The following is a 69,793-nucleotide window of genomic DNA, read 5'->3' as shown; positions in this document are numbered from 1 at the left end:
AGCTGGTGTATGTGGGAGAAAAGGCCATTGTGATGGGAGTCAGTGTGATCTTGAGGAGTGGAAAGCAGTATTCTTGAGATGAAACGTGAGGTATTTCTAAGAGTCCTGGTATTTCTGGGAGAAAATGTCTTGTTTTGGAGAGCCAAAGTCCCATTTTGGGGGCAGAAGCTGGTATTTCTGTGACACTGCCATCTTGATGGGGGTAAGTGTGATCTTGAGGAGTGTAAAGCAGCATTTTGGTTAGAAAATGGGAGCTCTTCCTAAGAGCAGTGCTATTTCTGGGAGAAAAGGAGCTCTACTGGGCATAAAAATGGTGTATCTGTGATAAAATGCCACATTTCTGAAAGAAACTGTCCTCTTGCGGAGTGTAATGCTGTATGTTCCGGAGGAAATGGGAAATATTCAGCAGAGTCCTGGTATTTCTGGGAGAAGAGGTCTGATGTGGGTGGGGGAAGGTGATGTATCTGTGAGAAAGCTGGTGTTTCTGGGAGAAAATGCCAGGTATTGGTGAGGAAACAGATGCTAGAGAGGGAAAAGGCCATCCCTTTGGGAGAGAAGTGGTATTTCTGGGAGAAAATGCCCCAAATCGGGGAGTAAGTGTCATCCTGAGGCGTGTCATGGAGTAGATTTGGGAGGAAATGGAGGTGTTTCACAGAGTAGCGGCACTTCTGGGAGAAAATGTCCTCAGTGGGAAAGACAATGTCCTCTTGAGGGAAGAAAACAGGTCTTTCTTACAGCAAATGTCATCCAATTGGGAGAAAATCTCCTCTCTTGGGGAGAAAAGTGGTCTTTCTGAGAGAAGGTGTCCTCTTCTTCCCTGCAAGTGTCCCATTTGGCATTGTCATGGAGGCTTTTTGGGGAGAAAGCGTGTGGCAGTTGTAAGAGAAGGGGTATTTCTGGGAGCAAATCTCCTCCTTTTGGAAGAGAAGGTGAAATTTCCAAGGGAAAAGTGGCATTTCTGGGAGGAAATGACATAGCTGGGGGAGAAAAGTGGGAACCGGTGGGAAAGAAGATCTTGTACTGGAGAGCAACGGTGGTCTTTTTGGTGTGCCAAGTGGTCTCTTGGGGAGACAACGTGGTAAATAGGGGAGACAGTGTCCTCTGGAGGAGTGTCAAGTAGTATTTGGGAGAGCAAACGTCAGGTATTTCTCGGAAACCGGCTGTTTCTGGGAGATAGTAGCAGACTTGGTTGGAAAATGACAGGTGTTTGTGAGAAAGCTGGTATTTTGGGGAAAAAAGGCCGTTTTTTAAAGAATAAGCTGGCATTTCTGGGAGAATATGTCCCATCTTTGGGAGAAAACGGGTGTATGTGGGAGAAAATGTCGTGTATTTGGGAGAAAGCTGGTGTATGTGGGAGAAAAGGCCATTGTGATGGGAGTCAGTGTGATCTTGAGGAGTGGAAAGCAGTATTCTTGAGATGAAACGTGAGGTATTTCTAAGAGTCCTGGTATTTCTGGGAGAAAATGTCTTGTTTTGGAGAGCCAAAGTCCCATTTTGGGGGCAGAAGCTGGTATTTCTGTGACACTGCCATCTTGATGGGGGTAAGTGTGATCTTGAGGAGTGTAAAGCAGCATTTTGGTTAGAAAATGGGAGCTCTTCCTAAGAGCAGTGCTATTTCTGGGAGAAAAGGAGCTCTACTGGGCATAAAAATGGTGTATCTGTGATAAAATGCCACGTTTCTGAAAGAAACTGTCCTCTTGCGGAGTGTAATGCTGTATGTTCCGGAGGAAATGGGAAATCTTCAGCAGAGTCCTGGTATTTCTGGGAGAAGAGGTCTGATGTGGGGGGGGGAAGGTGATGTATCTGTGAGAAAGCTGGTGTTTCTGGGAGAAAATGCCAGGTATTGGTGAGGAAACAGATGCTAGAGAGGGAAAAGGCCATCCCTTTGGGAGAGAAGTGGTATTTCTGGGAGAAAATGCCCCAAATCGGGGAGTAAGTGTCATCCTGAGGCGTGTCATGGAGTAGATTTGGGAGGAAATGGAGGTGTTTCACAGAGTAGCGGCACTTCTGGGAGAAAATGTCCTCAGTGGGAAAGACAATGTCCTCTTGAGGGAAGAAAACAGGTCTTTCTTACAGCAAATGTCATCCAATTGGGAGAAAATCTCCTCTCTTGGGGAGAAAAGTGGTCTTTCTGAGAGAAGGTGTCCTCTTCTTGGCTGCAAGTGTCCCATTTGGCATTGTCATGGAGGCTTTTTGGGGAGAAAGCGTGTGGCAGTTGTAAGAGAAGGGGTATTTCTGGGAGCAAATCTCCTCCTTTTGGAAGAGAAGGTGAAATTTCCAAGGGAAAAGTGGCATTTCTGGGAGGAAATGACATAGCTGGGGGAGAAAAGTGGGAACCGGTGGGAAAGAAGATCTTGTACTGGAGAGCAACGGTGGTCTTTTTGGTGTGCCAAGTGGTCTCTTGGGGAGACAACGTGGTAAATAGGGGAGACAGTGTCCTCTGGAGGAGTGTCAAGTAGTATTTGGGAGAGCAAACGTCAGGTATTTCTCGGAAACCGGCTGTTTCTGGGAGATAGTAGCAGACTTGGTTGGAAAATGACAGGTGTTTGTGAGAAAGCTGGTATTTTGGGGAAAAAAGGCCGTTTTTTAAAGAATAAGCTGGCATTTCTGGGAGAATATGTCCCATCTTTGGGAGAAAACGGGTGTATGTGGGAGAAAATGTCGTGTATTTGGGAGAAAGCTGGTGTATGTGGGAGAAAAGGCCATTGTGATGGGAGTCAGTGTGATCTTGAGGAGTGGAAAGCAGTATTCTTGAGATGAAACGTGAGGTATTTCTAAGAGTCCTGGTATTTCTGGGAGAAAATGTCTTGTTTTGGAGAGCCAAAGTCCCATTTTGGGGGCAGAAGCTGGTATTTCTGTGACACTGCCATCTTGATGGGGGTAAGTGTGATCTTGAGGAGTGTAAAGCAGCATTTTGGTTAGAAAATGGGAGCTCTTCCTAAGAGCAGTGCTATTTCTGGGAGAAAAGGAGCTCTACTGGGCATAAAAATGGTGTATCTGTGATAAAATGCCACATTTCTGAAAGAAACTGTCCTCTTGCGGAGTGTAATGCTGTATGTTCCGGAGGAAATGGGAAATATTCAGCAGAGTCCTGGTATTTCTGGGAGAAGAGGTCTGATGTGGGTGGGGGAAGGTGATGTATCTGTGAGAAAGCTGGTGTTTCTGGGAGAAAATGCCAGGTATTGGTGAGGAAACAGATGCTAGAGAGGGAAAAGGCCATCCCTTTGGGAGAGAAGTGGTATTTCTGGGAGAAAATGCTCCAAATCGGGGAGTAAGTGTCATCCTGAGGCGTGTCATGGAGTAGATTTGGGAGGAAATGGAGGTGTTTCACAGAGTAGCGGCACTTCTGGGAGAAAATGTCCTCAGTGGGAAAGACAATGTCCTCTTGAGGGAAGAAAACAGGTCTTTCTTACAGCAAATGTCATCCAATTGGGAGAAAATCTCCTCTCTTGGGGAGAAAAGTGGTCTTTCTGAGAGAAGGTGTCCTCTTCTTGGCTGCAAGTGTCCCATTTGGCATTGTCATGGAGGCTTTTTGGGGAGAAAGCGTGTGGCAGTTGTAAGAGAAGGGGTATTTCTGGGAGCAAATCTCCTCCTTTTGGAAGAGAAGGTGAAATTTCCAAGGGAAAAGTGGCATTTCTGGGAGGAAATGACATAGCTGGGGGAGAAAAGTGGGAACCGGTGGGAAAGAAGATCTTGTACTGGAGAGCAACGGTGGTCTTTTTGGTGTGCCAAGTGGTCTCTTGGGGAGACAACGTGGTAAATAGGGGAGACAGTGTCCTCGGGAGGAGTGTCAAGTAGTATTTGGGAGAGCAAACGTCAGGTATTTCTCGGAAACCGGCTGTTTCTGGGAGATAGTAGCAGACTTGGTTGGAAAATGACAGGTGTTTGTGAGAAAGCTGGTATTTTGGGGAAAAAAGGCCGTTTTTTAAAGAATAAGCTGGCATTTCTGGGAGAATATGTCCCATCTTTGGGAGAAAACGGGTGTATGTGGGAGAAAATGTCGTGTATTTGGGAGAAAGCTGGTGTATGTGGGAGAAAAGGCCATTGTGATGGGAGTCAGTGTGATCTTGAGGAGTGGAAAGCAGTATTCTTGAGATGAAACGTGAGGTATTTCTAAGAGTCCTGGTATTTCTGGGAGAAAATGTCTTGTTTTGGAGAGCCAAAGTCCCATTTTGGGGGCAGAAGCTGGTATTTCTGTGACACTGCCATCTTGATGGGGGTAAGTGTGATCTTGAGGAGTGTAAAGCAGCATTTTGGTTAGAAAATGGGAGCTCTTCCTAAGAGCAGTGCTATTTCTGGGAGAAAAGGAGCTCTACTGGGCATAAAAATGGTGTATCTGTGATAAAATGCCACATTTCTGAAAGAAACTGTCCTCTTGCGGAGTGTAATGCTGTATGTTCCGGAGGAAATGGGAAATATTCAGCAGAGTCCTGGTATTTCTGGGAGAAGAGGTCTGATGTGGGTGGGGGAAGGTGATGTATCTGTGAGAAAGCTGGTGTTTCTGGGAGAAAATGCCAGGTATTGGTGAGGAAACAGATGCTAGAGAGGGAAAAGGCCATCCCTTTGGGAGAGAAGTGGTATTTCTGGGAGAAAATGCCCCAAATCGGGGAGTAAGTGTCATCCTGAGGCGTGTCATGGAGTAGATTTGGGAGGAAATGGAGGTGTTTCACAGAGTAGCGGCACTTCTGGGAGAAAATGTCCTCAGTGGGAAAGACAATGTCCTCTTGAGGGAAGAAAACAGGTCTTTCTTACAGCAAATGTCATCCAATTGGGAGAAAATCTCCTCTCTTGGGGAGAAAAGTGGTCTTTCTGAGAGAAGGTGTCCTCTTCTTGGCTGCAAGTGTCCCATTTGGCATTGTCATGGAGGCTCTTTGGGGAGAAAGCGTGTGGCAGTTGTAAGAGAAGGGGTATTTCTGGGAGCAAATCTCCTCTTTTTGGAAGAGAAGGTGAAATTTCCAAGGGAAAAGTGGCATTTCTGGGAGGAAATGACATAGCTGGGGGAGAAAAGTGGGAACCGGTGGGAAAGAAGATCTTGTACTGGAGAGCAACGGTGGTCTTTTTGGTGTGCCAAGTGGTCTCTTGGGGAGACAACGTGGTAAATAGGGGAGACAGTGTCCTCTGGAGGAGTGTCAAGTAGTATTTGGGAGAGCAAACGTCAGGTATTTCTCGGAAACCGGCTGTTTCTGGGAGATAGTAGCAGACTTGGTTGGAAAATGACAGGTGTTTGTGAGAAAGCTGGTATTTTGGGGAAAAAAGGCCGTTTTTTAAAGAATAAGCTGGCATTTCTGGGAGAATATGTCCCATCTTTGGGAGAAAACGGGTGTATGTGGGAGAAAATGTCGTGTATTTGGGAGAAAGCTGGTGTATGTGGGAGAAAAGGCCATTGTGATGGGAGTCAGTGTGATCTTGAGGAGTGGAAAGCAGTATTCTTGAGATGAAACGTGAGGTATTTCTAAGAGTCCTGGTATTTCTGGGAGAAAATGTCTTGTTTTGGAGAGCCAAAGTCCCATTTTGGGGGCAGAAGCTGGTATTTCTGTGACACTGCCATCTTGATGGGGGTAAGTGTGATCTTGAGGAGTGTAAAGCAGCATTTTGGTTAGAAAATGGGAGCTCTTCCTAAGAGCAGTGCTATTTCTGGGAGAAAAGGAGCTCTACTGGGCATAAAAATGGTGTATCTGTGATAAAATGCCACATTTCTGAAAGAAACTGTCCTCTTGCGGAGTGTAATGCTGTATGTTCCGGAGGAAATGGGAAATATTCAGCAGAGTCCTGGTATTTCTGGGAGAAGAGGTCTGATGTGGGTGGGGGAAGGTGATGTATCTGTGAGAAAGCTGGTGTTTCTGGGAGAAAATGCCAGGTATTGGTGAGGAAACAGATGCTAGAGAGGGAAAAGGCCATCCCTTTGGGAGAGAAGTGGTATTTCTGGGAGAAAATGCCCCAAATCGGGGAGTAAGTGTCATCCTGAGGCGTGTCATGGAGTAGATTTGGGAGGAAATGGAGGTGTTTCACAGAGTAGCGGCACTTCTGGGAGAAAATGTCCTCAGTGGGAAAGACAATGTCCTCTTGAGGGAAGAAAACAGGTCTTTCTTACAGCAAATGTCATCCAATTGGGAGAAAATCTCCTCTCTTGGGGAGAAAAGTGGTCTTTCTGAGAGAAGGTGTCCTCTTCTTCCCTGCAAGTGTCCCATTTGGCATTGTCATGGAGGCTTTTTGGGGAGAAAGCGTGTGGCAGTTGTAAGAGAAGGGGTATTTCTGGGAGCAAATCTCCTCCTTTTGGAAGAGAAGGTGAAATTTCCAAGGGAAAAGTGGCATTTCTGGGAGGAAATGACATAGCTGGGGGAGAAAAGTGGGAACCGGTGGGAAAGAAGATCTTGTACTGGAGAGCAACGGTGGTCTTTTTGGTGTGCCAAGTGGTCTCTTGGGGAGACAACGTGGTAAATAGGGGAGACAGTGTCCTCTGGAGGAGTGTCAAGTAGTATTTGGGAGAGCAAACGTCAGGTATTTCTCGGAAACCGGCTGTTTCTGGGAGATAGTAGCAGACTTGGTTGGAAAATGACAGGTGTTTGTGAGAAAGCTGGTATTTTGGGGAAAAAAGGCCGTTTTTTAAAGAATAAGCTGGCATTTCTGGGAGAATATGTCCCATCTTTGGGAGAAAACGGGTGTATGTGGGAGAAAATGTCGTGTATTTGGGAGAAAGCTGGTGTATGTGGGAGAAAAGGCCATTGTGATGGGAGTCAGTGTGATCTTGAGGAGTGGAAAGCAGTATTCTTGAGATGAAACGTGAGGTATTTCTAAGAGTCCTGGTATTTCTGGGAGAAAATGTCTTGTTTTGGAGAGCCAAAGTCCCATTTTGGGGGCAGAAGCTGGTATTTCTGTGACACTGCCATCTTGATGGGGGTAAGTGTGATCTTGAGGAGTGTAAAGCAGCATTTTGGTTAGAAAATGGGAGCTCTTCCTAAGAGCAGTGCTATTTCTGGGAGAAAAGGAGCTCTACTGGGCATAAAAATGGTGTATCTGTGATAAAATGCCACATTTCTGAAAGAAACTGTCCTCTTGCGGAGTGTAATGCTGTATGTTCCGGAGGAAATGGGAAATATTCAGCAGAGTCCTGGTATTTCTGGGAGAAGAGGTCTGATGTGGGTGGGGGAAGGTGATGTATCTGTGAGAAAGCTGGTGTTTCTGGGAGAAAATGCCAGGTATTGGTGAGGAAACAGATGCTAGAGAGGGAAAAGGCCATCCCTTTGGGAGAGAAGTGGTATTTCTGGGAGAAAATGCTCCAAATCGGGGAGTAAGTGTCATCCTGAGGCGTGTCATGGAGTAGATTTGGGAGGAAATGGAGGTGTTTCACAGAGTAGCGGCACTTCTGGGAGAAAATGTCCTCAGTGGGAAAGACAATGTCCTCTTGAGGGAAGAAAACAGGTCTTTCTTACAGCAAATGTCATCCAATTGGGAGAAAATCTCCTCTCTTGGGGAGAAAAGTGGTCTTTCTGAGAGAAGGTGTCCTCTTCTTGGCTGCAAGTGTCCCATTTGGCATTGTCATGGAGGCTTTTTGGGGAGAAAGCGTGTGGCAGTTGTAAGAGAAGGGGTATTTCTGGGAGCAAATCTCCTCCTTTTGGAAGAGAAGGTGAAATTTCCAAGGGAAAAGTGGCATTTCTGGGAGGAAATGACATAGCTGGGGGAGAAAAGTGGGAACCGGTGGGAAAGAAGATCTTGTACTGGAGAGCAACGGTGGTCTTTTTGGTGTGCCAAGTGGTCTCTTGGGGAGACAACGTGGTAAATAGGGGAGACAGTGTCCTCGGGAGGAGTGTCAAGTAGTATTTGGGAGAGCAAACGTCAGGTATTTCTCGGAAACCGGCTGTTTCTGGGAGATAGTAGCAGACTTGGTTGGAAAATGACAGGTGTTTGTGAGAAAGCTGGTATTTTGGGGAAAAAAGGCCGTTTTTTAAAGAATAAGCTGGCATTTCTGGGAGAATATGTCCCATCTTTGGGAGAAAACGGGTGTATGTGGGAGAAAATGTCGTGTATTTGGGAGAAAGCTGGTGTATGTGGGAGAAAAGGCCATTGTGATGGGAGTCAGTGTGATCTTGAGGAGTGGAAAGCAGTATTCTTGAGATGAAACGTGAGGTATTTCTAAGAGTCCTGGTATTTCTGGGAGAAAATGTCTTGTTTTGGAGAGCCAAAGTCCCATTTTGGGGGCAGAAGCTGGTATTTCTGTGACACTGCCATCTTGATGGGGGTAAGTGTGATCTTGAGGAGTGTAAAGCAGCATTTTGGTTAGAAAATGGGAGCTCTTCCTAAGAGCAGTGCTATTTCTGGGAGAAAAGGAGCTCTACTGGGCATAAAAATGGTGTATCTGTGATAAAATGCCACATTTCTGAAAGAAACTGTCCTCTTGCGGAGTGTAATGCTGTATGTTCCGGAGGAAATGGGAAATATTCAGCAGAGTCCTGGTATTTCTGGGAGAAGAGGTCTGATGTGGGTGGGGGAAGGTGATGTATCTGTGAGAAAGCTGGTGTTTCTGGGAGAAAATGCCAGGTATTGGTGAGGAAACAGATGCTAGAGAGGGAAAAGGCCATCCCTTTGGGAGAGAAGTGGTATTTCTGGGAGAAAATGCCCCAAATCGGGGAGTAAGTGTCATCCTGAGGCGTGTCATGGAGTAGATTTGGGAGGAAATGGAGGTGTTTCACAGAGTAGCGGCACTTCTGGGAGAAAATGTCCTCAGTGGGAAAGACAATGTCCTCTTGAGGGAAGAAAACAGGTCTTTCTTACAGCAAATGTCATCCAATTGGGAGAAAATCTCCTCTCTTGGGGAGAAAAGTGGTCTTTCTGAGAGAAGGTGTCCTCTTCTTGGCTGCAAGTGTCCCATTTGGCATTGTCATGGAGGCTCTTTGGGGAGAAAGCGTGTGGCAGTTGTAAGAGAAGGGGTATTTCTGGGAGCAAATCTCCTCTTTTTGGAAGAGAAGGTGAAATTTCCAAGGGAAAAGTGGCATTTCTGGGAGGAAATGACATAGCTGGGGGAGAAAAGTGGGAACCGGTGGGAAAGAAGATCTTGTACTGGAGAGCAACGGTGGTCTTTTTGGTGTGCCAAGTGGTCTCTTGGGGAGACAACGTGGTAAATAGGGGAGACAGTGTCCTCTGGAGGAGTGTCAAGTAGTATTTGGGAGAGCAAACGTCAGGTATTTCTCGGAAACCGGCTGTTTCTGGGAGATAGTAGCAGACTTGGTTGGAAAATGACAGGTGTTTGTGAGAAAGCTGGTATTTTGGGGAAAAAAGGCCGTTTTTTAAAGAATAAGCTGGCATTTCTGGGAGAATATGTCCCATCTTTGGGAGAAAACGGGTGTATGTGGGAGAAAATGTCGTGTATTTGGGAGAAAGCTGGTGTATGTGGGAGAAAAGGCCATTGTGATGGGAGTCAGTGTGATCTTGAGGAGTGGAAAGCAGTATTCTTGAGATGAAACGTGAGGTATTTCTAAGAGTCCTGGTATTTCTGGGAGAAAATGTCTTGTTTTGGAGAGCCAAAGTCCCATTTTGGGGGCAGAAGCTGGTATTTCTGTGACACTGCCATCTTGATGGGGGTAAGTGTGATCTTGAGGAGTGTAAAGCAGCATTTTGGTTAGAAAATGGGAGCTCTTCCTAAGAGCAGTGCTATTTCTGGGAGAAAAGGAGCTCTACTGGGCATAAAAATGGTGTATCTGTGATAAAATGCCACATTTCTGAAAGAAACTGTCCTCTTGCGGAGTGTAATGCTGTATGTTCCGGAGGAAATGGGAAATATTCAGCAGAGTCCTGGTATTTCTGGGAGAAGAGGTCTGATGTGGGTGGGGGAAGGTGATGTATCTGTGAGAAAGCTGGTGTTTCTGGGAGAAAATGCCAGGTATTGGTGAGGAAACAGATGCTAGAGAGGGAAAAGGCCATCCCTTTGGGAGAGAAGTGGTATTTCTGGGAGAAAATGCCCCAAATCGGGGAGTAAGTGTCATCCTGAGGCGTGTCATGGAGTAGATTTGGGAGGAAATGGAGGTGTTTCACAGAGTAGCGGCACTTCTGGGAGAAAATGTCCTCAGTGGGAAAGACAATGTCCTCTTGAGGGAAGAAAACAGGTCTTTCTTACAGCAAATGTCATCCAATTGGGAGAAAATCTCCTCTCTTGGGGAGAAAAGTGGTCTTTCTGAGAGAAGGTGTCCTCTTCTTCCCTGCAAGTGTCCCATTTGGCATTGTCATGGAGGCTTTTTGGGGAGAAAGCGTGTGGCAGTTGTAAGAGAAGGGGTATTTCTGGGAGCAAATCTCCTCCTTTTGGAAGAGAAGGTGAAATTTCCAAGGGAAAAGTGGCATTTCTGGGAGGAAATGACATAGCTGGGGGAGAAAAGTGGGAACCGGTGGGAAAGAAGATCTTGTACTGGAGAGCAACGGTGGTCTTTTTGGTGTGCCAAGTGGTCTCTTGGGGAGACAACGTGGTAAATAGGGGAGACAGTGTCCTCTGGAGGAGTGTCAAGTAGTATTTGGGAGAGCAAACGTCAGGTATTTCTCGGAAACCGGCTGTTTCTGGGAGATAGTAGCAGACTTGGTTGGAAAATGACAGGTGTTTGTGAGAAAGCTGGTATTTTGGGGAAAAAAGGCCGTTTTTTAAAGAATAAGCTGGCATTTCTGGGAGAATATGTCCCATCTTTGGGAGAAAACGGGTGTATGTGGGAGAAAATGTCGTGTATTTGGGAGAAAGCTGGTGTATGTGGGAGAAAAGGCCATTGTGATGGGAGTCAGTGTGATCTTGAGGAGTGGAAAGCAGTATTCTTGAGATGAAACGTGAGGTATTTCTAAGAGTCCTGGTATTTCTGGGAGAAAATGTCTTGTTTTGGAGAGCCAAAGTCCCATTTTGGGGGCAGAAGCTGGTATTTCTGTGACACTGCCATCTTGATGGGGGTAAGTGTGATCTTGAGGAGTGTAAAGCAGCATTTTGGTTAGAAAATGGGAGCTCTTCCTAAGAGCAGTGCTATTTCTGGGAGAAAAGGAGCTCTACTGGGCATAAAAATGGTGTATCTGTGATAAAATGCCACATTTCTGAAAGAAACTGTCCTCTTGCGGAGTGTAATGCTGTATGTTCCGGAGGAAATGGGAAATATTCAGCAGAGTCCTGGTATTTCTGGGAGAAGAGGTCTGATGTGGGTGGGGGAAGGTGATGTATCTGTGAGAAAGCTGGTGTTTCTGGGAGAAAATGCCAGGTATTGGTGAGGAAACAGATGCTAGAGAGGGAAAAGGCCATCCCTTTGGGAGAGAAGTGGTATTTCTGGGAGAAAATGCCCCAAATCGGGGAGTAAGTGTCATCCTGAGGCGTGTCATGGAGTAGATTTGGGAGGAAATGGAGGTGTTTCACAGAGTAGCGGCACTTCTGGGAGAAAATGTCCTCAGTGGGAAAGACAATGTCCTCTTGAGGGAAGAAAACAGGTCTTTCTTACAGCAAATGTCATCCAATTGGGAGAAAATCTCCTCTCTTGGGGAGAAAAGTGGTCTTTCTGAGAGAAGGTGTCCTCTTCTTCCCTGCAAGTGTCCCATTTGGCATTGTCATGGAGGCTCTTTGGGGAGAAAGCGTGTGGCAGTTGTAAGAGAAGGGGTATTTCTGGGAGCAAATCTCCTCTTTTTGGAAGAGAAGGTGAAATTTCCAAGGGAAAAGTGGCATTTCTGGGAGGAAATGACATAGCTGGGGGAGAAAAGTGGGAACCGGTGGGAAAGAAGATCTTGTACTGGAGAGCAACGGTGGTCTTTTTGGTGTGCCAAGTGGTCTCTTGGGGAGACAACGTGGTAAATAGGGGAGACAGTGTCCTCTGGAGGAGTGTCAAGTAGTATTTGGGAGAGCAAACGTCAGGTATTTCTCGGAAACCGGCTGTTTCTGGGAGATAGTAGCAGACTTGGTTGGAAAATGACAGGTGTTTGTGAGAAAGCTGGTATTTTGGGGAAAAAAGGCCGTTTTTTAAAGAATAAGCTGGCATTTCTGGGAGAATATGTCCCATCTTTGGGAGAAAACGGGTGTATGTGGGAGAAAATGTCGTGTATTTGGGAGAAAGCTGGTGTATGTGGGAGAAAAGGCCATTGTGATGGGAGTCAGTGTGATCTTGAGGAGTGGAAAGCAGTATTCTTGAGATGAAACGTGAGGTATTTCTAAGAGTCCTGGTATTTCTGGGAGAAAATGTCTTGTTTTGGAGAGCCAAAGTCCCATTTTGGGGGCAGAAGCTGGTATTTCTGTGACACTGCCATCTTGATGGGGGTAAGTGTGATCTTGAGGAGTGTAAAGCAGCATTTTGGTTAGAAAATGGGAGCTCTTCCTAAGAGCAGTGCTATTTCTGGGAGAAAAGGAGCTCTACTGGGCATAAAAATGGTGTATCTGTGATAAAATGCCACATTTCTGAAAGAAACTGTCCTCTTGCGGAGTGTAATGCTGTATGTTCCGGAGGAAATGGGAAATATTCAGCAGAGTCCTGGTATTTCTGGGAGAAGAGGTCTGATGTGGGTGGGGGAAGGTGATGTATCTGTGAGAAAGCTGGTGTTTCTGGGAGAAAATGCCAGGTATTGGTGAGGAAACAGATGCTAGAGAGGGAAAAGGCCATCCCTTTGGGAGAGAAGTGGTATTTCTGGGAGAAAATGCCCCAAATCGGGGAGTAAGTGTCATCCTGAGGCGTGTCATGGAGTAGATTTGGGAGGAAATGGAGGTGTTTCACAGAGTAGCGGCACTTCTGGGAGAAAATGTCCTCAGTGGGAAAGACAATGTCCTCTTGAGGGAAGAAAACAGGTCTTTCTTACAGCAAATGTCATCCAATTGGGAGAAAATCTCCTCTCTTGGGGAGAAAAGTGGTCTTTCTGAGAGAAGGTGTCCTCTTCTTCCCTGCAAGTGTCCCATTTGGCATTGTCATGGAGGCTCTTTGGGGAGAAAGCGTGTGGCAGTTGTAAGAGAAGGGGTATTTCTGGGAGCAAATCTCCTCTTTTTGGAAGAGAAGGTGAAATTTCCAAGGGAAAAGTGGCATTTCTGGGAGGAAATGACATAGCTGGGGGAGAAAAGTGGGAACCGGTGGGAAAGAAGATCTTGTACTGGAGAGCAACGGTGGTCTTTTTGGTGTGCCAAGTGGTCTCTTGGGGAGACAACGTGGTAAATAGGGGAGACAGTGTCCTCTGGAGGAGTGTCAAGTAGTATTTGGGAGAGCAAACGTCAGGTATTTCTCGGAAACCGGCTGTTTCTGGGAGATAGTAGCAGACTTGGTTGGAAAATGACAGGTGTTTGTGAGAAAGCTGGTATTTTGGGGAAAAAAGGCCGTTTTTTAAAGAATAAGCTGGCATTTCTGGGAGAATATGTCCCATCTTTGGGAGAAAACGTGTGTATGTGGGAGAAAATGTCGTGTATTTGGGAGAAAGCTGGTGTATGTGGGAGAAAAGGCCATTGTGATGGGAGTCAGTGTGATCTTGAGGAGTGGAAAGCAGTATTCTTGAGATGAAACGTGAGGTATTTCTAAGAGTCCTGGTATTTCTGGGAGAAAATGTCTTGTTTTGGAGAGCCAAAGTCCCATTTTGGGGGCAGAAGCTGGTATTTCTGTGACACTGCCATCTTGATGGGGGTAAGTGTGATCTTGAGGAGTGTAAAGCAGCATTTTGGTTAGAAAATGGGATCTCTTCCTAAGAGCAGTGCTATTTCTGGGAGAAAAGGAGCTCTACTGGGCATAAAAATGGTGTATCTGTGATAAAATGCCACATTTCTGAAAGAAACTGTCCTCTTGCGGAGTGTAATGCTGTATGTTCCGGAGGAAATGGGAAATATTCAGCAGAGTCCTGGTATTTCTGGGAGAAGAGGTCTGATGTGGGTGGGGGAAGGTGATGTATCTGTGAGAAAGCTGGTGTTTCTGGGAGAAAATGCCAGGTATTGGTGAGGAAACAGATGCTAGAGAGGGAAAAGGCCATCCCTTTGGGAGAGAAGTGGTATTTCTGGGAGAAAATGCCCCAAATCGGGGAGTAAGTGTCATCCTGAGGCGTGTCATGGAGTAGATTTGGGAGGAAATGGAGGTGTTTCACAGAGTAGCGGCACTTCTGGGAGAAAATGTCCTCAGTGGGAAAGACAATGTCCTCTTGAGGGAAGAAAACAGGTCTTTCTTACAGCAAATGTCATCCAATTGGGAGAAAATCTCCTCTCTTGGGGAGAAAAGTGGTCTTTCTGAGAGAAGGTGTCCTCTTCTTGGCTGCAAGTGTCCCATTTGGCATTGTCATGGAGGCTTTTTGGGGAGAAAGCGTGTGGCAGTTGTAAGAGAAGGGGTATTTCTGGGAGCAAATCTCCTCCTTTTGGAAGAGAAGGTGAAATTTCCAAGGGAAAAGTGGCATTTCTGGGAGGAAATGACATAGCTGGGGGAGAAAAGTGGGAACCGGTGGGAAAGAAGATCTTGTACTGGAGAGCAACGGTGGTCTTTTTGGTGTGCCAAGTGGTCTCTTGGGGAGACAACGTGGTAAATAGGGGAGACAGTGTCCTCTGGAGGAGTGTCAAGTAGTATTTGGGAGAGCAAACGTCAGGTATTTCTCGGAAACCGGCTGTTTCTGGGAGATAGTAGCAGACTTGGTTGGAAAATGACAGGTGTTTGTGAGAAAGCTGGTATTTTGGGGAAAAAAGGCCGTTTTTTAAAGAATAAGCTGGCATTTCTGGGAGAATATGTCCCATCTTTGGGAGAAAACGGGTGTATGTGGGAGAAAATGTCGTGTATTTGGGAGAAAGCTGGTGTATGTGGGAGAAAAGGCCATTGTGATGGGAGTCAGTGTGATCTTGAGGAGTGGAAAGCAGTATTCTTGAGATGAAACGTGAGGTATTTCTAAGAGTCCTGGTATTTCTGGGAGAAAATGTCTTGTTTTGGAGAGCCAAAGTCCCATTTTGGGGGCAGAAGCTGGTATTTCTGTGACACTGCCATCTTGATGGGGGTAAGTGTGATCTTGAGGAGTGTAAAGCAGCATTTTGGTTAGAAAATGGGAGCTCTTCCTAAGAGCAGTGCTATTTCTGGGAGAAAAGGAGCTCTACTGGGCATAAAAATGGTGTATCTGTGATAAAATGCCACATTTCTGAAAGAAACTGTCCTCTTGCGGAGTGTAATGCTGTATGTTCCGGAGGAAATGGGAAATATTCAGCAGAGTCCTGGTATTTCTGGGAGAAGAGGTCTGATGTGGGTGGGGGAAGGTGATGTATCTGTGAGAAAGCTGGTGTTTCTGGGAGAAAATGCCAGGTATTGGTGAGGAAACAGATGCTAGAGAGGGAAAAGGCCATCCCTTTGGGAGAGAAGTGGTATTTCTGGGAGAAAATGCCCCAAATCGGGGAGTAAGTGTCATCCTGAGGCGTGTCATGGAGTAGATTTGGGAGGAAATGGAGGTGTTTCACAGAGTAGCGGCACTTCTGGGAGAAAATGTCCTCAGTGGGAAAGACAATGTCCTCTTGAGGGAAGAAAACAGGTCTTTCTTACAGCAAATGTCATCCAATTGGGAGAAAATCTCCTCTCTTGGGGAGAAAAGTGGTCTTTCTGAGAGAAGGTGTCCTCTTCTTGGCTGCAAGTGTCCCATTTGGCATTGTCATGGAGGCTTTTTGGGGAGAAAGCGTGTGGCAGTTGTAAGAGAAGGGGTATTTCTGGGAGCAAATCTCCTCCTTTTGGAAGAGAAGGTGAAATTTCCAAGGGAAAAGTGGCATTTCTGGGAGGAAATGACATAGCTGGGGGAGAAAAGTGGGAACCGGTGGGAAAGAAGATCTTGTACTGGAGAGCAACGGTGGTCTTTTTGGTGTGCCAAGTGGTCTCTTGGGGAGACAACGTGGTAAATAGGGGAGACAGTGTCCTCTGGAGGAGTGTCAAGTAGTATTTGGGAGAGCAAACGTCAGGTATTTCTCGGAAACCGGCTGTTTCTGGGAGATAGTAGCAGACTTGGTTGGAAAATGACAGGTGTTTGTGAGAAAGCTGGTATTTTGGGGAAAAAAGGCCGTTTTTTAAAGAATAAGCTGGCATTTCTGGGAGAATATGTCCCATCTTTGGGAGAAAACGGGTGTATGTGGGAGAAAATGTCGTGTATTTGGGAGAAAGCTGGTGTATGTGGGAGAAAAGGCCATTGTGATGGGAGTCAGTGTGATCTTGAGGAGTGGAAAGCAGTATTCTTGAGATGAAACGTGAGGTATTTCTAAGAGTCCTGGTATTTCTGGGAGAAAATGTCTTGTTTTGGAGAGCCAAAGTCCCATTTTGGGGGCAGAAGCTGGTATTTCTGTGACACTGCCATCTTGATGGGGGTAAGTGTGATCTTGAGGAGTGTAAAGCAGCATTTTGGTTAGAAAATGGGAGCTCTTCCTAAGAGCAGTGCTATTTCTGGGAGAAAAGGAGCTCTACTGGGCATAAAAATGGTGTATCTGTGATAAAATGCCACGTTTCTGAAAGAAACTGTCCTCTTGCGGAGTGTAATGCTGTATGTTCCGGAGGAAATGGGAAATATTCAGCAGAGTCCTGGTATTTCTGGGAGAAGAGGTCTGATGTGGGGGGGGGAAGGTGATGTATCTGTGAGAAAGCTGGTGTTTCTGGGAGAAAATGCCAGGTATTGGTGAGGAAACAGATGCTAGAGAGGGAAAAGGCCATCCCTTTGGGAGAGAAGTGGTATTTCTGGGAGAAAATGCCCCAAATCGGGGAGTAAGTGTCATCCTGAGGCGTGTCATGGAGTAGATTTGGGAGGAAATGGAGGTGTTTCACAGAGTAGCGGCACTTCTGGGAGAAAATGTCCTCAGTGGGAAAGACAATGTCCTCTTGAGGGAAGAAAACAGGTCTTTCTTACAGCAAATGTCATCCAATTGGGAGAAAATCTCCTCTCTTGGGGAGAAAAGTGGTCTTTCTGAGAGAAGGTGTCCTCTTCTTGGCTGCAAGTGTCCCATTTGGCATTGTCATGGAGGCTTTTTGGGGAGAAAGCGTGTGGCAGTTGTAAGAGAAGGGGTATTTCTGGGAGCAAATCTCCTCCTTTTGGAAGAGAAGGTGAAATTTCCAAGGGAAAAGTGGCATTTCTGGGAGGAAATGACATAGCTGGGGGAGAAAAGTGGGAACCGGTGGGAAAGAAGATCTTGTACTGGAGAGCAACGGTGGTCTTTTTGGTGTGCCAAGTGGTCTCTTGGGGAGACAACGTGGTAAATAGGGGAGACAGTGTCCTCTGGAGGAGTGTCAAGTAGTATTTGGGAGAGCAAACGTCAGGTATTTCTCGGAAACCGGCTGTTTCTGGGAGATAGTAGCAGACTTGGTTGGAAAATGACAGGTGTTTGTGAGAAAGCTGGTATTTTGGGGAAAAAAGGCCGTTTTTTAAAGAATAAGCTGGCATTTCTGGGAGAATATGTCCCATCTTTGGGAGAAAACGGGTGTATGTGGGAGAAAATGTCGTGTATTTGGGAGAAAGCTGGTGTATGTGGGAGAAAAGGCCATTGTGATGGGAGTCAGTGTGATCTTGAGGAGTGGAAAGCAGTATTCTTGAGATGAAACGTGAGGTATTTCTAAGAGTCCTGGTATTTCTGGGAGAAAATGTCTTGTTTTGGAGAGCCAAAGTCCCATTTTGGGGGCAGAAGCTGGTATTTCTGTGACACTGCCATCTTGATGGGGGTAAGTGTGATCTTGAGGAGTGTAAAGCAGCATTTTGGTTAGAAAATGGGAGCTCTTCCTAAGAGCAGTGCTATTTCTGGGAGAAAAGGAGCTCTACTGGGCATAAAAATGGTGTATCTGTGATAAAATGCCACGTTTCTGAAAGAAACTGTCCTCTTGCGGAGTGTAATGCTGTATGTTCCGGAGGAAATGGGAAATATTCAGCAGAGTCCTGGTATTTCTGGGAGAAGAGGTCTGATGTGGGGGGGGGAAGGTGATGTATCTGTGAGAAAGCTGGTGTTTCTGGGAGAAAATGCCAGGTATTGGTGAGGAAACAGATGCTAGAGAGGGAAAAGGCCATCCCTTTGGGAGAGAAGTGGTATTTCTGGGAGAAAATGCCCCAAATCGGGGAGTAAGTGTCATCCTGAGGCGTGTCATGGAGTAGATTTGGGAGGAAATGGAGGTGTTTCACAGAGTAGCGGCACTTCTGGGAGAAAATGTCCTCAGTGGGAAAGACAATGTCCTCTTGAGGGAAGAAAACAGGTCTTTCTTACAGCAAATGTCATCCAATTGGGAGAAAATCTCCTCTCTTGGGGAGAAAAGTGGTCTTTCTGAGAGAAGGTGTCCTCTTCTTGGCTGCAAGTGTCCCATTTGGCATTGTCATGGAGGCTTTTTGGGGAGAAAGCGTGTGGCAGTTGTAAGAGAAGGGGTATTTCTGGGAGCAAATCTCCTCCTTTTGGAAGAGAAGGTGAAATTTCCAAGGGAAAAGTGGCATTTCTGGGAGGAAATGACATAGCTGGGGGAGAAAAGTGGGAACCGGTGGGAAAGAAGATCTTGTACTGGAGAGCAACGGTGGTCTTTTTGGTGTGCCAAGTGGTCTCTTGGGGAGACAACGTGGTAAATAGGGGAGACAGTGTCCTCTGGAGTAGTGTCAAGTAGTATTTGGGAGAGCAAACGTCAGGTATTTCTCGGAAACCGGCTGTTTCTGGGAGATAGTAGCAGACTTGGTTGGAAAATGACAGGTGTTTGTGAGAAAGCTGGTATTTTGGGGAAAAAAGGCCGTTTTTTAAAGAATAAGCTGGCATTTCTGGGAGAATATGTCCCATCTTTGGGAGAAAACGGGTGTATGTGGGAGAAAATGTCGTGTATTTGGGAGAAAGCTGGTGTATGTGGGAGAAAAGGCCATTGTGATGGGAGTCAGTGTGATCTTGAGGAGTGGAAAGCAGTATTCTTGAGATGAAACGTGAGGTATTTCTAAGAGTCCTGGTATTTCTGGGAGAAAATGTCTTGTTTTGGAGAGCCAAAGTCCCATTTTGGGGGCAGAAGCTGGTATTTCTGTGACACTGCCATCTTGATGGGGGTAAGTGTGATCTTGAGGAGTGTAAAGCAGCATTTTGGTTAGAAAATGGGAGCTCTTCCTAAGAGCAGTGCTATTTCTGGGAGAAAAGGAGCTCTACTGGGCATAAAAATGGTGTATCTGTGATAAAATGCCACATTTCTGAAAGAAACTGTCCTCTTGCGGAGTGTAATGCTGTATGTTCCGGAGGAAATGGGAAATATTCAGCAGAGTCCTGGTATTTCTGGGAGAAGAGGTCTGATGTGGGTGGGGGAAGGTGATGTATCTGTGAGAAAGCTGGTGTTTCTGGGAGAAAATGCCAGGTATTGGTGAGGAAACAGATGCTAGAGAGGGAAAAGGCCATCCCTTTGGGAGAGAAGTGGTATTTCTGGGAGAAAATGCCCCAAATCGGGGAGTAAGTGTCATCCTGAGGCGTGTCATGGAGTAGATTTGGGAGGAAATGGAGGTGTTTCACAGAGTAGCGGCACTTCTGGGAGAAAATGTCCTCAGTGGGAAAGACAATGTCCTCTTGAGGGAAGAAAACAGGTCTTTCTTACAGCAAATGTCATCCAATTGGGAGAAAATCTCCTCTCTTGGGGAGAAAAGTGGTCTTTCTGAGAGAAGGTGTCCTCTTCTTGGCTGCAAGTGTCCCATTTGGCATTGTCATGGAGGCTTTTTGGGGAGAAAGCGTGTGGCAGTTGTAAGAGAAGGGGTATTTCTGGGAGCAAATCTCCTCCTTTTGGAAGAGAAGGTGAAATTTCCAAGGGAAAAGTGGCATTTCTGGGAGGAAATGACATAGCTGGGGGAGAAAAGTGGGAACCGGTGGGAAAGAAGATCTTGTACTGGAGAGCAACGGTGGTCTTTTTGGTGTGCCAAGTGGTCTCTTGGGGAGACAACGTGGTAAATAGGGGAGACAGTGTCCTCTGGAGTAGTGTCAAGTAGTATTTGGGAGAGCAAACGTCAGGTATTTCTCGGAAACCGGCTGTTTCTGGGAGATAGTAGCAGACTTGGTTGGAAAATGACAGGTGTTTGTGAGAAAGCTGGTATTTTGGGGAAAAAAGGCCGTTTTTTAAAGAATAAGCTGGCATTTCTGGGAGAATATGTCCCATCTTTGGGAGAAAACGGGTGTATGTGGGAGAAAATGTCGTGTATTTGGGAGAAAGCTGGTGTATGTGGGAGAAAAGGCCATTGTGATGGGAGTCAGTGTGATCTTGAGGAGTGGAAAGCAGTATTCTTGAGATGAAACGTGAGGTATTTCTAAGAGTCCTGGTATTTCTGGGAGAAAATGTCTTGTTTTGGAGAGCCAAAGTCCCATTTTGGGGGCAGAAGCTGGTATTTCTGTGACACTGCCATCTTGATGGGGGTAAGTGTGATCTTGAGGAGTGTAAAGCAGCATTTTGGTTAGAAAATGGGAGCTCTTCCTAAGAGCAGTGCTATTTCTGGGAGAAAAGGAGCTCTACTGGGCATAAAAATGGTGTATCTGTGATAAAATGCCACATTTCTGAAAGAAACTGTCCTCTTGCGGAGTGTAATGCTGTATGTTCCGGAGGAAATGGGAAATATTCAGCAGAGTCCTGGTATTTCTGGGAGAAGAGGTCTGATGTGGGGGGGGGAAGGTGATGTATCTGTGAGAAAGCTGGTGTTTCTGGGAGAAAATGCCAGGTATTGGTGAGGAAACAGATGCTAGAGAGGGAAAAGGCCATCCCTTTGGGAGAGAAGTGGTATTTCTGGGAGAAAATGCCCCAAATCGGGGAGTAAGTGTCATCCTGAGGCGTGTCATGGAGTAGATTTGGGAGGAAATGGAGGTGTTTCACAGAGTAGCGGCACTTCTGGGAGAAAATGTCCTCAGTGGGAAAGACAATGTCCTCTTGAGGGAAGAAAACAGGTCTTTCTTACAGCAAATGTCATCCAATTGGGAGAAAATCTCCTCTCTTGGGGAGAAAAGTGGTCTTTCTGAGAGAAGGTGTCCTCTTCTTGGCTGCAAGTGTCCCATTTGGCATTGTCATGGAGGCTTTTTGGGGAGAAAGCGTGTGGCAGTTGTAAGAGAAGGGGTATTTCTGGGAGCAAATCTCCTCCTTTTGGAAGAGAAGGTGAAATTTCCAAGGGAAAAGTGGCATTTCTGGGAGGAAATGACATAGCTGGGGGAGAAAAGTGGGAACCGGTGGGAAAGAAGATCTTGTACTGGAGAGCAACGGTGGTCTTTTTGGTGTGCCAAGTGGTCTCTTGGGGAGACAACGTGGTAAATAGGGGAGACAGTGTCCTCTGGAGGAGTGTCAAGTAGTATTTGGGAGAGCAAACGTCAGGTATTTCTCGGAAACCGGCTGTTTCTGGGAGATAGTAGCAGACTTGGTTGGAAAATGACAGGTGTTTGTGAGAAAGCTGGTATTTTGGGGAAAAAAGGCCGTTTTTTAAAGAATAAGCTGGCATTTCTGGGAGAATATGTCCCATCTTTGGGAGAAAACGGGTGTATGTGGGAGAAAATGTCGTGTATTTGGGAGAAAGCTGGTGTATGTGGGAGAAAAGGCCATTGTGATGGGAGTCAGTGTGATCTTGAGGAGTGGAAAGCAGTATTCTTGAGATGAAACGTGAGGTATTTCTAAGAGTCCTGGTATTTCTGGGAGAAAATGTCTTGTTTTGGAGAGCCAAAGTCCCATTTTGGGGGCAGAAGCTGGTATTTCTGTGACACTGCCATCTTGATGGGGGTAAGTGTGATCTTGAGGAGTGTAAAGCAGCATTTTGGTTAGAAAATGGGAGCTCTTCCTAAGAGCAGTGCTATTTCTGGGAGAAAAGGAGCTCTACTGGGCATAAAAATGGTGTATCTGTGATAAAATGCCACATTTCTGAAAGAAACTGTCCTCTTGCGGAGTGTAATGCTGTATGTTCCGGAGGAAATGGGAAATATTCAGCAGAGTCCTGGTATTTCTGGGAGAAGAGGTCTGATGTGGGGGGGGGAAGGTGATGTATCTGTGAGAAAGCTGGTGTTTCTGGGAGAAAATGCCAGGTATTGGTGAGGAAACAGATGCTAGAGAGGGAAAAGGCCATCCCTTTGGGAGAGAAGTGGTATTTCTGGGAGAAAATGCCCCAAATCGGGGAGTAAGTGTCATCCTGAGGCGTGTCATGGAGTAGATTTGGGAGGAAATGGAGGTGTTTCACAGAGTAGCGGCACTTCTGGGAGAAAATGTCCTCAGTGGGAAAGACAATGTCCTCTTGAGGGAAGAAAATGGGTCTTTCTTACAGCAAATGTCATCCAATTGGGAGAAAATCTCCTCTCTTGGGGAGAAAAGTGGTCTTTCTGAGAGAAGGTGTCCTCTTCTTGGCTGCAAGTGTCCCATTTGGCATTGTCATGGAGGCTTTTTGGGGAGAAAGCGTGTGGCAGTTGTAAGAGAAGGGGTATTTCTGGGAGCAAATCTCCTCCTTTTGGAAGAGAAGGTGAAATTTCCAAGGGAAAAGTGGCATTTCTGGGAGGAAATGACATAGCTGGGGGAGAAAAGTGGGAACCGGTGGGAAAGAAGATCTTGTACTGGAGAGCAACGGTGGTCTTTTTGGTGTGCCAAGTGGTCTCTTGGGGAGACAACGTGGTAAATAGGGGAGACAGTGTCCTCTGGAGTAGTGTCAAGTAGTATTTGGGAGAGCAAACGTCAGGTATTTCTCGGAAACCGGCTGTTTCTGGGAGATAGTAGCAGACTTGGTTGGAAAATGACAGGTGTTTGTGAGAAAGCTGGTATTTTGGGGAAAAAAGGCCGTTTTTTAAAGAATAAGCTGGCATTTCTGGGAGAATATGTCCCATCTTTGGGAGAAAACGGGTGTATGTGGGAGAAAATGTCGTGTATTTGGGAGAAAGCTGGTGTATGTGGGAGAAAAGGCCATTGTGATGGGAGTCAGTGTGATCTTGAGGAGTGGAAAGCAGTATTCTTGAGATGAAACGTGAGGTATTTCTAAGAGTCCTGGTATTTCTGGGAGAAAATGTCTTGTTTTGGAGAGCCAAAGTCCCATTTTGGGGGCAGAAGCTGGTATTTCTGTGACACTGCCATCTTGATGGGGGTAAGTGTGATCTTGAGGAGTGTAAAGCAGCATTTTGGTTAGAAAATGGGAGCTCTTCCTAAGAGCAGTGCTATTTCTGGGAGAAAAGGAGCTCTACTGGGCATAAAAATGGTGTATCTGTGATAAAATGCCACGTTTCTGAAAGAAACTGTCCTCTTGCGGAGTGTAATGCTGTATGTTCCGGAGGAAATGGGAAATATTCAGCAGAGTCCTGGTATTTCTGGGAGAAGAGGTCTGATGTGGGGGGGGGAAGGTGATGTATCTGTGAGAAAGCTGGTGTTTCTGGGAGAAAATGCCAGGTATTGGTGAGGAAACAGATGCTAGAGAGGGAAAAGGCCATCCCTTTGGGAGAGAAGTGGTATTTCTGGGAGAAAATGCCCCAAATCGGGGAGTAAGTGTCATCCTGAGGCGTGTCATGGAGTAGATTTGGGAGGAAATGGAGGTGTTTCACAGAGTAGCGGCACTTCTGGGAGAAAATGTCCTCAGTGGGAAAGACAATGTCCTCTTGAGGGAAGAAAACAGGTCTTTCTTACAGCAAATGTCATCCAATTGGGAGAAAATCTCCTCTCTTGGGGAGAAAAGTGGTCTTTCTGAGAGAAGGTGTCCTCTTCTTGGCTGCAAGTGTCCCATTTGGCATTGTCATGGAGGCTTTTTGGGGAGAAAGCGTGTGGCAGTTGTAAGAGAAGGGGTATTTCTGGGAGCAAATCTCCTCCTTTTGGAAGAGAAGGTGAAATTTCCAAGGGAAAAGTGGCATTTCTGGGAGGAAATGACATAGCTGGGGGAGAAAAGTGGGAACCGGTGGGAAAGAAGATCTTGTACTGGAGAGCAACGGTGGTCTTTTTGGTGTGCCAAGTGGTCTCTTGGGGAGACAACGTGGTAAATAGGGGAGACAGTGTCCTCTGGAGGAGTGTCAAGTAGTATTTGGGAGAGCAAACGTCAGGTATTTCTCGGAAACCGGCTGTTTCTGGGAGATAGTAGCAGACTTGGTTGGAAAATGACAGGTGTTTGTGAGAAAGCTGGTATTTTGGGGAAAAAAGGCCGTTTTTTAAAGAATAAGCTGGCATTTCTGGGAGAATATGTCCCATCTTTGGGAGAAAACGGGTGTATGTGGGAGAAAATGTCGTGTATTTGGGAGAAAGCTGGTGTATGTGGGAGAAAAGGCCATTGTGATGGGAGTCAGTGTGATCTTGAGGAGTGGAAAGCAGTATTCTTGAGATGAAACGTGAGGTATTTCTAAGAGTCCTGGTATTTCTGGGAGAAAATGTCTTGTTTTGGAGAGCCAAAGTCCCATTTTGGGGGCAGAAGCTGGTATTTCTGTGACACTGCCATCTTGATGGGGGTAAGTGTGATCTTGAGGAGTGTAAAGCAGCATTTTGGTTAGAAAATGGGAGCTCTTCCTAAGAGCAGTGCTATTTCTGGGAGAAAAGGAGCTCTACTGGGCATAAAAATGGTGTATCTGTGATAAAATGCCACATTTCTGAAAGAAACTGTCCTCTTGCGGAGTGTAATGCTGTATGTTCCGGAGGAAATGGGAAATATTCAGCAGAGTCCTGGTATTTCTGGGAGAAGAGGTCTGATGTGGGTGGGGGAAGGTGATGTATCTGTGAGAAAGCTGGTGTTTCTGGGAGAAAATGCCAGGTATTGGTGAGGAAACAGATGCTAGAGAGGGAAAAGGCCATCCCTTTGGGAGAGAAGTGGTATTTCTGGGAGAAAATGCCCCAAATCGGGGAGTAAGTGTCATCCTGAGGCGTGTCATGGAGTAGATTTGGGAGGAAATGGAGGTGTTTCACAGAGTAGCGGCACTTCTGGGAGAAAATGTCCTCAGTGGGAAAGACAATGTCCTCTTGAGGGAAGAAAACAGGTCTTTCTTACAGCAAATGTCATCCAATTGGGAGAAAATCTCCTCTCTTGGGGAGAAAAGTGGTCTTTCTGAGAGAAGGTGTCCTCTTCTTGGCTGCAAGTGTCCCATTTGGCATTGTCATGGAGGCTTTTTGGGGAGAAAGCGTGTGGCAGTTGTAAGAGAAGGGGTATTTCTGGGAGCAAATCTCCTCCTTTTGGAAGAGAAGGTGAAATTTCCAAGGGAAAAGTGGCATTTCTGGGAGGAAATGACATAGCTGGGGGAGAAAAGTGGGAACCGGTGGGAAAGAAGATCTTGTACTGGAGAGCAACGGTGGTCTTTTTGGTGTGCCAAGTGGTCTCTTGGGGAGACAACGTGGTAAATAGGGGAGACAGTGTCCTCTGGAGTAGTGTCAAGTAGTATTTGGGAGAGCAAACGTCAGGTATTTCTCGGAAACCGGCTGTTTCTGGGAGATAGTAGCAGACTTGGTTGGAAAATGACAGGTGTTTGTGAGAAAGCTGGTATTTTGGGGAAAAAAGGCCGTTTTTTAAAGAATAAGCTGGCATTTCTGGGAGAATATGTCCCATCTTTGGGAGAAAACGGGTGTATGTGGGAGAAAATGTCGTGTATTTGGGAGAAAGCTGGTGTATGTGGGAGAAAAGGCCATTGTGATGGGAGTCAGTGTGATCTTGAGGAGTGGAAAGCAGTATTCTTGAGATGAAACGTGAGGTATTTCTAAGAGTCCTGGTATTTCTGGGAGAAAATGTCTTGTTTTGGAGAGCCAAAGTCCCATTTTGGGGGCAGAAGCTGGTATTTCTGTGACACTGCCATCTTGATGGGGGTAAGTGTGATCTTGAGGAGTGTAAAGCAGCATTTTGGTTAGAAAATGGGAGCTCTTCCTAAGAGCAGTGCTATTTCTGGGAGAAAAGGAGCTCTACTGGGCATAAAAATGGTGTATCTGTGATAAAATGCCACGTTTCTGAAAGAAACTGTCCTCTTGCGGAGTGTAATGCTGTATGTTCCGGAGGAAATGGGAAATATTCAGCAGAGTCCTGGTATTTCTGGGAGAAGAGGTCTGATGTGGGGGGGGGAAGGTGATGTATCTGTGAGAAAGCTGGTGTTTCTGGGAGAAAATGCCAGGTATTGGTGAGGAAACAGATGCTAGAGAGGGAAAAGGCCATCCCTTTGGGAGAGAAGTGGTATTTCTGGGAGAAAATGCCCCAAATCGGGGAGTAAGTGTCATCCTGAGGCGTGTCATGGAGTAGATTTGGGAGGAAATGGAGGTGTTTCACAGAGTAGCGGCACTTCTGGGAGAAAATGTCCTCAGTGGGAAAGACAATGTCCTCTTGAGGGAAGAAAACAGGTCTTTCTTACAGCAAATGTCATCCAATTGGGAGAAAATCTCCTCTCTTGGGGAGAAAAGTGGTCTTTCTGAGAGAAGGTGTCCTCTTCTTGGCTGCAAGTGTCCCATTTGGCATTGTCATGGAGGCTTTTTGGGGAGAAAGCGTGTGGCAGTTGTAAGAGAAGGGGTATTTCTGGGAGCAAATCTCCTCCTTTTGGAAGAGAAGGTGAAATTTCCAAGGGAAAAGTGGCATTTCTGGGAGGAAATGACATAGCTGGGGGAGAAAAGTGGGAACCGGTGGGAAAGAAGATCTTGTACTGGAGAGCAACGGTGGTCTTTTTGGTGTGCCAAGTGGTCTCTTGGGGAGACAACGTGGTAAATAGGGGAGACAGTGTCCTCTGGAGGAGTGTCAAGTAGTATTTGGGAGAGCAAACGTCAGGTATTTCTCGGAAACCGGCTGTTTCTGGGAGATAGTAGCAGACTTGGTTGGAAAATGACAGGTGTTTGTGAGAAAGCTGGTATTTTGGGGAAAAAAGGCCGTTTTTTAAAGAATAAGCTGGCATTTCTGGGAGAATATGTCCCATCTTTGGGAGAAAACGGGTGTATGTGGGAGAAAATGTCGTGTATTTGGGAGAAAGCTGGTGTATGTGGGAGAAAAGGCCATTGTGATGGGAGTCAGTGTGATCTTGAGGAGTGGAAAGCAGTATTCTTGAGATGAAACGTGAGGTATTTCTAAGAGTCCTGGTATTTCTGGGAGAAAATGTCTTGTTTTGGAGAGCCAAAGTCCCATTTTGGGGGCAGAAGCTGGTATTTCTGTGACACTGCCATCTTGATGGGGGTAAGTGTGATCTTGAGGAGTGTAAAGCAGCATTTTGGTTAGAAAATGGGAGCTCTTCCTAAGAGCAGTGCTATTTCTGGGAGAAAAGGAGCTCTACTGGGCATAAAAATGGTGTATCTGTGATAAAATGCCACGTTTCTGAAAGAAACTGTCCTCTTGCGGAGTGTAATGCTGTATGTTCCGGAGGAAATGGGAAATATTCAGCAGAGTCCTGGTATTTCTGGGAGAAGAGGTCTGATGTGGGGGGGGGAAGGTGATGTATCTGTGAGAAAGCTGGTGTTTCTGGGAGAAAATGCCAGGTATTGGTGAGGAAACAGATGCTAGAGAGGGAAAAGGCCATCCCTTTGGGAGAGAAGTGGTATTTCTGGGAGAAAATGCCCCAAATCGGGGAGTAAGTGTCATCCTGAGGCGTGTCATGGAGTAGATTTGGGAGGAAATGGAGGTGTTTCACAGAGTAGCGGCACTTCTGGGAGAAAATGTCCTCAGTGGGAAAGACAATGTCCTCTTGAGGGAAGAAAATGGGTCTTTCTTACAGCAAATGTCATCCAATTGGGAGAAAATCTCCTCTCTTGGGGAGAAAAGTGGTCTTTCTGAGAGAAGGTGTCCTCTTCTTGGCTGCAAGTGTCCCATTTGGCATTGTCATGGAGGCTTTTTGGGGAGAAAGCGTGTGGCAGTTGTAAGAGAAGGGGTATTTCTGGGAGCAAATCTCCTCCTTTTGGAAGAGAAGGTGAAATTTCCAAGGGAAAAGTGGCATTTCTGGGAGGAAATGACATAGCTGGGGGAGAAAAGTGGGAACCGGTGGGAAAGAAGATCTTGTACTGGAGAGCAACGGTGGTCTTTTTGGTGTGCCAAGTGGTCTCTTGGGGAGACAACGTGGTAAATAGGGGAGACAGTGTCCTCTGGAGTAGTGTCAAGTAGTATTTGGGAGAGCAAACGTCAGGTATTTCTCGGAAACCGGCTGTTTCTGGGAGATAGTAGCAGACTTGGTTGGAAAATGACAGGTGTTTGTGAGAAAGCTGGTATTTTGGGGAAAAAAGGCCGTTTTTTAAAGAATAAGCTGGCATTTCTGGGAGAATATGTCCCATCTTTGGGAGAAAACGGGTGTATGTGGGAGAAAATGTCGTGTATTTGGGAGAAAGCTGGTGTATGTGGGAGAAAAGGCCATTGTGATGGGAGTCAGTGTGATCTTGAGGAGTGGAAAGCAGTATTCTTGAGATGAAACGTGAGGTATTTCTAAGAGTCCTGGTATTTCTGGGAGAAAATGTCTTGTTTTGGAGAGCCAAAGTCCCATTTTGGGGGCAGAAGCTGGTATTTCTGTGACACTGCCATCTTGATGGGGGTAAGTGTGATCTTGAGGAGTGTAAAGCAGCATTTTGGTTAGAAAATGGGAGCTCTTCCTAAGAGCAGTGCTATTTCTGGGAGAAAAGGAGCTCTACTGGGCATAAAAATGGTGTATCTGTGATAAAATGCCACGTTTCTGAAAGAAACTGTCCTCTTGCGGAGTGTAATGCTGTATGTTCCGGAGGAAATGGGAAATATTCAGCAGAGTCCTGGTATTTCTGGGAGAAGAGGTCTGATGTGGGGGGGGGAAGGTGATGTATCTGTGAGAAAGCTGGTGTTTCTGGGAGAAAATGCCAGGTATTGGTGAGGAAACAGATGCTAGAGAGGGAAAAGGCCATCCCTTTGGGAGAGAAGTGGTATTTCTGGGAGAAAATGCCCCAAATCGGGGAGTAAGTGTCATCCTGAGGCGTGTCATGGAGTAGATTTGGGAGGAAATGGAGGTGTTTCACAGAGTAGCGGCACTTCTGGGAGAAAATGTCCTCAGTGGGAAAGACAATGTCCTCTTGAGGGAAGAAAACAGGTCTTTCTTACAGCAAATGTCATCCAATTGGGAGAAAATCTCCTCTCTTGGGGAGAAAAGTGGTCTTTCTGAGAGAAGGTGTCCTCTTCTTGGCTGCAAGTGTCCCATTTGGCATTGTCATGGAGGCTTTTTGGGGAGAAAGCGTGTGGCAGTTGTAAGAGAAGGGGTATTTCTGGGAGCAAATCTCCTCCTTTTGGAAGAGAAGGTGAAATTTCCAAGGGAAAAGTGGCATTTCTGGGAGGAAATGACATAGCTGGGGGAGAAAAGTGGGAACCGGTGGGAAAGAAGATCTTGTACTGGAGAGCAACGGTGGTCTTTTTGGTGTGCCAAGTGGTCTCTTGGGGAGACAACGTGGTAAATAGGGGAGACAGTGTCCTCTGGAGGAGTGTCAAGTAGTATTTGGGAGAGCAAACGTCAGGTATTTCTCGGAAACCGGCTGTTTCTGGGAGATAGTAGCAGACTTGGTTGGAAAATGACAGGTGTTTGTGAGAAAGCTGGTATTTTGGGGAAAAAAGGCCGTTTTTTAAAGAATAAGCTGGCATTTCTGGGAGAATATGTCCCATCTTTGGGAGAAAACGGGTGTATGTGGGAGAAAATGTCGTGTATTTGGGAGAAAGCTGGTGTATGTGGGAGAAAAGGCCATTGTGATGGGAGTCAGTGTGATCTTGAGGAGTGGAAAGCAGTATTCTTGAGATGAAACGTGAGGTATTTCTAAGAGTCCTGGTATTTCTGGGAGAAAATGTCTTGTTTTGGAGAGCCAAAGTCCCATTTTGGGGGCAGAAGCTGGTATTTCTGTGACACTGCCATCTTGATGGGGGTAAGTGTGATCTTGAGGAGTGTAAAGCAGCATTTTGGTTAGAAAATGGGAGCTCTTCCTAAGAGCAGTGCTATTTCTGGGAGAAAAGGAGCTCTACTGGGCATAAAAATGGTGTATCTGTGATAAAATGCCACATTTCTGAAAGAAACTGTCCTCTTGCGGAGTGTAATGCTGTATGTTCCGGAGGAAATGGGAAATATTCAGCAGAGTCCTGGTATTTCTGGGAGAAGAGGTCTGATGTGGGTGGGGGAAGGTGATGTATCTGTGAGAAAGCTGGTGTTTCTGGGAGAAAATGCCAGGTATTGGTGAGGAAACAGATGCTAGAGAGGGAAAAGGCCATCCCTTTGGGAGAGAAGTGGTATTTCTGGGAGAAAATGCCCCAAATCGGGGAGTAAGTGTCATCCTGAGGCGTGTCATGGAGTAGATTTGGGAGGAAATGGAGGTGTTTCACAGAGTAGCGGCACTTCTGGGAGAAAATGTCCTCAGTGGGAAAGACAATGTCCTCTTGAGGGAAGAAAACAGGTCTTTCTTACAGCAAATGTCATCCAATTGGGAGAAAATCTCCTCTCTTGGGGAGAAAAGTGGTCTTTCTGAGAGAAGGTGTCCTCTTCTTGGCTGCAAGTGTCCCATTTGGCATTGTCATGGAGGCTTTTTGGGGAGAAAGCGTGTGGCAGTTGTAAGAGAAGGGGTATTTCTGGGAGCAAATCTCCTCCTTTTGGAAGAGAAGGTGAAATTTCCAAGGGAAAAGTGGCATTTCTGGGAGGAAATGACATAGCTGGGGGAGAAAAGTGGGAACCGGTGGGAAAGAAGATCTTGTACTGGAGAGCAACGGTGGTCTTTTTGGTGTGCCAAGTGGTCTCTTGGGGAGACAACGTGGTAAATAGGGGAGACAGTGTCCTCTGGAGTAGTGTCAAGTAGTATTTGGGAGAGCAAACGTCAGGTATTTCTCGGAAACCGGCTGTTTCTGGGAGATAGTAGCAGACTTGGTTGGAAAATGACAGGTGTTTGTGAGAAAGCTGGTATTTTGGGGAAAAAAGGCCGTTTTTTAAAGAATAAGCTGGCATTTCTGGGAGAATATGTCCCATCTTTGGGAGAAAACGGGTGTATGTGGGAGAAAATGTCGTGTATTTGGGAGAAAGCTGGTGTATGTGGGAGAAAAGGCCATTGTGATGGGAGTCAGTGTGATCTTGAGGAGTGGAAAGCAGTATTCTTGAGATGAAACGTGAGGTATTTCTAAGAGTCCTGGTATTTCTGGGAGAAAATGTCTTGTTTTGGAGAGCCAAAGTCCCATTTTGGGGGCAGAAGCTGGTATTTCTGTGACACTGCCATCTTGATGGGGGTAAGTGTGATCTTGAGGAGTGTAAAGCAGCATTTTGGTTAGAAAATGGGAGCTCTTCCTAAGAGCAGTGCTATTTCTGGGAGAAAAGGAGCTCTACTGGGCATAAAAATGGTGTATCTGTGATAAAATGCCACGTTTCTGAAAGAAACTGTCCTCTTGCGGAGTGTAATGCTGTATGTTCCGGAGGAAATGGGAAATATTCAGCAGAGTCCTGGTATTTCTGGGAGAAGAGGTCTGATGTGGGGGGGGGAAGGTGATGTATCTGTGAGAAAGCTGGTGTTTCTGGGAGAAAATGCCAGGTATTGGTGAGGAAACAGATGCTAGAGAGGGAAAAGGCCATCCCTTTGGGAGAGAAGTGGTATTTCTGGGAGAAAATGCCCCAAATCGGGGAGTAAGTGTCATCCTGAGGCGTGTCATGGAGTAGATTTGGGAGGAAATGGAGGTGTTTCACAGAGTAGCGGCACTTCTGGGAGAAAATGTCCTCAGTGGGAAAGACAATGTCCTCTTGAGGGAAGAAAACAGGTCTTTCTTACAGCAAATGTCATCCAATTGGGAGAAAATCTCCTCTCTTGGGGAGAAAAGTGGTCTTTCTGAGAGAAGGTGTCCTCTTCTTGGCTGCAAGTGTCCCATTTGGCATTGTCATGGAGGCTTTTTGGGGAGAAAGCGTGTGGCAGTTGTAAGAGAAGGGGTATTTCTGGGAGCAAATCTCCTCCTTTTGGAAGAGAAGGTGAAATTTCCAAGGGAAAAGTGGCATTTCTGGGAGGAAATGACATAGCTGGGGGAGAAAAGTGGGAACCGGTGGGAAAGAAGATCTTGTACTGGAGAGCAACGGTGGTCTTTTTGGTGTGCCAAGTGGTCTCTTGGGGAGACAACGTGGTAAATAGGGGAGACAGTGTCCTCTGGAGGAGTGTCAAGTAGTATTTGGGAGAGCAAACGTCAGGTATTTCTCGGAAACCGGCTGTTTCTGGGAGATAGTAGCAGACTTGGTTGGAAAATGACAGGTGTTTGTGAGAAAGCTGGTATTTTGGGGAAAAAAGGCCGTTTTTTAAAGAATAAGCTGGCATTTCTGGGAGAATATGTCCCATCTTTGGGAGAAAACGGGTGTATGTGGGAGAAAATGTCGTGTATTTGGGAGAAAGCTGGTGTATGTGGGAGAAAAGGCCATTGTGATGGGAGTCAGTGTGATCTTGAGGAGTGGAAAGCAGTATTCTTGAGATGAAACGTGAGGTATTTCTAAGAGTCCTGGTATTTCTGGGAGAAAATGTCTTGTTTTGGAGAGCCAAAGTCCCATTTTGGGGGCAGAAGCTGGTATTTCTGTGACACTGCCATCTTGATGGGGGTAAGTGTGATCTTGAGGAGTGTAAAGCAGCATTTTGGTTAGAAAATGGGAGCTCTTCCTAAGAGCAGTGCTATTTCTGGGAGAAAAGGAGCTCTACTGGGCATAAAAATGGTGTATCTGTGATAAAATGCCACGTTTCTGAAAGAAACTGTCCTCTTGCGGAGTGTAATGCTGTATGTTCCGGAGGAAATGGGAAATATTCAGCAGAGTCCTGGTATTTCTGGGAGAAGAGGTCTGATGTGGGTGGGGGAAGGTGATGTATCTGTGAGAAAGCTGGTGTTTCTGGGAGAAAATGCCAGGTATTGGTGAGGAAACAGATGCTAGAGAGGGAAAAGGCCATCCCTTTGGGAGAGAAGTGGTATTTCTGGGAGAAAATGCCCCAAATCGGGGAGTAAGTGTCATCCTGAGGCGTGTCATGGAGTAGATTTGGGAGGAAATGGAGGTGTTTCACAGAGTAGCGGCACTTCTGGGAGAAAATGTCCTCAGTGGGAAAGACAATGTCCTCTTGAGGGAAGAAAACAGGTCTTTCTTACAGCAAATGTCATCCAATTGGGAGAAAATCTCCTCTCTTGGGGAGAAAAGTGGTCTTTCTGAGAGAAGGTGTCCTCTTCTTGGCTGCAAGTGTCCCATTTGGCATTGTCATGGAGGCTTTTTGGGGAGAAAGCGTGTGGCAGTTGTAAGAGAAGGGGTATTTCTGGGAGCAAATCTCCTCCTTTTGGAAGAGAAGGTGAAATTTCCAAGGGAAAAGTGGCATTTCTGGGAGGAAATGACATAGCTGGGGGAGAAAAGTGGGAACCGGTGGGAAAGAAGATCTTGTACTGGAGAGCAACGGTGGTCTTTTTGGTGTGCCAAGTGGTCTCTTGGGGAGACAACGTGGTAAATAGGGGAGACAGTGTCCTCTGGAGTAGTGTCAAGTAGTATTTGGGAGAGCAAACGTCAGGTATTTCTCGGAAACCGGCTGTTTCTGGGAGATAGTAGCAGACTTGGTTGGAAAATGACAGGTGTTTGTGAGAAAGCTGGTATTTTGGGGAAAAAAGGCCGTTTTTTAAAGAATAAGCTGGCATTTCTGGGAGAATATGTCCCATCTTTGGGAGAAAACGGGTGTATGTGGGAGAAAATGTCGTGTATTTGGGAGAAAGCTGGTGTATGTGGGAGAAAAGGCCATTGTGATGGGAGTCAGTGTGATCTTGAGGAGTGGAAAGCAGTATTCTTGAGATGAAACGTGAGGTATTTCTAAGAGTCCTGGTATTTCTGGGAGAAAATGTCTTGTTTTGGAGAGCCAAAGTCCCATTTTGGGGGCAGAAGCTGGTATTTCTGTGACACTGCCATCTTGATGGGGGTAAGTGTGATCTTGAGGAGTGTAAAGCAGCATTTTGGTTAGAAAATGGGAGCTCTTCCTAAGAGCAGTGCTATTTCTGGGAGAAAAGGAGCTCTACTGGGCATAAAAATGGTGTATCTGTGATAAAATGCCACGTTTCTGAAAGAAACTGTCCTCTTGCGGAGTGTAATGCTGTATGTTCCGGAGGAAATGGGAAATATTCAGCAGAGTCCTGGTATTTCTGGGAGAAGAGGTCTGATGTGGGGGGGGGAAGGTGATGTATCTGTGAGAAAGCTGGTGTTTCTGGGAGAAAATGCCAGGTATTGGTGAGGAAACAGATGCTAGAGAGGGAAAAGGCCATCCCTTTGGGAGAGAAGTGGTATTTCTGGGAGAAAATGCCCCAAATCGGGGAGTAAGTGTCATCCTGAGGCGTGTCATGGAGTAGATTTGGGAGGAAATGGAGGTGTTTCACAGAGTAGCGGCACTTCTGGGAGAAAATGTCCTCAGTGGGAAAGACAATGTCCTCTTGAGGGAAGAAAACAGGTCTTTCTTACAGCAAATGTCATCCAATTGGGAGAAAATCTCCTCTCTTGGGGAGAAAAGTGGTCTTTCTGAGAGAAGGTGTCCTCTTCTTGGCTGCAAGTGTCCCATTTGGCATTGTCATGGAGGCTTTTTGGGGAGAAAGCGTGTGGCAGTTGTAAGAGAAGGGGTATTTCTGGGAGCAAATCTCCTCCTTTTGGAAGAGAAGGTGAAATTTCCAAGGGAAAAGTGGCATTTCTGGGAGGAAATGACATAGCTGGGGGAGAAAAGTGGGAACCGGTGGGAAAGAAGATCTTGTACTGGAGAGCAACGGTGGTCTTTTTGGTGTGCCAAGTGGTCTCTTGGGGAGACAACGTGGTAAATAGGGGAGACAGTGTCCTCTGGAGGAGTGTCAAGTAGTATTTGGGAGAGCAAACGTCAGGTATTTCTCGGAAACCGGCTGTTTCTGGGAGATAGTAGCAGACTTGGTTGGAAAATGACAGGTGTTTGTGAGAAAGCTGGTATTTTGGGGAAAAAAGGCCGTTTTTTAAAGAATAAGCTGGCATTTCTGGGAGAATATGTCCCATCTTTGGGAGAAAACGGGTGTATGTGGGAGAAAATGTCGTGTATTTGGGAGAAAGCTGGTGTATGTGGGAGAAAAGGCCATTGTGATGGGAGTCAGTGTGATCTTGAGGAGTGGAAAGCAGTATTCTTGAGATGAAACGTGAGGTATTTCTAAGAGTCCTGGTATTTCTGGGAGAAAATGTCTTGTTTTGGAGAGCCAAAGTCCCATTTTGGGGGCAGAAGCTGGTATTTCTGTGACACTGCCATCTTGATGGGGGTAAGTGTGATCTTGAGGAGTGTAAAGCAGCATTTTGGTTAGAAAATGGGAGCTCTTCCTAAGAGCAGTGCTATTTCTGGGAGAAAAGGAGCTCTACTGGGCATAAAAATGGTGTATCTGTGATAAAATGCCACGTTTCTGAAAGAAACTGTCCTCTTGCGGAGTGTAATGCTGTATGTTCCGGAGGAAATGGGAAATATTCAGCAGAGTCCTGGTATTTCTGGGAGAAGAGGTCTGATGTGGGTGGGGGAAGGTGATGTATCTGTGAGAAAGCTGGTGTTTCTGGGAGAAAATGCCAGGTATTGGTGAGGAAACAGATGCTAGAGAGGGAAAAGGCCATCCCTTTGGGAGAGAAGTGGTATTTCTGGGAGAAAATGCCCCAAATCGGGGAGTAAGTGTCATCCTGAGGCGTGTCATGGAGTAGATTTGGGAGGAAATGGAGGTGTTTCACAGAGTAGCGGCACTTCTGGGAGAAAATGTCCTCAGTGGGAAAGACAATGTCCTCTTGAGGGAAGAAAACAGGTCTTTCTTACAGCAAATGTCATCCAATTGGGAGAAAATCTCCTCTCTTGGGGAGAAAAGTGGTCTTTCTGAGAGAAGGTGTCCTCTTCTTGGCTGCAAGTGTCCCATTTGGCATTGTCATGGAGGCTTTTTGGGGAGAAAGCGTGTGGCAGTTGTAAGAGAAGGGGTATTTCTGGGAGCAAATCTCCTCCTTTTGGAAGAGAAGGTGAAATTTCCAAGGGAAAAGTGGCATTTCTGGGAGGAAATGACATAGCTGGGGGAGAAAAGTGGGAACCGGTGGGAAAGAAGATCTTGTACTGGAGAGCAACGGTGGTCTTTTTGGTGTGCCAAGTGGTCTCTTGGGGAGACAACGTGGTAAATAGGGGAGACAGTGTCCTCTGGAGTAGTGTCAAGTAGTATTTGGGAGAGCAAACGTCAGGTATTTCTCGGAAACCGGCTGTTTCTGGGAGATAGTAGCAGACTTGGTTGGAAAATGACAGGTGTTTGTGAGAAAGCTGGTATTTTGGGGAAAAAAGGCCGTTTTTTAAAGAATAAGCTGGCATTTCTGGGAGAATATGTCCCATCTTTGGGAGAAAACGGGTGTATGTGGGAGAAAATGTCGTGTATTTGGGAGAAAGCTGGTGTATGTGGGAGAAAAGGCCATTGTGATGGGAGTCAGTGTGATCTTGAGGAGTGGAAAGCAGTATTCTTGAGATGAAACGTGAGGTATTTCTAAGAGTCCTGGTATTTCTGGGAGAAAATGTCTTGTTTTGGAGAGCCAAAGTCCCATTTTGGGGGCAGAAGCTGGTATTTCTGTGACACTGCCATCTTGATGGGGGTAAGTGTGATCTTGAGGAGTGTAAAGCAGCATTTTGGTTAGAAAATGGGAGCTCTTCCTAAGAGCAGTGCTATTTCTGGGAGAAAAGGAGCTCTACTGGGCATAAAAATGGTGTATCTGTGATAAAATGCCACGTTTCTGAAAGAAACTGTCCTCTTGCGGAGTGTAATGCTGTATGTTCCGGAGGAAATGGGAAATATTCAGCAGAGTCCTGGTATTTCTGGGAGAAGAGGTCTGATGTGGGGGGGGGAAGGTGATGTATCTGTGAGAAAGCTGGTGTTTCTGGGAGAAAATGCCAGGTATTGGTGAGGAAACAGATGCTAGAGAGGGAAAAGGCCATCCCTTTGGGAGAGAAGTGGTATTTCTGGGAGAAAATGCCCCAAATCGGGGAGTAAGTGTCATCCTGAGGCGTGTCATGGAGTAGATTTGGGAGGAAATGGAGGTGTTTCACAGAGTAGCGGCACTTCTGGGAGAAAATGTCCTCAGTGGGAAAGACAATGTCCTCTTGAGGGAAGAAAACAGATCTTTCTTACAGCAAATGTCATCCAATTGGGAGAAAATCTCCTCTCTTGGGGAGAAAAGTGGTCTTTCTGAGAGAAGGTGTCCTCTTCTTGGCTGCAAGTGTCCCATTTGGCATTGTCATGGAGGCTTTTTGGGGAGAAAGCGTGTGGCAGTTGTAAGAGAAGGGGTATTTCTGGGAGCAAATCTCCTCCTTTTGGAAGAGAAGGTGAAATTTCCAAGGGAAAAGTGGCATTTCTGGGAGGAAATGACATAGCTGGGGGAGAAAAGTGGGAACCGGTGGGAAAGAAGATCTTGTACTGGAGAGCAACGGTGGTCTTTTTGGTGTGCCAAGTGGTCTCTTGGGGAGACAACGTGGTAAATAGGGGAGACAGTGTCCTCTGGAGTAGTGTCAAGTAGTATTTGGGAGAGCAAACGTCAGGTATTTCTCGGAAACCGGCTGTTTCTGGGAGATAGTAGCAGACTTGGTTGGAAAATGACAGGTGTTTGTGAGAAAGCTGGTATTTTGGGGAAAAAAGGCCGTTTTTTAAAGAATAAGCTGGCATTTCTGGGAGAATATGTCCCATCTTTGGGAGAAAACGGGTGTATGTGGGAGAAAATGTCGTGTATTTGGGAGAAAGCTGGTGTATGTGGGAGAAAAGGCCATTGTGATGGGAGTCAGTGTGATCTTGAGGAGTGGAAAGCAGTATTCTTGAGATGAAACGTGAGGTATTTCTAAGAGTCCTGGTATTTCTGGGAGAAAATGTCTTGTTTTGGAGAGCCAAAGTCCCATTTTGGGGGCAGAAGCTGGTATTTCTGTGACACTGCCATCTTGATGGGGGTAAGTGTGATCTTGAGGAGTGTAAAGCAGCATTTTGGTTAGAAAATGGGAGCTCTTCCTAAGAGCAGTGCTATTTCTGGGAGAAAAGGAGCTCTACTGGGCATAAAAATGGTGTATCTGTGATAAAATGCCACGTTTCTGAAAGAAACTGTCCTCTTGCGGAGTGTAATGCTGTATGTTCCGGAGGAAATGGGAAATATTCAGCAGAGTCCTGGTATTTCTGGGAGAAGAGGTCTGATGTGGGGGGGGGAAGGTGATGTATCTGTGAGAAAGCTGGTGTTTCTGGGAGAAAATGCCAGGTATTGGTGAGGAAACAGATGCTAGAGAGGGAAAAGGCCATCCCTTTGGGAGAGAAGTGGTATTTCTGGGAGAAAATGCCCCAAATCGGGGAGTAAGTGTCATCCTGAGGCGTGTCATGGAGTAGATTTGGGAGGAAATGGAGGTGTTTCACAGAGTAGCGGCACTTCTGGGAGAAAATGTCCTCAGTGGGAAAGACAATGTCCTCTTGAGGGAAGAAAACAGGTCTTTCTTACAGCAAATGTCATCCAATTGGGAGAAAATCTCCTCTCTTGGGGAGAAAAGTGGTCTTTCTGAGAGAAGGTGTCCTCTTCTTGGCTGCAAGTGTCCCATTTGGCATTGTCATGGAGGCTTTTTGGGGAGAAAGCGTGTGGCAGTTGTAAGAGAAGGGGTATTTCTGGGAGCAAATCTCCTCCTTTTGGAAGAGAAGGTGAAATTTCCAAGGGAAAAGTGGCATTTCTGGGAGGAAATGACATAGCTGGGGGAGAAAAGTGGGAACCGGTGGGAAAGAAGATCTTGTACTGGAGAGCAACGGTGGTCTTTTTGGTGTGCCAAGTGGTCTCTTGGGGAGACAACGTGGTAAATAGGGGAGACAGTGTCCTCTGGAGTAGTGTCAAGTAGTATTTGGGAGAGCAAACGTCAGGTATTTCTCGGAAACCGGCTGTTTCTGGGAGATAGTAGCAGACTTGGTTGGAAAATGACAGGTGTTTGTGAGAAAGCTGGTATTTTGGGGAAAAAAGGCCGTTTTTTAAAGAATAAGCTGGCATTTCTGGGAGAATATGTCCCATCTTTGGGAGAAAACGGGTGTATGTGGGAGAAAATGTCGTGTATTTGGGAGAAAGCTGGTGTATGTGGGAGAAAAGGCCATTGTGATGGGAGTCAGTGTGATCTTGAGGAGTGGAAAGCAGTATTCTTGAGATGAAACGTGAGGTATTTCTAAGAGTCCTGGTATTTCTGGGAGAAAATGTCTTGTTTTGGAGAGCCAAAGTCCCATTTTGGGGGCAGAAGCTGGTATTTCTGTGACACTGCCATCTTGATGGGGGTAAGTGTGATCTTGAGGAGTGTAAAGCAGCATTTTGGTTAGAAAATGGGAGCTCTTCCTAAGAGCAGTGCTATTTCTGGGAGAAAAGGAGCTCTACTGGGCATAAAAATGGTGTATCTGTGATAAAATGCCACATTTCTGAAAGAAACTGTCCTCTTGCGGAGTGTAATGCTGTATGTTCCGGAGGAAATGGGAAATATTCAGCAGAGTCCTGGTATTTCTGGGAGAAGAGGTCTGATGTGGGGGGGGGAAGGTGATGTATCTGTGAGAAAGCTGGTGTTTCTGGGAGAAAATGCCAGGTATTGGTGAGGAAACAGATGCTAGAGAGGGAAAAGGCCATCCCTTTGGGAGAGAAGTGGTATTTCTGGGAGAAAATGCCCCAAATCGGGGAGTAAGTGTCATCCTGAGGCGTGTCATGGAGTAGATTTGGGAGGAAATGGAGGTGTTTCACAGAGTAGCGGCACTTCTGGGAGAAAATGTCCTCAGTGGGAAAGACAATGTCCTCTTGAGGGAAGAAAACAGGTCTTTCTTACAGCAAATGTCATCCAATTGGGAGAAAATCTCCTCTCTTGGGGAGAAAAGTGGTCTTTCTGAGAGAAGGTGTCCTCTTCTTGGCTGCAAGTGTCCCATTTGGCATTGTCATGGAGGCTTTTTGGGGAGAAAGCGTGTGGCAGTTGTAAGAGAAGGGGTATTTCTGGGAGCAAATCTCCTCCTTTTGGAAGAGAAGGTGAAATTTCCAAGGGAAAAGTGGCATTTCTGGGAGGAAATGACATAGCTGGGGGAGAAAAGTGGGAACCGGTGGGAAAGAAGATCTTGTACTGGAGAGCAACGGTGGTCTTTTTGGTGTGCCAAGTGGTCTCTTGGGGAGACAACGTGGTAAATAGGGGAGACAGTGTCCTCGGGAGGAGTGTCAAGTAGTATTTGGGAGAGCAAACGTCAGGTATTTCTCGGAAACCGGCTGTTTCTGGGAGATAGTAGCAGACTTGGTTGGAAAATGACAGGTGTTTGTGAGAAAGCTGGTATTTTGGGGAAAAAAGGCCGTTTTTTAAAGAATAAGCTGGCATTTCTGGGAGAATATGTCCCATCTTTGGGAGAAAACGGGTGTATGTGGGAGAAAATGTCGTGTATTTGGGAGAAAGCTGGTGTATGTGGGAGAAAAGGCCATTGTGATGGGAGTCAGTGTGATCTTGAGGAGTGGAAAGCAGTATTCTTGAGATGAAACGTGAGGTATTTCTAAGAGTCCTGGTATTTCTGGGAGAAAATGTCTTGTTTTGGAGAGCCAAAGTCCCATTTTGGGGGCAGAAGCTGGTATTTCTGTGACACTGCCATCTTGATGGGGGTAAGTGTGATCTTGAGGAGTGTAAAGCAGCATTTTGGTTAGAAAATGGGAGCTCTTCCTAAGAGCAGTGCTATTTCTGGGAGAAAAGGAGCTCTACTGGGCATAAAAATGGTGTATCTGTGATAAAATGCCACATTTCTGAAAGAAACTGTCCTCTTGCGGAGTGTAATGCTGTATGTTCCGGAGGAAATGGGAAATATTCAGCAGAGTCCTGGTATTTCTGGGAGAAGAGGTCTGATGTGGGGGGGGGAAGGTGATGTATCTGTGAGAAAGCTGGTGTTTCTGGGAGAAAATGCCAGGTATTGGTGAGGAAACAGATGCTAGAGAGGGAAAAGGCCATCCCTTTGGGAGAGAAGTGGTATTTCTGGGAGAAAATGCCCCAAATCGGGGAGTAAGTGTCATCCTGAGGCGTGTCATGGAGTAGATTTGGGAGGAAATGGAGGTGTTTCACAGAGTAGCGGCACTTCTGGGAGAAAATGTCCTCAGTGGGAAAGACAATGTCCTCTTGAGGGAAGAAAACAGGTCTTTCTTACAGCAAATGTCATCCAATTGGGAGAAAATCTCCTCTCTTGGGGAGAAAAGTGGTCTTTCTGAGAGAAGGTGTCCTCTTCTTGGCTGCAAGTGTCCCATTTGGCATTGTCATGGAGGCTTTTTGGGGAGAAAGCGTGTGGCAGTTGTAAGAGAAGGGGTATTTCTGGGAGCAAATCTCCTCTTTTTGGAAGAGAAGGTGAAATTTCCAAGGGAAAAGTGGCATTTCTGGGAGGAAATGACATAGCTGGGGGAGAAAAGTGGGAACCGGTGGGAAAGAAGATCTTGTACTGGAGAGCAACGGTGGTCTTTTTGGTGTGCCAAGTGGTCTCTTGGGGAGACAACGTGGTAAATAGGGGAGACAATGTCCTCGGGAGGAGTGTCAAGTAGTATTTGGGAGAGCAAACGTCAGGTATTTCTCGGAAACCGGCTGTTTCTGGGAGATAGTAGCAGACTTGGTTGGAAAATGACAGGTGTTTGTGAGAAAGCTGGTATTTTGGGGAAAAAAGGCCGTTTTTTAAAGAATAAGCTGGCATTTCTGGGAGAATATGTCCCATCTTTGGGAGAAAACGGGTGTATGTGGGAGAAAATGTCGTGTATTTGGGAGAAAGCTGGTGTATGTGGGAGAAAAGGCCATTGTGATGGGAGTCAGTGTGATCTTGAGGAGTGGAAAGCAGTATTCTTGAGATGAAACGTGAGGTATTTCTAAGAGTCCTGGTATTTCTGGGAGAAAATGTCTTGTTTTGGAGAGCCAAAGTCCCATTTTGGGGGCAGAAGCTGGTATTTCTGTGACACTGCCATCTTGATGGGGGTAAGTGTGATCTTGAGGAGTGTAAAGCAGCATTTTGGTTAGAAAATGGGAGCTCTTCCTAAGAGCAGTGCTATTTCTGGGAGAAAAGGAGCTCTACTGGGCATAAAAATGGTGTATCTGTGATAAAATGCCACATTTCTGAAAGAAACTGTCCTCTTGCGGAGTGTAATGCTGTATGTTCTGGAGGAAATGGGAAATATTCAGCAGAGTCCTGGTATTTCTGGGAGAAGAGGTCTGATGTGGGTGGGGGAAGGTGATGTATCTGTGAGAAAGCTGGTGTTTCTGGGAGAAAATGCCAGGTATTGGTGAGGAAACAGATGCTAGAGAGGGAAAAGGCCATCCCTTTGGGAGAGAAGTGGTATTTCTGGGAGAAAATGCCCCAAATCGGGGAGTAAGTGTCATCCTGAGGCGTGTCATGGAGTAGATTTGGGAGGAAATGGAGGTGTTTCACAGAGTAGCGGCACTTCTGGGAGAAAATGTCCTCAGTGGGATAGACAATGTCCTCTTGAGGGAAGAAAACAGGTCTTTCTTACAGCAAATGTCATCCAATTGGGAGAAAATCTCCTCTCTTGGGGAGAAAAGTGGTCTTTCTGAGAGAAGGTGTCCTCTTCTTGGCTGCAAGTGTCCCATTTGGCATTGTCATGGAGGCTTTTTGGGGAGAAAGCGTGTGGCAGTTGTAAGAGAAGGGGTATTTCTGGGAGCAAATCTCCTCCTTTTGGAAGAGAAGGTGAAATTTCCAAGGGAAAAGTGGCATTTCTGGGAGGAAATGACATAGCTGGGGGAGAAAAGTGGGAACCGGTGGGAAAGAAGATCTTGTACTGGAGAGCAACGGTGGTCTTTTTGGTGTGCCAAGTGGTCTCTTGGGGAGACAACGTGGTAAATAGGGGAGACAGTGTCCTCTGGAGGAGTGTCAAGTAGTATTTGGGAGAGCAAACGTCAGGTATTTCTCGGAAACCGGCTGTTTCTGGGAGATAGTAGCAGACTTGGTTGGAAAATGACAGGTGTTTGTGAGAAAGCTGGTATTTTGGGGAAAAAAGGCCGTTTTTTAAAGAATAAGCTGGCATTTCTGGGAGAATATGTCCCATCTTTGGGAGAAAACGGGTGTATGTGGGAGAAAATGTCGTGTATTTGGGAGAAAGCTGGTGTATGTGGGAGACAAGGCCATTGTGATGGGAGTCAGTGTGATCTTGAGGAGTGGAAAGCAGTATTCTTGAGATGAAACGTGAGGTATTTCTAAGAGTCCTGGTATTTCTGGGAGAAAATGTCTTGTTTTGGAGAGCCAAAGTCCCATTTTGGGGGCAGAAGCTGGTATTTCTGTGACACTGCCATCTTGATGGGGGTAAGTGTGATCTTGAGGAGTGTAAAGCAGCATTTTGGTTAGAAAATGGGAGCTCTTCCTAAGAGCAGTGCTATTTTTGGGAGAAAAGGAGCTCTACTGGGCATAAAAATGGTGTATCTGTGATAAAATGCCACATTTCTGAAAGAAACTGTCCTCTTGCGGAGTGTAATGCTGTATGTTCCGGAGGAAATGGGAAATATTCAGCAGAGTCCTGGTATTTCTGGGAGAAGAGGTCTGATGTGGGGGGGGGAAGGTGATGTATCTGTGAGAAAGCTGGTGTTTCTGGGAGAAAATGCCAGGTATTGGTGAGGAAACAGATGCTAGAGAGGGAAAAGGCCATCCCTTTGGGAGAGAAGTGGTATTTCTGGGAGAAAATGCCCCAAATCGGGGAGTAAGTGTCATCCTGAGGCGTGTCATGGAGTAGATTTGGGAGGAAATGGAGGTGTTTCACAGAGTAGCGGCACTTCTGGGAGAAAATGTCCTCAGTGGGAAAGACAATGTCCTCTTGAGGGAAGAAAACAGGTCTTTCTTACAGCAAATGTCATCCAATTGGGAGAAAATCTCCTCTCTTGGGGAGAAAAGTGGTCTTTCTGAGAGAAGGTGTCCTCTTCTTGGCTGCAAGTGTCCCATTTGGCATTGTCATGGAGGCTTTTTGGGGAGAAAGCGTGTGGCAGTTGTAAGAGAAGGGGTATTTCTGGGAGCAAATCTCCTCTTTTTGGAAGAGAAGGTGAAATTTCCAAGGGAAAAGTGGCATTTCTGGGAGGAAATGACATAGCTGGGGGAGAAAAGTGGGAACCGGTGGGAAAGAAGATCTTGTACTGGAGAGCAATGGTGGTCTTTTTGGTGTGCCAAGTGGTCTCTTGGGGAGACAACGTGGTAAATAGGGGAGACAGTGTCCTCGGGAGGAGTGTCAAGTAGTATTTGGGAGAGCAAACGTCAGGTATTTCTCGGAAACCGGCTGTTTCTGGGAGATAGTAGCAGACTTGGTTGGAAAATGACAGGTGTTTGTGAGAAAGCTGGTATTTTGGGAAAAAAAGGCCGTTTTTTAAAGAATAAGCTGGCATTTCTGGGAGAATATGTCCCATCTTTGGGAGAAAACGGGTGTATGTGGGAGAAAATGTCGTGTATTTGGGAGAAAGCTGGTGTATGTGGGAGAAAAGGCCATTGTGATGGGAGTCAGTGTGATCTTGAGGAGTGGAAAGCAGTATTCTTGAGATGAAACGTGAGGTATTTCTAAGAGTCCTGGTATTTCTGGGAGAAAATGTCTTGTTTTGGAGAGCCAAAGTCCCATTTTGGGGGCAGAAGCTGGTATTTCTGTGACACTGCCATCTTGATGGGGGTAAGTGTGATCTTGAGGAGTGTAAAGCAGCATTTTGGTTAGAAAATGGGAGCTCTTCCTAAGAGCAGTGCTATTTCTGGGAGAAAAGGAGCTCTACTGGGCATAAAAATGGTGTATCTGTGATAAAATGCCACATTTCTGAAAGAAACTGTCCTCTTGCGGAGTGTAATGCTGTATGTTCCGGAGGAAATGGGAAATATTCAGCAGAGTCCTGGTATTTCTGGGAGAAGAGGTCTGATGTGGGTGGGGGAAGGTGATGTATCTGTGAGAAAGCTGGTGTTTCTGGGAGAAAATGCCAGGTATTGGTGAGGAAACAGATGCTAGAGAGGGAAAAGGCCATCCCTTTGGGAGAGAAGTGGTATTTCTGGGAGAAAATGCCCCAAATCGGGGAGTAAGTGTCATCCTGAGGCGTGTCATGGAGTAGATTTGGGAGGAAATGGAGGTGTTTCACAGAGTAGCGGCACTTCTGGGAGAAAATGTCCTCAGTGGGAAAGACAATGTCCTCTTGAGGGAAGAAAACAGGTCTTTCTTACAGCAAATGTCATCCAATTGGGAGAAAGTCTCCTCTCTTGGGGAGAAAAGTGGTCTTTCTGAGAGAAGGTGTCCTCTTCTTCCCTGCAAGTGTCCCATTTGGCATTGTCATGGAGGCTTTTTGGGGAGAAAGCGTGTGGCAGTTGTAAGAGAAGGGGTATTTCTGGGAGCAAATCTCCTCTTTTTGGAAGAGAAGGTGAAATTTCCAAGGGAAAAGTGGCATTTCTGGGAGGAAATGACATAGCTGGGGGAGAAAAGTGGGAACCGGTGGGAAAGAAGATCTTGTACTGGAGAGCAACGGTGGTCTTTTTGGTGTGCCAAGTGGTCTCTTGGGGAGACAACGTGGTAAATAGGGGAGACAATGTCCTCGGGAGGAGTGTCAAGTAGTATTTGGGAGAGCAAACGTCAGGTATTTCTCGGAAACCGGCTGTTTCTGGGAGATAGTAGCAGACTTGGTTGGAAAATGACAGGTGTTTGTGAGAAAGCTGGTATTTTGGGGAAAAAAGGCCGTTTTTTAAAGAATAAGCTGGCATTTCTGGGAGAATATGTCCCATCTTTGGGAGAAAACGGGTGTATGTGGGAGAAAATGTCGTGTATTTGGGAGAAAGCTGGTGTATGTGGGAGAAAAGGCCATTGTGATGGGAGTCAGTGTGATCTTGAGGAGTGGAAAGCAGTATTCTTGAGATGAAACGTGAGGTATTTCTAAGAGTCCTGGTATTTCTGGGAGAAAATGTCTTGTTTTGGAGAGCCAAAGTCCCATTTTGGGGGCAGAAGCTGGTATTTCTGTGACACTGCCATCTTGATGGGGGTAAGTGTGATCTTGAGGAGTGTAAAGCAGCATTTTGGTTAGAAAATGGGAGCTCTTCCTAAGAGCAGTGCTATTTCTGGGAGAAAAGGAGCTCTACTGGGCATAAAAATGGTGTATCTGTGATAAAATGCCACATTTCTGAAAGAAACTGTCCTCTTGCGGAGTGTAATGCTGTATGTTCCGGAGGAAATGGGAAATATTCAGCAGAGTCCTGGTATTTCTGGGAGAAGAGGTCTGATGTGGGTGGGGGAAGGTGATGTATCTGTGAGAAAGCTGGTGTTTCTGGGAGAAAATGCCAGGTATTGGTGAGGAAACAGATGCTAGAGAGGGAAAAGGCCATCCCTTTGGGAGAGAAGTGGTATTTCTGGGAGAAAATGCCCCAAATCGGGGAGTAAGTGTCATCCTGAGGCGTGTCATGGAGTAGATTTGGGAGGAAATGGAGGTGTTTCACAGAGTAGCGGCACTTCTGGGAGAAAATGTCCTCAGTGGGATAGACAATGTCCTCTTGAGGGAAGAAAACAGGTCTTTCTTACAGCAAATGTCATCCAATTGGGAGAAAATCTCCTCTCTTGGGGAGAAAAGTGGTCTTTCTGAGAGAAGGTGTCCTCTTCTTGGCTGCAAGTGTCCCATTTGGCATTGTCATGGAGGCTTTTTGGGGAGAAAGCGTGTGGCAGTTGTAAGAGAAGGGGTATTTCTGGGAGCAAATCTCCTCCTTTTGGAAGAGAAGGTGAAATTTCCAAGGGAAAAGTGGCATTTCTGGGAGGAAATGACATAGCTGGGGGAGAAAAGTGGGAACCGGTGGGAAAGAAGATCTTGTACTGGAGAGCAACGGTGGTCTTTTTGGTGTGCCAAGTGGTCTCTTGGGGAGACAACGTGGTAAATAGGGGAGACAGTGTCCTCTGGAGGAGTGTCAAGTAGTATTTGGGAGAGCAAACGTCAGGTATTTCTCGGAAACCGGCTGTTTCTGGGAGATAGTAGCAGACTTGGTTGGAAAATGACAGGTGTTTGTGAGAAAGCTGGTATTTTGGGGAAAAAAGGCCGTTTTTTAAAGAATAAGCTGGCATTTCTGGGAGAATATGTCCCATCTTTGGGAGAAAACGGGTGTATGTGGGAGAAAATGTCGTGTATTTGGGAGAAAGCTGGTGTATGTGGGAGAAAAGGCCATTGTGATGGGAGTCAGTGTGATCTTGAGGAGTGGAAAGCAGTATTCTTGAGATGAAACGTGAGGTATTTCTAAGAGTCCTGGTATTTCTGGGAGAAAATGTCTTGTTTTGGAGAGCCAAAGTCCCATTTTGGGGGCAGAAGCTGGTATTTCTGTGACACTGCCATCTTGATGGGGGTAAGTGTGATCTTGAGGAGTGTAAAGCAGCATTTTGGTTAGAAAATGGGAGCTCTTCCTAAGAGCAGTGCTATTTCTGGGAGAAAAGGAGCTCTACTGGGCATAAAAATGGTGTATCTGTGATAAAATGCCACATTTCTGAAAGAAACTGTCCTCTTGCGGAGTGTAATGCTGTATGTTCCGGAGGAAATGGGAAATATTCAGCAGAGTCCTGGTATTTCTGGGAGAAGAGGTCTGATGTGGGTGGGGGAAGGTGATGTATCTGTGAGAAAGCTGGTGTTTCTGGGAGAAAATGCCAGGTATTGGTGAGGAAACAGATGCTAGAGAGGGAAAAGGCCATCCCTTTGGGAGAGAAGTGGTATTTCTGGGAGAAAATGCCCCAAATCGGGGAGTAAGTGTCATCCTGAGGCGTGTCATGGAGTAGATTTGGGAGGAAATGGAGGTGTTTCACAGAGTAGCGGCACTTCTGGGAGAAAATGTCCTCAGTGGGAAAGACAATGTCCTCTTGAGGGAAGAAAACGGGTCTTTCTTACAGCAAATGTCATCCAATTGGGAGAAAATCTCCTCTCTTGGGGAGAAAAGTGGTCTTTCTGAGAGAAGGTGTCCTCTTCTTGGCTGCAAGTGTCCCATTTGGCATTGTCATGGAGGCTTTTTGGGGAGAAAGCGTGTGGCAGTTGTAAGAGAAGGGGTATTTCTGGGAGCAAATCTCCTCTTTTTGGAAGAGAAGGTGAAATTTCCAAGGGAAAAGTGGCATTTCTGGGAGGAAATGACATAGCTGGGGGAGAAAAGTGGGAACCGGTGGGAAAGAAGATCTTGTACTGGAGAGCAACGGTGGTCTTTTTGGTGTGCCAAGTGGTCTCTTGGGGAGACAACGTGGTAAATAGGGGAGACAATGTCCTCGGGAGGAGTGTCAAGTAGTATTTGGGAGAGCAAACGTCAGGTATTTCTCGGAAACCGGCTGTTTCTGGGAGATAGTAGCAGACTTGGTTGGAAAATGACAGGTGTTTGTGAGAAAGCTGGTATTTTGGGAAAAAAAGGCCGTTTTTTAAAGAATAAGCTGGCATTTCTGGGAGAATATGTCCCATCTTTGGGAGAAAACGGGTGTATGTGGGAGAAAATGTCGTGTATTTGGGAGAAAGCTGGTGTATGTGGGAGAAAAGGCCATTGTGATGGGAGTCAGTGTGATCTTGAGGAGTGGAAAGCAGTATTCTTGAGATGAAACGTGAGGTATTTCTAAGAGTCCTGGTATTTCTGGGAGAAAATGTCTTGTTTTGGAGAGCCAAAGTCCCATTTTGGGGGCAGAAGCTGGTATTTCTGTGACACTGCCATCTTGATGGGGGTAAGTGTGATCTTGAGGAGTGTAAAGCAGCATTTTGGTTAGAAAATGGGAGCTCTTCCTAAGAGCAGTGCTATTTCTGGGAGAAAAGGAGCTCTACTGGGCATAAAAATGGTGTATCTGTGATAAAATGCCACATTTCTGAAAGAAACTGTCCTCTTGCGGAGTGTAATGCTGTATGTTCCGGAGGAAATGGGAAATATTCAGCAGAGTCCTGGTATTTCTGGGAGAAGAGGTCTGATGTGGGTGGGGGAAGGTGATGTATCTGTGAGAAAGCTGGTGTTTCTGGGAGAAAATGCCAGGTATTGGTGAGGAAACAGATGCTAGAGAGGGAAAAGGCCATCCCTTTGGGAGAGAAGTGGTATTTCTGGGAGAAAATGCCCCAAATCGGGGAGTAAGTGTCATCCTGAGGCGTGTCATGGAGTAGATTTGGGAGGAAATGGAGGTGTTTCACAGAGTAGCGGCACTTCTGGGAGAAAATGTCCTCAGTGGGAAAGACAATGTCCTCTTGAGGGAAGAAAACAGGTCTTTCTTACAGCAAATGTCATCCAATTGGGAGAAAATCTCCTCTCTTGGGGAGAAAAGTGGTCTTTCTGAGAGAAGGTGTCCTCTTCTTGGCTGCAAGTGTCCCATTTGGCATTGTCATGGAGGCTTTTTGGGGAGAAAGCGTGTGGCAGTTGTAAGAGAAGGGGTATTTCTGGGAGCAAATCTCCTCTTTTTGGAAGAGAAGGTGAAATTTCCAAGGGAAAAGTGGCATTTCTGGGAGGAAATGACATAGCTGGGGGAGAAAAGTGGGAACCGGTGGGAAAGAAGATCTTGTACTGGAGAGCAACGGTGGTCTTTTTGGTGTGCCAAGTGGTCTCTTGGGGAGACAACGTGGTAAATAGGGGAGACAATGTCCTCGGGAGGAGTGTCAAGTAGTATTTGGGAGAGCAAACGTCAGGTATTTCTCGGAAACCGGCTGTTTCTGGGAGATAGTAGCAGACTTGGTTGGAAAATGACAGGTGTTTGTGAGAAAGCTGGTATTTTGGGAAAAAAAGGCCGTTTTTTAAAGAATAAGCTGGCATTTCTGGGAGAATATGTCCCATCTTTGGGAGAAAACGGGTGTATGTGGGAGAAAATGTCGTGTATTTGGGAGAAAGCTGGTGTATGTGGGAGAAAAGGCCATTGTGATGGGAGTCAGTGTGATCTTGAGGAGTGGAAAGCAGTATTCTTGAGATGAAACGTGAGGTATTTCTAAGAGTCCTGGTATTTCTGGGAGAAAATGTCTTGTTTTGGAGAGCCAAAGTCCCATTTTGGGGGCAGAAGCTGGTATTTCTGTGACACTGCCATCTTGATGGGGGTAAGTGTGATCTTGAGGAGTGTAAAGCAGCATTTTGGTTAGAAAATGGGAGCTCTTCCTAAGAGCAGTGCTATTTCTGGGAGAAAAGGAGCTCTACTGGGCATAAAAATGGTGTATCTGTGATAAAATGCCACATTTCTGAAAGAAACTGTCCTCTTGCGGAGTGTAATGCTGTATGTTCCGGAGGAAATGGGAAATATTCAGCAGAGTCCTGGTATTTCTGGGAGAAGAGGTCTGATGTGGGTGGGGGAAGGTGATGTATCTGTGAGAAAGCTGGTGTTTCTGGGAGAAAATGCCAGGTATTGGTGAGGAAACAGATGCTAGAGAGGGAAAAGGCCATCCCTTTGGGAGAGAAGTGGTATTTCTGGGAGAAAATGCCCCAAATCGGGGAGTAAGTGTCATCCTGAGGCGTGTCATGGAGTAGATTTGGGAGGAAATGGAGGTGTTTCACAGAGTAGCGGCACTTCTGGGAGAAAATGTCCTCAGTGGGAAAGACAATGTCCTCTTGAGGGAAGAAAACAGGTCTTTCTTACAGCAAATGTCATCCAATTGGGAGAAAATCTCCTCTCTTGGGGAGAAAAGTGGTCTTTCTGAGAGAAGGTGTCCTCTTCTTGGCTGCAAGTGTCCCATTTGGCATTGTCATGGAGGCTTTTTGGGGAGAAAGCGTGTGGCAGTTGTAAGAGAAGGGGTATTTCTGGGAGCAAATCTCCTCTTTTTGGAAGAGAAGGTGAAATTTCCAAGGGAAAAGTGGCATTTCTGGGAGGAAATGACATAGCTGGGGGAGAAAAGTGGGAACCGGTGGGAAAGAAGATCTTGTACTGGAGAGCAACGGTGGTCTTTTTGGTGTGCCAAGTGGTCTCTTGGGGAGACAACGTGGTAAATAGGGGAGACAATGTCCTCGGGAGGAGTGTCAAGTAGTATTTGGGAGAGCAAACGTCAGGTATTTCTCGGAAACCGGCTGTTTCTGGGAGATAGTAGCAGACTTGGTTGGAAAATGACAGGTGTTTGTGAGAAAGCTGGTATTTTGGGAAAAAAAGGCCGTTTTTTAAAGAATAAGCTGGCATTTCTGGGAGAATATGTCCCATCTTTGGGAGAAAACGGGTGTATGTGGGAGAAAATGTCGTGTATTTGGGAGAAAGCTGGTGTATGTGGGAGAAAAGGCCATTGTGATGGGAGTCAGTGTGATCTTGAGGAGTGGAAAGCAGTATTCTTGAGATGAAACGTGAGGTATTTCTAAGAGTCCTGGTATTTCTGGGAGAAAATGTCTTGTTTTGGAGAGCCAAAGTCCCATTTTGGGGGCAGAAGCTGGTATTTCTGTGACACTGCCATCTTGATGGGGGTAAGTGTGATCTTGAGGAGTGTAAAGCAGCATTTTGGTTAGAAAATGGGAGCTCTTCCTAAGAGCAGTGCTATTTCTGGGAGAAAAGGAGCTCTACTGGGCATAAAAATGGTGTATCTGTGATAAAATGCCACATTTCTGAAAGAAACTGTCCTCTTGCGGAGTGTAATGCTGTATGTTCCGGAGGAAATGGGAAATATTCAGCAGAGTCCTGGTATTTCTGGGAGAAGAGGTCTGATGTGGGGGGGGGAAGGTGATGTATCTGTGAGAAAGCTGGTGTTTCTGGGAGAAAATGCCAGGTATTGGTGAGGAAACAGATGCTAGAGAGGGAAAAGGCCATCCCTTTGGGAGAGAAGTGGTATTTCTGGGAGAAAATGCCCCAAATCGGGGAGTAAGTGTCATCCTGAGGCGTGTCATGGAGTAGATTTGGGAGGAAATGGAGGTGTTTCACAGAGTAGCGGCACTTCTGGGAGAAAATGTCCTCAGTGGGAAAGACAATGTCCTCTTGAGGGAAGAAAACAGGTCTTTCTTACAGCAAATGTCATCCAATTGGGAGAAAATCTCCTCTCTTGGGGAGAAAAGTGGTCTTTCTGAGAGAAGGTGTCCTCTTCTTGGCTGCAAGTGTCCCATTTGGCATTGTCATGGAGGCTTTTTGGGGAGAAAGCGTGTGGCAGTTGTAAGAGAAGGGGTATTTCTGGGAGCAAATCTCCTCTTTTTGGAAGAGAAGGTGAAATTTCCAAGGGAAAAGTGGCATTTCTGGGAGGAAATGACATAGCTGGGGGAGAAAAGTGGGAACCGGTGGGAAAGAAGATCTTGTACTGGAGAGCAACGGTGGTCTTTTTGGTGTGCCAAGTGGTCTCTTGGGGAGACAACGTGGTAAATAGGGGAGACAATGTCCTCGGGAGGAGTGTCAAGTAGTATTTGGGAGAGCAAACGTCAGGTATTTCTCGGAAACCGGCTGTTTCTGGGAGATAGTAGCAGACTTGGTTGGAAAATGACAGGTGTTTGTGAGAAAGCTGGTATTTTGGGAAAAAAAGGCCGTTTTTTAAAGAATAAGCTGGCATTTCTGGGAGAATATGTCCCATCTTTGGGAGAAAACGGGTGTATGTGGGAGAAAATGTCGTGTATTTGGGAGAAAGCTGGTGTATGTGGGAGAAAAGGCCATTGTGATGGGAGTCAGTGTGATCTTGAGGAGTGGAAAGCAGTATTCTTGAGATGAAACGTGAGGTATTTCTAAGAGTCCTGGTATTTCTGGGAGAAAATGTCTTGTTTTGGAGAGCCAAAGTCCCATTTTGGGGGCAGAAGCTGGTATTTCTGTGACACTGCCATCTTGATGGGGGTAAGTGTGATCTTGAGGAGTGTAAAGCAGCATTTTGGTTAGAAAATGGGAGCTCTTCCTAAGAGCAGTGCTATTTCTGGGAGAAAAGGAGCTCTACTGGGCATAAAAATGGTGTATCTGTGATAAAATGCCACATTTCTGAAAGAAACTGTCCTCTTGCGGAGTGTAATGCTGTATGTTCCGGAGGAAATGGGAAATATTCAGCAGAGTCCTGGTATTTCTGGGAGAAGAGGTCTGATGTGGGTGGGGGAAGGTGATGTATCTGTGAGAAAGCTGGTGTTTCTGGGAGAAAATGCCAGGTATTGGTGAGGAAACAGATGCTAGAGAGGGAAAAGGCCATCCCTTTGGGAGAGAAGTGGTATTTCTGGGAGAAAATGCCCCAAATCGGGGAGTAAGTGTCATCCTGAGGCGTGTCATGGAGTAGATTTGGGAGGAAATGGAGGTGTTTCACAGAGTAGCGGCACTTCTGGGAGAAAATGTCCTCAGTGGGATAGACAATGTCCTCTTGAGGGAAGAAAACAGGTCTTTCTTACAGCAAATGTCATCCAATTGGGAGAAAATCTCCTCTCTTGGGGAGAAAAGTGGTCTTTCTGAGAGAAGGTGTCCTCTTCTTGGCTGCAAGTGTCCCATTTGGCATTGTCATGGAGGCTTTTTGGGGAGAAAGCGTGTGGCAGTTGTAAGAGAAGGGGTATTTCTGGGAGCAAATCTCCTCTTTTTGGAAGAGAAGGTGAAATTTCCAAGGGAAAAGTGGCATTTCTGGGAGGAAATGACATAGCTGGGGGAGAAAAGTGGGAACCGGTGGGAAAGAAGATCTTGTACTGGAGAGCAACGGTGGTCTTTTTGGTGTGCCAAGTGGTCTCTTGGGGAGACAACGTGGTAAATAGGGGAGACAGTGTCCTCTGGAGGAGTGTCAAGTAGTATTTGGGAGAGCAAACGTCAGGTATTTCTCGGAAACCGGCTGTTTCTGGGAGATAGTAGCAGACTTGGTTGGAAAATGACAGGTGTTTGTGAGAAAGCTGGTATTTTGGGGAAAAAAGGCCGTTTTTTAAAGAATAAGCTGGCATTTCTGGGAGAATATGTCCCATCTTTGGGAGAAAACGGGTGTATGTGGGAGAAAATGTCGTGTATTTGGGAGAAAGCTGGTGTATGTGGGAGAAAAGGCCATTGTGATGGGAGTCAGTGTGATCTTGAGGAGTGGAAAGCAGTATTCTTGAGATGAAACGTGAGGTATTTCTAAGAGTCCTGGTATTTCTGGGAGAAAATGTCTTGTTTTGGAGAGCCAAAGTCCCATTTTGGGGGCAGAAGCTGGTATTTCTGTGACACTGCCATCTTGATGGGGGTAAGTGTGATCTTGAGGAGTGTAAAGCAGCATTTTGGTTAGAAAATGGGAGCTCTTCCTAAGAGCAGTGCTATTTCTGGGAGAAAAGGAGCTCTACTGGGCATAAAAATGGTGTATCTGTGATAAAATGCCACATTTCTGAAAGAAACTGTCCTCTTGCGGAGTGTAATGCTGTATGTTCCGGAGGAAATGGGAAATATTCAGCAGAGTCCTGGTATTTCTGGGAGAAGAGGTCTGATGTGGGGGGGGGAAGGTGATGTATCTGTGAGAGAGCTGGTGTTTCTGGGAGAAAATGCCAGGTATTGGTGAGGAAACAGATGCTAGAGAGGGAAAAGGCCATCCCTTTGGGAGAGAAGTGGTATTTCTGGGAGAAAATGCCCCAAATCGGGGAGTAAGTGTCATCCTGAGGCGTGTCATGGAGTAGATTTGGGAGGAAATGGAGGTGTTTCACAGAGTAGCGGCACTTCTGGGAGAAAATGTCCTCAGTGGGAAAGACAATGTCCTCTTGAGGGAAGAAAACAGGTCTTTCTTACAGCAAATGTCATCCAATTGGGAGAAAATCTCCTCTCTTGGGGAGAAAAGTGGTCTTTCTGAGAGAAGGTGTCCTCTTCTTGGCTGCAAGTGTCCCATTTGGCATTGTCATGGAGGCTTTTTGGGGAGAAAGCGTGTGGCAGTTGTAAGAGAAGGGGTATTTCTGGGAGCAAATCTCCTCCTTTTGGAAGAGAAGGTGAAATTTCCAAGGGAAAAGTGGCATTTCTGGGAGGAAATGACATAGCTGGGGGAGAAAAGTGGGAACCGGTGGGAAAGAAGATCTTGTACTGGAGAGCAACGGTGGTCTTTTTGGTGTGCCAAGTGGTCTCTTGGGGAGACAACGTGGTAAATAGGGGAGACAGTGTCCTCTGGAGGAGTGTCAAGTAGTATTTGGGAGAGCAAACGTCAGGTATTTCTCGGAAACCGGCTGTTTCTGGGAGATAGTAGCAGACTTGGTTGGAAAATGACAGGTGTTTGTGAGAAAGCTGGTATTTTGGGGAAAAAAGGCCGTTTTTTAAAGAATAAGCTGGCATTTCTGGGAGAATATGTCCCATCTTTGGGAGAAAACGGGTGTATGTGGGAGAAAATGTCGTGTATTTGGGAGAAAGCTGGTGTATGTGGGAGAAAAGGCCATTGTGATGGGAGTCAGTGTGATCTTGAGGAGTGGAAAGCAGTATTCTTGAGATGAAACGTGAGGTATTTCTAAGAGTCCTGGTATTTCTGGGAGAAAATGTCTTGTTTTGTTTTATTGTTTTTAATATTTATATATTTTTTTTGTTGCAATTTCAAGGAAACACTTCGATAGAAATTGCTTTTAATTCTTTTGGCATACATAGAAGATGCGAAAATGCACATCATATTTTCACATGAATGTAGTAACACAAAAAAAGTTCAAAGCAGTAACTGATACACTCAATTATAAAAGCTGCCCTTCCTGTGCAAGAAATGTAACTCAGCCCTTGGGCTAGATGCCATTCTGTGTCATTGATGTAAACCTGGCGGACAGTACAAATACTCTGAATTTAAAATGGCATGACTAAAAATGGAGTCTTTCCTCTAGCTTTTAAGTTTTAAGAAACATAAAATATGTACGTATGCTTGGCAACTTTTCCTTTCATTATATACAAAAGTGACTCTCTCTAAAATAACTGTCAAACTAAGAGGGACTGTCAGAAACCTATCACAGGAGGTAATCTATTTGCTCAGGTTGCTGAAGAGCAATGAAAAAGTAGATATTGAGTTTCAGTTTTCAGCACATACATTAAAGTCCCATGCCTGTAATTAGGTCTCCTACCTTCCAAATAGAATTTTAAAAAAGTTTGATACATGATTATTTTAAATTATTTTTCTATAATTGGTTAGTGGTATTGTGGAACACATATTTAAGGATTAATGATGAGAAAGATTAGAAATCCAAAAAGTGTAAAATTCCATGCAAACTCAATTAAGTTTCAAGGACATTTCCATCAGAAAGAATGGAAATGAAGAAAGAACGGAGCCCCCAGGCTGGTTGTTGAGTGAGAATTACTGCTTACCCAGCATCCATTTGCTTCATCAAATGTCCCCCATCTGCTCACAGAAACCTCTCTAAGATGCTTTTCTGAAGAATATTTGGCAGCATGTTTCCCAGGGCTGATGCCTAGAGGAGAGGGTTACATGGAGACTTGCTGTCTATCTTGATGGCAAACCCCTCCTAAGTAGGAATCCAGAGCTGGTGACTCACTTTGTAGTCTTGTATAGGTCTGGGGCAAGACAACATTATGGCAGTGGGGAGATATTCATGGTCAGGCTGGACAGGCCTCTGAGGTCTCTGACCTCTGTGGGTGTCCCTGTTCATTACTGGGGAACTGGACTCAATGGTCTGTAAGAGTCCCTTCCAACTCAAAAAAAAATTCTATGATTCTATGATTCTATGAATATTCCTGGTTTTATTACAAGTACAAATACTGATAAAGCCTACATTCAAATTGTTTATTCCTTGCTTTTGGAGAAGCTAAAACACTAGCACTAAGAGTTTTAATCAACGTAGATAATAGCTTGTCAGTTGTTATGCACAGTGGTACGTGCACCCAGTTTGAAATTTCAGTGCCATTAATGTTTTTAATTTTTTAAGTGATATGACACAGTACATGCAATCAACAATAATGAACATACCATGGTTCAGGACCCCTGATCTCTCAGCTAGTAATTTAAAATATTTTCACGTGTAGAGACAAGACAAGTATTATGTCCTAAATGGAGTCTAGGTCCCCAGCACTATTTCTCTCTCTATTTGATCCCTAAAAACAACTGTTTTCTTGCCAAAGATTTTGCATCGTTAAATCTCCTTTCTGAAACAATGAATATTGTGTAGTTGCAGGCCACTTTTTCAAACCTGTGGACATTCCCTTTGCTTCTACTTCTTTAAGCAACCTGCAGTTGCAATACACTTTTGCAGTACAGTCTTGAACCTCTTTATTCCTTGTTTTTCAGTCACCATGGGCTGTGTCTGTGCTGTCTTTGTAACCAGGACCAGGGAATGACCTCTTTTCTCCCAGTCAGTTTTCTCAACACATCTACTGGTGTGGATGAAGCAAGCAAAGGCAACAAGAAAAGCAAATACAATTATACTAGCAAGCAGGAGTATCATTTATTATAGATGATAATCACATGTTGGTTTGTCACTAGGTGTGTTTAATCAACAACTTTCTTTTTGAAATAAGAGTGAAGATAAAAGAAAAGTTCAAATAGGATTCCTACATGTCTCGTTTTCATTAAAGATTAGATCTGCTACAACACGATGAACTGAGGATAATATAATGTAACGTCCAAACACTTTTTTTCAAGTAATGTTAACACTGAATGAAAGGTATACAGGCTTCAATGAAATTAGGCAGTTGAGGCCTAGTTGAATGCTATTTGTTGTTGAATGGTATTTGTGACAGTGTTGAAAGAAATGGCTGATGTTATTGTAAAGTTACTGTCTGTCATCTATGAAAAACGGTGTTCTGCACAGGTCTGTGAGTGTTAGAAATGGGCTTTCTTGAAGAGCTGTCTTTATGGAAAAGGAGGCATTGCTTGCAAACTGATAAATTGGGGAAAAAAAAAAAAAAAAAAAAAGTAACATTTCTGATTTCCAATTTAGTTATTAGAAAATCCCCATCATCTCTCTTTATATTATATGAATACTCCATGGTGTCCTTGGGATGACAAGATGCCTGTACTGCTATTTAGATATGCACAAATACAACAAATCCATGGGCAGATCTTTCCCCTACTGCATTTTTTTAATGTATTTCTTTATTGCTAAACTAAAAGGAAAATAATAGTAGAAAAAATTCAATCACCTTAATCAGCACATGCAAGTCTTAAAAATCTTTTTCTTGCTCTGTAATACTGAAAAGACCTGATGGGAAATGTTACCTTCCAAGTTTTGCTCTGTGTATATGCATTTCCTATTTAAACCCTCACTCAGCAAGAGAAGGAAAAACACTTCTCAGTTTCAGTGTAAGTGCCCCATGGAATTTTCTACAGGAAAAATATCACTTTAGATCTGTCAGACAATAACATTTTATTACCTCAAGGATGTTATCTGAACCTGAGGTCTAATATCTAAATGAACTGCAGTTCAGATTATTTGAGATTTAGCAGAAAGACAGAGGGATGGAAAGTTTCATAGAAAGATTCTATGGGGAGAAGTCTCATTCATTTATTGTGGATAAATATGATGAAAAGGTATTCATATACCAAGTTTTAATAACTGTATGGTTAACAGGAGGAACAGTAGACAGCTTTGAGCAGTAGCTGACATACAGAACAGGAGAGTTGGAAGAGTAATATTTCCAAGAAGATTAATTTAATTTAAAGGCAGAATGTTTTTTGGCTATTGGAAAGTTCTCTGTTGTGTTGAGCAAAAGGATAGATATACTGGCTGAAAATAAACCTGTAAAAGTGAGGTAATGCATTTACTAAAACAACAATAATTGCTATGTCAGGATGGATCATATATTAAAGGCAATAAAACTCTGATTAATAGCTGTCAGGTTATTTCTTTATTTTCTCAAATATTTATTTGAGCGCAACATACTATAAATACTTTAAAGAAAATGTTTATCTTATATTTGTACATGATTGCACTCAGTAATACATGGAAGAGCAGCCACTGAAGTGGGAGGATCATAAGCCCAATGTATGTGAAGAGAGAGAGCAATAAATTTGATTCTTCTCAGCATTTTTCTGTTACAGGTTTTGAGAAACTTGTTAGATTTTAGTACCTGCAAATGTAAATGAAACCAACATAAAATACCATACATAACCTTATTACTTTAAATAACATAGAAAATATGGATTGGAAGACTCGTGTGCATGTTCTTTTTTTCTGTCTTAGACCTGAATAAAGCTGTAAAGAAGAAATTAATGCTCTAGTAAGTCACTGTCAACTCTTGCAAGTCCATTTGGGAGAAAATTTGACACTCCATTTTTTTTTTCTTGTTGTCCTTCTATCTCCTACTCTCCTTTCTGTGTATGTTTATTATTTGCCTCATTTCTGTGAAAACAAATCAGGCTCCATTAATAAAAGCAAAAACTGTTTAAGGCCATCCATCTTACTCTTTCTCCTCAAAGGTTTGCTGCCACTTGTTCTATCACAGAGGACTGCAAAACTTTTTTGCTCCACATTGTTACCCTCTAAAGATAAAATGAATAAATTGCTTAAGAAGATGTTGAAAGACTCTTAATGGTGCATTTATGATCATAACATACGTATTTGTGAGACCTAAGGATTTTTATTCATTCTATTTTTGTTCAATGTAAAATCAAGATTATCTTCTTAGATTTTCTGGACATCCTCGTTGTATAAATTTAATTTTTTACTCCTTTTCCTTGTACAACTTCTGAAATCTGACAGTAAGAACATTTTTATTTTTGTCTCAAACCTCTTTTTTATTCTTTGTCCATCTATTTTTTTTTTCCCCCTATGATGCTTCTTATAACTTTACCAATTACTTTGTGTTCCATTTCATTACGTTATTTATTTTTGCTTTTTCTTTAGGGCAGGATATGTCTACTGCTATGCATCTGCACAGTTCCTACAATGGAGCTTTGATCCTGGTTGGATTGCTTAAGTGCCATTAACATAAACGTGGTTAACAAAAATAGTAGTTTCAGCTTAGTATTTTTCATGCTAAATCAGGTTCAAAACTAGAAGAATAAAAGTTTTTTTGTAAGAAACATAAACATCCATGTTGATTTCATAAGTGAAACTGATTCTGTTTTTGAAGAGCGGAAGAAATTTAAATAATTCATCTGAAAGCAAAGTTCACTTCTGTTTTTATATTCTCAGAAGTGAATCATCAGATTAAACTAGCATGCCACAGTTTAGTGGTAAACCTCTAACACTACCAAATCTACATATGTAGATTTTGCTTTAATGTCACAGGCAACAGAATGTAATCAACTAACAAACAAAACAAGCAAACAGAAAATTCACATCCAAATAAACCAGAAAGAGGAGTTTATAGACACTCTACAGAACTGTTAGCTGTGCTATGCTTTTCAAAAGCTGGAATTTGTCCTACAGACATCTCAGAAGTTGCACATCTGTCCAAGAAGAATCATTGCACTTTATTTCTACTGTACATGTTTATCTTATATCTTATTCTTCATTACTGTTATGTACTATGCAAAATACATAAAGAAAAAAAGCAGTAATCAAACTATACATACTGTGAGCAGGGCTTTGTGAAGGCTGCAGTACTGTACAGAAGAAAGCCTTGAACAGATCTATCTCAAATTCAGGGTAATAATACATTTATTTCCTACCCACATTGCTCATGTAATCCACCAACTATTTTAGGAACGCCTAGATTCTTAAAAATACAGAAATTAAAGTGATTTCCTGATCAACCCTTACAGAAAGACACAAGTTTAAACATGAAAGCAACTATGAATGCTTTGGAGAGAAAAAAATAGAATGTAATGTTAATAATCCCTGTAATGTTAATAAGCTAAATAACAGTTTCAAAGTTTAGTATCTTGATGCTTTACGGAGCTCCCATAAAATGGCTCTGAGCCTTCCCTTTCTAATGATTTTGCACACCCACGCAACTTGCTCTGTGGGGATGGAAGATAACAGGATTTAGATCCTTGACACACTGCAATTGATTTAACAATAAATATTGTCCATCCTAGTTTTGGGTTACTATAAGATGAAAGCAAAAATGTATATACTGATCTACTGGTTTTCTTTTAAAAAACATTCATCTGATGCTGAAGGCTAATTCTGTAAAGCTGAAACTTAAATCCCAGCAGAAACAGGTTCCCAGATATTAAAAACAAACAAACAAACAAACAAACAAAAATCATAAAAGTATGTATAATGAAATCTTTAGGCATGTGACAAACTTTGTTTTATATATTATATGATTTCAGAACATCTGTCACACACACTCACAAACTTTCCTTAGAAGGAGAAGCAGAAGTTTAGATGATGATAAAGTTATGTTCTTACCACATTAGAAGGTTCCAATTTCTTCCTTCTAGCAAGGTCAGTGATATTATTGCCATTGTAGTTGATGCTCTCCATACAGCCTTTGAAATTTTTTTCTGCTGTTAGAACTTGGCTTCCCAGAAAAAGGCATGCCTCCAAAGGTTATCTTTGAATGTATCAGAAAATGAAAGACAGTTACTGGAGGACAAGGGCTTAGAATTTTTGCTTACTAGAAAAAGAAAGTATCAAACAAGTACTGGAAAAGTAGGAAAAAGTTAAGTTTCAAGGACATTTCCATCAGAAAGAATGGAAATGAAGAAAGAACGGAGCCCCCAGGCTGGTTGTTGAGTGAGAATTACTGCTTACCCAGCATCCGTTTGCTTCATCAAATGTCCCCCATCTGCTCACAGAAACCTCTCTAAGATGCTTTTCTGAAGAATATTTGGCAGCATGTTTCCCAGGGCTGATGCCTAGAGGAGAGGGTTACATGGAGACTTGCTGTCTATCTTGATGGCAAACCCCTCCTAAGTAGGAATCCAGAGCTGGTGACTCACTTTGTAGTCTTGTATAGGTCTGGGGCAAGACAACATTATGGCAGTGGGGAGATATTCATGGTCAGGCTGGACAGGCCTCTGAGGTCTCTGACCTCTGTGGGTGTCCCTGTTCATTACTGGGGAACTGGACTCAATGGTCTGTAAGAGTCCCTTCCAACTCAAAAAAAAATTCTATGATTCTATGATTCTATGAATATTCCTGGTTTTATTACAAGTACAAATACTGATAAAGCCTACATTCAAATTGTTTATTCCTTGCTTTTGGAGAAGCTAAAACACTAGCACTAAGAGTTTTAATCAACGTAGATAATAGCTTGTCAGTTGTTATGCACAGTGGTACGTGCACCCAGTTTGAAATTTCAGTGCCATTAATGTTTTTAATTTTTTAAGTGATATGACACAGTACATGCAATCAACAATAATGAACATACCATGGTTCAGGACCCCTGATCTCTCAGCTAGTAATTTAAAATATTTTCACGTGTAGAGACAAGACAAGTATTATGTCCTAAATGGAGTCTAGGTCCCCAGCACTATTTCTCTCTCTATTTGATCCCTAAAAACAACTGTTTTCTTGCCAAAGATTTTGCATCGTTAAATCTCCTTTCTGAAACAATGAATATTGTGTAGTTGCAGGCCACTTTTTCAAACCTGTGGACATTCCCTTTGCTTCTACTTCTTTAAGCAACCTGCAGTTGCAATACACTTTTGCAGTACAGTCTTGAACCTCTTTATTCCTTGTTTTTCAGTCACCATGGGCTGTGTCTGTGCTGTCTTTGTAACCAGGACCAGGGAATGACCTCTTTTCTCCCAGTCAGTTTTCTCAACACATCTACTGGTGTGGATGAAGCAAGCAAAGGCAACAAGAAAAGCAAATACAATTATACTAGCAAGCAGGAGTATCATTTATTATAGATGATAATCACATGTTGGTTTGTCACTAGGTGTGTTTAATCAACAACTTTCTTTTTGAAATAAGAGTGAAGATAAAAGAAAAGTTCAAATAGGATTCCTACATGTCTCGTTTTCATTAAAGATTAGATCTGCTACAACACGATGAACTGAGGATAATATAATGTAACGTCCAAACACTTTTTTTCAAGTAATGTTAACACTGAATGAAAGGTATACAGGCTTCAATGAAATTAGGCAGTTGAGGCCTAGTTGAATGCTATTTGTTGTTGAATGGTATTTGTGACAGTGTTGAAAGAAATGGCTGATGTTATTGTAAAGTTACTGTCTGTCATCTATGAAAAACGGTGTTCTGCACAGGTCTGTGAGTGTTAGAAATGGGCTTTCTTGAAGAGCTGTCTTTATGGAAAAGGAGGCATTGCTTGCAAACTGATAAATTGGGGAAAAAAAAAAAAAAAAAAAAAAGTAACATTTCTGATTTCCAATTTAGTTATTAGAAAATCCCCATCATCTCTCTTTATATTATATGAATACTCCATGGTGTCCTTGGGATGACAAGATGCCTGTACTGCTATTTAGATATGCACAAATACAACAAATCCATGGGCAGATCTTTCCCCTACTGCATTTTTTTAATGTATTTCTTTATTGCTAAACTAAAAGGAAAATAATAGTAGAAAAAATTCAATCACCTTAATCAGCACATGCAAGTCTTAAAAATCTTTTTCTTGCTCTGTAATACTGAAAAGACCTGATGGGAAATGTTACCTTCCAAGTTTTGCTCTGTGTATATGCATTTCCTATTTAAACCCTCACTCAGCAAGAGAAGGAAAAACACTTCTCAGTTTCAGTGTAAGTGCCCCATGGAATTTTCTACAGGAAAAATATCACTTTAGATCTGTCAGACAATAACATTTTATTACCTCAAGGATGTTATCTGAACCTGAGGTCTAATATCTAAATGAACTGCAGTTCAGATTATTTGAGATTTAGCAGAAAGACAGAGGGATGGAAAGTTTCATAGAAAGATTCTATGGGGAGAAGTCTCATTCATTTATTGTGGATAAATATGATGAAAAGGTATTCATATACCAAGTTTTAATAACTGTATGGTTAACAGGAGGAACAGTAGACAGCTTTGAGCAGTAGCTGACATACAGAACAGGAGAGTTGGAAGAGTAATATTTCCAAGAAGATTAATTTAATTTAAAGGCAGAATGTTTTTTGGCTATTGGAAAGTTCTCTGTTGTGTTGAGCAAAAGGATAGATATACTGGCTGAAAATAAACCTGTAAAAGTGAGGTAATGCATTTACTAAAACAACAATAATTGCTATGTCAGGATGGATCATATATTAAAGGCAATAAAACTCTGATTAATAGCTGTCAGGTTATTTCTTTATTTTCTCAAATATTTATTTGAGCGCAACATACTATAAATACTTTAAAGAAAATGTTTATCTTATATTTGTACATGATTGCACTCAGTAATACATGGAAGAGCAGCCACTGAAGTGGGAGGATCATAAGCCCAATGTATGTGAAGAGAGAGAGCAATAAATTTGATTCTTCTCAGCATTTTTCTGTTACAGGTTTTGAGAAACTTGTTAGATTTTAGTACCTGCAAATGTAAATGAAACCAACATAAAATACCATACATAACCTTATTACTTTAAATAACATAGAAAATATGGATTGGAAGACTCGTGTGCATGTTCTTTTTTTCTGTCTTAGACCTGAATAAAGCTGTAAAGAAGAAATTAATGCTCTAGTAAGTCACTGTCAACTCTTGCAAGTCCATTTGGGAGAAAATTTGACACTCCATTTTTTTTTTCTTGTTGTCCTTCTATCTCCTACTCTCCTTTCTGTGTATGTTTATTATTTGCCTCATTTCTGTGAAAACAAATCAGGCTCCATTAATAAAAGCAAAAACTGTTTAAGGCCATCCATCTTACTCTTTCTCCTCAAAGGTTTGCTGCCACTTGTTCTATCACAGAGGACTGCAAAACTTTTTTGCTCCACATTGTTACCCTCTAAAGATAAAATGAATAAATTGCTTAAGAAGATGTTGAAAGACTCTTAATGGTGCATTTATGATCATAACATACGTATTTGTGAGACCTAAGGATTTTTATTCATTCTATTTTTGTTCAATGTAAAATCAAGATTATCTTCTTAGATTTTCTGGACATCCTCGTTGTATAAATTTAATTTTTTACTCCTTTTCCTTGTACAACTTCTGAAATCTGACAGTAAGAACATTTTTATTTTTGTCTCAAACCTCTTTTTTATTCTTTGTCCATCTATTTTTTTTTTCCCCCTATGATGCTTCTTATAACTTTACCAATTACTTTGTGTTCCATTTCATTACGTTATTTATTTTTGCTTTTTCTTTAGGGCAGGATATGTCTACTGCTATGCATCTGCACAGTTCCTACAATGGAGCTTTGATCCTGGTTGGATTGCTTAAGTGCCATTAACATAAACGTGGTTAACAAAAATAGTAGTTTCAGCTTAGTATTTTTCATGCTAAATCAGGTTCAAAACTAGAAGAATAAAAGTTTTTTTGTAAGAAACATAAACATCCATGTTGATTTCATAAGTGAAACTGATTCTGTTTTTGAAGAGCGGAAGAAATTTAAATAATTCATCTGAAAGCAAAGTTCACTTCTGTTTTTATATTCTCAGAAGTGAATCATCAGATTAAACTAGCATGCCACAGTTTAGTGGTAAACCTCTAACACTACCAAATCTACATATGTAGATTTTGCTTTAATGTCACAGGCAACAGAATGTAATCAACTAACAAACAAAACAAGCAAACAGAAAATTCACATCCAAATAAACCAGAAAGAGGAGTTTATAGACACTCTACAGAACTGTTAGCTGTGCTATGCTTTTCAAAAGCTGGAATTTGTCCTACAGACATCTCAGAAGTTGCACATCTGTCCAAGAAGAATCATTGCACTTTATTTCTACTGTACATGTTTATCTTATATCTTATTCTTCATTACTGTTATGTACTATGCAAAATACATAAAGAAAAAAAGCAGTAATCAAACTATACATACTGTGAGCAGGGCTTTGTGAAGGCTGCAGTACTGTACAGAAGAAAGCCTTGAACAGATCTATCTCAAATTCAGGGTAATAATACATTTATTTCCTACCCACATTGCTCATGTAATCCACCAACTATTTTAGGAACGCCTAGATTCTTAAAAATACAGAAATTAAAGTGATTTCCTGATCAACCCTTACAGAAAGACACAAGTTTAAACATGAAAGCAACTATGAATGCTTTGGAGAGAAAAAAATAGAATGTAATGTTAATAATCCCTGTAATGTTAATAAGCTAAATAACAGTTTCAAAGTTTAGTATCTTGATGCTTTACGGAGCTCCCATAAAATGGCTCTGAGCCTTCCCTTTCTAATGATTTTGCACACCCACGCAACTTGCTCTGTGGGGATGGAAGATAACAGGATTTAGATCCTTGACACACTGCAATTGATTTAACAATAAATATTGTCCATCCTAGTTTTGGGTTACTATAAGATGAAAGCAAAAATGTATATACTGATCTACTGGTTTTCTTTTAAAAAACATTCACCTGATGCTGAAGGCTAATTCTGTAAAGCTGAAACTTAAATCCCAGCAGAAACAGGTTCCCAGATATTAAAAACAAACAAACAAACAAACAAAAAAAAATCATAAAAGTATGTATAATGAAATCTTTAGGCATGTGACAAACTTTGTTTTATATATTATATGATTTCAGAACATCTGTCACACACACTCACAAACTTTCCTTAGAAGGAGAAGCAGAAGTTTAGATGATGATAAAGTTATGTTCTTACCACATTAGACGGTTCCAATTTCTTCCTTCTAGCAAGGTCAGTGATATTATTGCCATTGTAGTTGATGCTCTCCATACAGCCTTTGAAATTTTTTTCTGCTGTTAGAACTTGGCTTCCCAGAAAAAGGCATGCCTCCAAAGGTTATCTCTGAATGTATCAGAAAATGAAAGACAGTTACTGGAGGACAAGGGCTTAGAATTTTTGCTTACTAGAAAAAGAAAGTATCAAACAAGTACTGGAAAAGTAGGAAAAAGTCTATGATGAAGTCATGACTGCAAATATTTTTGGTGGTAAATTGTATCTATTATTAGGTTTTCCCAAATACAGAGAAAATATGTATCACAGTTACATATAGACTGTAACGAAGAGAAGGTCTCTAAAAGGAATGCACTTTTAAATGCTTGGCAGAGCAAAATGTCAGTATTGTTAAGAAACAAGAATTTTTTGGCCAAAGAATGTGCTGTCTGTCTGATCTTGGAGAAGAAAAGTCTGCCTTTCTTTACAAACCTGAATGCAGAAAGTTTGAGAAGTAAAGGTGCCCAGTAAAACCTATTTCAATATGTAGACTGAAACAAACATTAAAATAAAAAAAAATCTACTAAATCAAAAGGGAAGAAGGAAAGTGTTGCTTTATGTAGAACATCCATCAGTTTGGTAGAGTGTCAGAAGTGAGAAGTGGTTGGTGGCAAGTAAGTATTATTCATTCTTTGTCATATATTAAAATAAAGGATGTTTTATTTTCTTTCATGTACCAAACCGTAATACCAAACAGTTCCATTTGTCTTAAATACTCTATACAACTGCAGATAATTACAGCAACATAAAAACCAGCATTATGACATACCTAGAGGGATTAGTTTGACTTGTGTTTGGTTCCCAGGTCCCAAGATGCCAGTATCTGGGAAAGTGGCAAATGGAAATTCAACTGTGCAGAGGAACAGGAAAAAACCCTATATATCAGCAATACAGAAATAATTGATAAAATGCTCAGGAAACAAGCTGTGTTTAACCAGCACTGTCCAATCCAGCCTGTTGCAGGGTCCACGACAGCAGTGAGAGGAAAGAGCAGCAGACAAGACTCCTCTGGCTTGTACCATGGTATTAGTTCTAGCACGTTCTGCTAGAAGTTCTGCATTTGAAGTTACATTAGCAAGCCTGATGTGCTTGGCAACAGCACAACATCTCACTCCATATGTAACGTATTTTCTGTGGCAAAGAACTTCTTTGTTCATAACTCACGGACTTTTGATTTCCATGCATCTCGTGGGCCTGAGATAAAAGACAATTTAAAAGGAAAGAAAGAAAAAAAAAAGGGGGGGGGGGATGCTATGATGGTAATGTTTAATATTCGTGTGGGGGGTGAAAGGTGTACTTGAGTTGCCTAAGCACAAGCTTCTACTGCTATTGGTGATACCTGGGGTAGTGTGCCTTAGTAACCTCTGCTTTCTGCTTGAGGAGGTATGCATCTCTATAAATTCTCTGCCATTTCTGCCAACACCATGGGAGTGCTACAGATATCTAGGGGATATATGTATATAAGCTGCTCATTCAGTTTACGTGTTTGTCTTTTTCTTGGATGAGAAATAGTTGCTGTTTATTATTTCCTTAAATGCAACACAAGCATTTACTCATAATATCCAATCTGAGAACACCGTTCTTGTAACTGCTTATGAAAATCATAGATACAGAAATCAAAAGAAACTGTTTCAATCTGCTTGCATTTAAGGAAATAGGAAGTCTCTTTCCACCCTTGCGCATATTTAAGACTGTTTTCTGACAAACTGCTAGCTAAAGGCTTCAGTCTTTCTTTTTGTGCTTACTCCCTCAAGGGAATAGCTGAGCTTTTGTAACTGTCCCTACTTTGAAGTTTTCTAGTGGATCCAGGTTGGTTTCAGTATCCTCTATTCCTCACTTCTGTCTTTTCTACCATTTTCTTCAAAAAGGAGCATGTTAAGAACATAAATTTCTATTCTGTTAAGAGTCTTCTCCTGCAGTTAGCTGGTTAGTAAATAATACTTTGCTCACTCACCTCACTCAACCTGCTGGCCACATTCTTTTTAATGCATCCCAGGATACCATTGGCCTTCTTGACCACAAGGCCACATTGCTGGTTTGTGGTCACCCTGCTGTCTACAGGGACACCCAGGCCCTGTTTGTAAGAGAATGTGATTGACTTCACTTCTTCCAGCAAAAAAAGAGAAGCAGGTCTAAGACATCTGTTTATCTCCAATTTAAACAACTTAATTTAGGTAGAATTATGTGTTTTACAGCTATTCACGTTGCTGTGAAAAGAAGCGCGGCTATACGAATAAGAAGTCGCGCGGCTCTGCCCTCGCAACTCCCCCCGCCCCGCGCACGGAGGCGGCCCCCAGCCGCAGCCCCCAGCCGCAGCCCCCAGCCGCTCCCCCCCTCGCGCAGCGCCACTCCGGGGTGCCGCCTGCCGCAGCGACGGCGGCGGAGAGCCCTCGCGCCCAGAGGCGGCCTTCCCGGGGTCTGCCCTCTCCGCCCCCCTCCCACCTACCTGAGGGCAGCCGGCATCCGTCCGCGCAGCGGCGCACAGCCGGTGGCACCGCGCGCACAGCCTGCCTGCCTGCCTGCCTGCCGCCCTCCCTCGGACGAGGGTCCCCTTAGACGAAAGCACAGCCCCAGCCCGGCCGCTACCGCGAGGGACCGCGCCCGCGGCCGGAGCCCGGGGGCCGCGAGGAGGGAGGGCTGAGCGCCCGGTGACAGGTGAGGACGGCCCCCGCGCCGCTCCCTACCTCGCGCCGCTCTCCTCGCAGCCGGCGGCTCGCTTACCCTCGACCGCCGCCGCCCCCTCGCTCCGTTCCCCCGCCCTAACGCGGAGTTCAACGCGACCCCGCTAGCCGCGAGGCCCCGCCCCCCGCCCCGCACTGACGGCTCTCTCCGCCAATAGCGAAGAAGACGGCCGTCCTCGAGCTCCGCCCTCACCTCCTTCGACCAATAGGAGCTATCCGTGGTGCTGCCCCTCCGCCTTCCCGGCAGGCTCGGTTGGCTCGCAGCTGCCGAGCAACGGGCGCGGGGCTGCGGGTGGGGCCGCTGAGGGCGGTGGCCGGGCCCCCGCTGCGGGCCGGGGTTGGTGCCGCGGGATTGTGCCCGGGGCTTCTCGTTCGGGAGCTTTCGCCTCATAGATGGACGTTTTTTGTTCCCCTCCCCTTTTTCCCTCTTGGCTCAGCCATCAGGAGGATGGAAATATCTCCCGCACTCACAAAGCTGTAATCTCGGCTTGCAGAAATGATAACTGGTATGTGAAGATGTTTCTAATTTTTTTGTTTCTTCACTTGTTTGTGAACCTAGGGTAGGGAGAAAGAACTGAAGTAACCTGCAGTGAGATTCTATCACTTTTGTAACTCCTTAAGCATAGTCAAGAATGTATGTTTGTGAACTACTTTATTAAGATAGTCCTGGTGGAGTATACTTTATATCACTGGGAGTCCAGGATTTTCTGAACAGTTCTTAAATCAGAGTCTATTACTTACAGGGCCTGCCTTACAGCATAAGATCACATGGCAGTGCCTTCTGCTTTCAGTATTTTACCAGTGCTGTGGTACAACTGGGTCTGGTTAATACCTGTTCAGATACAAGACAGAGTAAGGAAAATGTGTTTATTATTTCAGATCAGCCCTTTTTTACAAGCTTGTTATTATCTTCAAGAGAACAGATTGATGCTTTTGTTTTCTGTAGCAGAAACGTTACG

General features: G+C 44.3%; 1 long non-coding RNA gene across 7 annotated transcripts; it reads right to left on the bottom strand.

The window, feature by feature from the left end:
* Positions 1–58,531: 58,531 nt before the first annotated feature.
* On the bottom strand, positions 58,532–68,972 carry LOC149911707 (uncharacterized). Of its 7 annotated transcripts, XR_016462958.1 has the most exons (5): positions 68,838–68,972; positions 68,108–68,227; positions 66,079–66,223; positions 60,781–60,925; positions 58,532–58,546 (listed from the first exon to the last, which is right to left on the bottom strand). It is a non-coding gene; the product is annotated as an uncharacterized LOC149911707 (long non-coding RNA). The 7 variants fall into 7 exon arrangements; XR_016462960.1 differs by lacking the exons at positions 58,532–58,546; positions 60,781–60,925 and adding an exon at positions 61,215–61,229 and having other exon boundaries at positions 68,838–68,971; XR_016462962.1 differs by lacking the exons at positions 58,532–58,546; positions 60,781–60,925 and adding an exon at positions 63,736–63,844 and having other exon boundaries at positions 68,875–68,969.
* Between the last annotated feature and the right edge of the window lie 821 nt (positions 68,973–69,793).

The sequence above is a fragment of the Phasianus colchicus genome, unplaced genomic scaffold, assembly GCF_987193195.1.
Source record: "Phasianus colchicus unplaced genomic scaffold, bPhaCol1.hap1.1 HAP1_SCAFFOLD_59, whole genome shotgun sequence".
Lineage (NCBI taxonomy): Eukaryota > Metazoa > Chordata > Aves > Galliformes > Phasianidae > Phasianus > Phasianus colchicus.
The sequence above is the reverse complement of the archived record's forward strand: the minus strand, read 5'-3'. Positions and strand labels throughout refer to the sequence as shown.